This window comes from Choloepus didactylus, chromosome 20 (genome assembly GCF_015220235.1).
Source record: "Choloepus didactylus isolate mChoDid1 chromosome 20, mChoDid1.pri, whole genome shotgun sequence".
Lineage (NCBI taxonomy): Eukaryota > Metazoa > Chordata > Mammalia > Pilosa > Megalonychidae > Choloepus > Choloepus didactylus.
The window spans coordinates 63,626,489-63,698,577 of record NC_051326.1 but is presented as its reverse complement, the minus strand read 5'-3'; the positions used below and the strand labels follow the sequence as shown (position 1 = coordinate 63,698,577).

At 38.3% G+C, this 72,089-nt stretch overlaps 1 protein-coding gene across 1 annotated transcript; it reads right to left on the bottom strand.

Annotated features, from left to right (window-relative positions):
* Positions 1-51,107: 51,107 nt before the first annotated feature.
* On the bottom strand, positions 51,108-66,816 carry LOC119516783 (zinc finger protein 596-like). Its single transcript, XM_037813239.1, has 5 exons — positions 63,397-66,816; positions 61,734-61,860; positions 59,586-59,681; positions 59,007-59,089; positions 51,108-58,581 (listed from the first exon to the last, which is right to left on the bottom strand). Exons 1-5 carry the CDS (start codon positions 63,406-63,408, stop codon positions 57,541-57,543), a joined length of 1,359 nt encoding a protein of 452 aa, XP_037669167.1. The 5' UTR covers positions 63,409-66,816; the 3' UTR covers positions 51,108-57,540.
* Positions 66,817-72,089: the final 5,273 nt, after the last annotated feature.

Sequence of the window (72,089 nt, the reverse complement as noted above, 5' to 3'; positions counted from 1 at the left end):
GAAGAGGACCCTAGAAGAGCATAAAGAAGAAATTGTAAGAGTAAATTTAAAAAATAGATGATCTTATGGAAATAAAAGAAACTGTCAACCAAATTAAAAAGACTCTGGATACTCATAGTACAAGACTAGAGGAAGCTGAACAACAAATCAGCAACCTCAAGGACAACAGAATGGAAAATGAAAGAACAAAAGAAAGAATGGGGAAAAAATCAAAATGGACCTCAGGGATATGACAGATAACATAAAAATGCCCAAATATAAGACTCATTGGTGTCCCAGAAGGGGAAGAGAAGGGTAAAGGGCTAGAAAGAGTATTCAAAGAAATTGTTCGGCAAAATTCCCCAACCCTTCTACACAATATAAATACACAAAGCATAAATGCCCAGTGAACTCCAAATAGTATAAATCCAAATAAACCCACTCCAAGACATATGCTGATCAGACTGACAAATACTGCAGAGAAGGAGCGAGTTCTGAAAGCAAGAGAAAAGTAATTGACCACATACAAAGGAAACAACATAAGACTAAGTAGTGACTACTCAGTGGGCACCATGGAGGTGAGAAGGCAGTGGCATGACATATTTAAAATTCTGAGAGAGGAAAATTTCCAACCAAGAATACTTTATCCAGTAAAGCTCTCTTTCAAATTTGAGGGAGAGCTTAAATATTTCACAAACAAATGCTGAGAGATTTTGCTAATAAAAGACCTGCCCTACTTCAGATACTAAAGGGAGCCCTACTGACAGAGAAACAAAGAAAGAATAGAGAGATATAAAGAAAGGTTCAGTACTAAAGAGATTCAATATTGGTTCATTAAAGGACAATAAGAAAGAGAGGGGGAAATATATCTGATAAACATAAACCAAAGGGTAGGATGGCTGATTCAAGAAATGCCATCACAGTAATAACATTGAATGTAAATGGATTAAACTCCCCAATGAAAACATATAGATTGGCAGAATGAATAAAAAAATATGAACCATCAATATGTTGCATGCAAGAGACTCATCTTAGACACAGGAACACAAAGGAATTGAAAGTGAAAGGATGGAAAAATATTTCATGCAAGCTAAAGCCAAAAGAAAGCAGGAGTAACTATATTAATCTCAGATAAAACAGACCTTAAATGCAAAGATGTTATGAGAGACAAAGAAGGCCACTACATACTAATAAAAGGGGCAATTCAACAAGAAGAAATAACAATCACAAATGTTAATGCACCCAATCATGGTGCCACAAAATACATGAGACCAAAGGAAGCAATTGATGTTTCCACAATAATTGTGGGAGACTTCAACACATAAGTCTCCTCTATAGAGAGATTAACCAGACTGAAGACCAACAAGGAAATTCAAAACCTAAACAATCTGATAAATGAATTTGATTTAACAGATATATATAGAACATTACATTCCAAATCACCAGGATACACATTCTTCTCTAGTGATCATGGAACTTTCTCCAGAATAGACCATATGCTGGAACATAAAACAAGCCTCAATAAATTTAAAAAGTATTGAAATTATTCAAAGCACATTGTCTGAACACAATGGAATGCAATTAGTAGTCAATAACCATCAGAGACAGAAAATTCACAAACACCTGGAGGTTAAAAATGAGGGGGAGATGAAAACATTCCTGGATAATCAAAAGCTAAGGGATTTAATCACTAGTAGCTCAGTCCTATAAGAAATGCTAAAGGGAATTGTGCAGGTTGAAAGGAAGGGACACTAAACAATTGACTGAAACCACATGAAGAATAAAGATTTCCAGTGAAGATCACATGGTAAATATAAATACCAATACTACTGTATTTTTGATTTGTAACTCCACTATTTACTTCCTACAGGATCTAAAATACATTGTGTAATGATAAATCAGAAGTTTTGGACTCAATGTAAAATACATAATTTTTGACAAGAACTACACAAAGATGGGGGAATGGAGGAGTATAGGAACATAGTGTATGTGTCCTATTGAAGTTAAGTTGGTATCAAAGAAAACAAGATTGTTATAGACTTAAGGTGTTAAATTTAAGCCCCATGGTAAACACAAAGAAAGTATCAGAGAAAATGATCATGCTGATGAAAAGTAGAGTATGGGTTATGAGAAGTGGGGTAAGGGACATTGGGGAGTTAAGAAATGAGTATAGGGTTTCTGGGGTGAAGGCAAAGTTCTAGTAATGGATGGTGGGAAGGTGATGGCATTGAAACATTGTGAATGTGATTAATCCCACTAAATGGAATGCTTGGGAGGTGTTGGAATGAGAAGATTTAAGCTGTATATGTGTTTCCACAAAGGAAAAAAAAAATCTAAATAGATAATGACAATTAAATGCCATAGATGATCCTGGATGAGATCTAAGAATAGAGGAGAAAAGGCTCAAAAGGACACAATTGAGACATAAGAAAAAAATGAAATATAGAATGTAAGCTTTATATCAATGTTAAATCTCTTGAACTTCTTAACTACACTTAATGTGATTACATAAATGAATATTCTTGTTCATAAGAAATGTATATGTGAATTACATTACTTGTTCAAGGATTGTGCAACTTGCTCTCATATGTTCAGAAGACAGAGTGATAGGTGATGCATGATAGGAAGGGAGGGAGGGAGGGAAAGAAACAAATGGTGAAGTGCCAAAATATTAAATTTGGTAGATCTGGGTATCAGTGGAGGGGGGTTGGGGTATGCTGGAGTTCTGTGTATGGGATTTGTATTATTTTTGCAACTGTCCTGTAAGTTTGAATTTATTTCAAAATAAGTAAAAAAAAAGAGAGGGGGACAAACAGTAAACTCCAAGTTAAACCATGGACTGTAGTTAATAGTACAACTATAAAAATGTTCTGTCATCCATTGCAACAAATGTACCACACTAATGCAAGGTGTTAACAATAGGGTGTTACATGGGAACCCTATATTACATGCATGATTTTTCTGTAAACCCACATCTACTCTAATAAAATAAATCTCCAGAAACAAAAAAATGAAGAGATGAAGACACTCCAAGATAAACAAAAGCTGAGGCAGTTTATTGCCACTAAGCCTACCCTATAAGCAATGTCCAAGGGAATTCTTCAGACTGAAAGGAAAGGACACTAGACATTGGATTGAAGGAGCTTCAGGAATAACAACCTCTGGTTAAGATAACCACATGGGTTATAAAAATGCCAGTACTATTGTACTATATTCTTTTTTTATTGAGATTGTTCACATACCATACAATTATCCAAAGATCCAGAGTGTAAAATCAGTTGCCCTTGGTACCATCATAGAGCTCTGCATCCATCACCACAATTAAGGTTTTCTACAATTTTTAGAACATTTTCATTACTCCAGAAAAGAAACAAAGACAAAAAAAGAAAACTCAAATCCTCCCATACCCCTACCCTCTCCCACTCCATTGTTGACTCACAGTATTGGTATAGTACATTTGTTACTGTTGATGAAATAATGTTAAAATATTACTAACTGTAGTATATAATTGACAATAGTATATTTTCCCTACATGCCCCTCTATTATTAACTTCTAGTTTTAGCATCATACATTTGTTCTGGTTCATGAAATAGATTTCTAATATTTGTACGGTTACTCATGGACATTGCCCACCACAAGGTTCACTGCTTTATATGTTCCCATCTTTTAACCTCCAACTTTCCTTCTGGTGACATATGTGACTCTGAGCTTCCCCTTTCCATCACATTCATTCACCATTCACAACTGTTAGTTATTCTCACTATGTGCAACCATCACATCTGTTCATTTCCAAACATTTAAGTTCAACCTAGTTGAACATTCTGCTCATACAAAGCAACCACTCCCTAGTCTTTAGCCTGGTTCTATATCCTGGTAACATATTTCATGTCTATGAGTTTACATATTATAATTAGCTCATATCAGTGAGATCCTGCAATATTTGTCCTTATGTATCTGACTTATTTCACACAATAGAGTTCCCTCAAGATTTCCTCATCAACCCATTTTTAAGATGGTTTTGTTCACACAGCATACATTTTGTCCTAAGTAAGCAATTGAAGGTTCCTTGTATACTCATGTATTTATGTATTCACCACCACCACTATCTATACAAGGACATTTATTTTCATTGCTTCCACAAAGAAGGAGGAAGAGTTAAAGAAGGTACAGAGACAAAAGAAAAAGAAGAAAAGAGAAAAAAGCATAACAGCTAGGTAGTACCAAAAGGAAATATAGCATTAAACTAAAATAGAATAAAGAGTCAGACAACATTACCAATGCCAAGAGTCCCATGTCTCTCCCTTGTGTTCCCCTCTTATAGGCATTTAGCTTTCGTTTACTGCCTTTGTTACATTAAAGGAAGCATAATACAAACATTCTGTTAACTATAGTCTGTAGTTGGCATTGACTATATTTTTCCCCAATAACTCCCTATTTTTAGCACATTGCAAGGGTGATATTCATTTTTTTCTCCCTCATGTAACAACATAGTTGTACATTTTATCACAGCTATTGAGCCCTATAGGTTTCACTGAGTTATATAGTCCCAGTCTTTATCTTTCCTCCTTCCTTCTTGTGTCCCACATGCTAATATTCTTCTTTCAAACATACTCACATCTTTGTTCAGTGTTACATTGCTGTCCTACCATCACCCAAATTGTGTTCCAAATTTCTCACTCCTGTGTATTCCTATTTGTCTGTAGTGCTCCCTTTAGTATTTATTGTAGAGAAGGTACCTTGTTCACAAATTCTTTCATTGTTTGTCAGAGAATATTTTAAACTCTCCCTCATATTTGAAGGTCAGTTGCTAGATATATGATTCCTGGTTGGCAGTTTTTCTCTCTCAGTATAATAAATATACCACACTGCTTCCTTCTTGCCTCCAAAGTTTCTGCTGAGAAATCCACATATAGTCTTATCAAGCTTCCTTTGTATGTGATGCATTGCTTTTCCCTTGCTGCGTTCAGGATTCTCTCTTTGTCTTTGATGTTTGATAATCTGATTATTAAGTGTCTTGGTGTAGGCCTATTCAGATCTATTCTGTTTGGGGTATGCTGCCCTTCTTGGATCTGTATTTTTATGTCTTTCATAAGACTTGGGAAATTTTCATTGATTATTTCCTCTATTATTGCTTCTGCCCCTTTTCCCTTCTCTACTTCGTCTGGGACACCCATGACAGGTACATTCATGCATTTCATGTTGTCATTCAATTCTCTAAGACATTGCTCACATTTTTCCATTCTTTTCCCTATCTCTTCTTTTGTGTGTAGGCTTTCAGGTGTCTTGTTCTCAAGCTCCTGAGTGTTTTCTTCTGCCTCTTGAGATCTGCTGTTCTATATCTCCATTGTGTCTTTCATGTCTTGTTTTTTGCCTTTCATTTCCATAGATTCTGCCAGTTGTTTTTTCAAACTTTTGATTTCTACCTTATATACTCCCAGTGTTTTCTTTATAGCCTTCATCTTTTTTGTCATATCTTCCCTAAACTTTTTGAATTGATTTAGCATTTTTTGTTTCAATTCCTCTATTGCAGTTGAAGTGTAAGTTTCTTCCTTTGAGAGGGATATAACTTCATTTGTCTTAGTATACATTGTAGTTTTCTGTTGTCTAGGCATCTGGTTTCCTTGGTTACCCCAATCAGGTTTTCCTGGACAAGAATGGGCTCAAGTCCCAGAAGGGGGAAATATTTAGTATCAGGTTTCCCTGAGGGTGTGTCTTAGAAGATTGACAACACTGTGAGGCCTCAAGGCACTATTCTTTTCCTAACCTGTCCAGAAGGTGGTGCCTGTCAGTGTAGCTCCTGACTAGTGTAAGGAGGTGTGGCCTCCTTAGTCTCTGTTTTGGCTTTTTCCCCCATGTTCTTAGTTCTGGTTCTGAATCAAAGTTGGGTAGTTGAGCTTGTATTTGAGGCCTGTCCCTTAGCAACCCAGTGCTCATTGTGAGGTATGTGGGGGGAGGAGCAGGGCATGGGAGAATACAGACTTCAAGGAACCAGCTTAAATCTAGGCCCATTCGTGCACCTGGCCTGCCTCTGTTTTCTTCACAGGTTCTAGCTGAATTGAAGTTTACTTTAGGAGGTTTCTTTGCGCTGGTTTTTCCAATGTTTATTTGACAGTTAATGGGTAAGGAAATCTTCCTGGGAGTGATGGAAACAATGTTTACCTCTTTCCTCTTTCCTCTTAGGGAAGATACACCCTCTAGGGAGTTTTCACTTTCATTTAATTAGGTTCTTTGTCTCTCTGACTCTGCTGTCTCCACCCTTGTCTGCATCAGAGGGCTGTGAACTGAAAATGGCTCAGTCTTTCTCCACTTCAGAGTGCTGCAAACTGAAAATGGCTAAGGTTTTCTCCACTGAGCTTCTCAGTTTGAGAAAGAGAAAAGGGGACAGAAAGTCCCTTTTCAGGGCTAACCTACAGCCCCCAGTTTCAGCCATTGATCAGAGATAGCACCCAGTACTCTGGGTCCCCCTCCCAGGACAGAGAATTCCCCTGTCTTTTCAAGGTCAGTCATCACTAAAAGCCTCTCTCTGCTTGTTGGGGATTTGCAGCTTGCATTAATCACTCCATATTTGCCAGTTAAAACCCAAGTTGGAGCTAGACTGAGGTATATTCACTTGTTCAGAGAGTTCTGCTCTCTATCACTGTGAGGCTTTGCAGTTCAGACTGCCATGGGGGGAGGGGCCTCCCAGCTTGTGTCTGAAGTTTCTACTCACAGATTCCATGCTGCAATCTCAGGCATTCCTCCCAATTCAGGTTGGTGCACAATATGTGGATGGTCATGGTTATCCCCCAGCAGTTATTCCAGATCATTTACTTGTTGTTCCTGGTCATTTATTAGCTGCTCCAGGGTGGACTAACTTTCACTCCTCCCTAAGCTGCCATCTTCTTCTATCCAATGTACTATATTCTTTGGTTTATAACTCTACTTCTTACAGGTGCTAAAATGCAAATGCATAAAAAGAAATGATTAATCTACAATGCATAAATCTAATGATAAATCATACAATGCACACAAATATAATTTGTAACAAGTAAAAAAAGGTGAGGGAAAAAGGGGGTATAGGAGGAGTGTATCTGTATGCTATTGAGGTCAAGTTGGTGTCAAATCAAACACGATTGCTATATATTGAGGATGTTTAAATTTAAGCCCATGCTAACCACAAAGAAAATACATGAGGAATATATTTAGAAAGAAATAAGAAGGGACTCAAAAAGTACAATACAAAAAAAACACATAAATATGAACTAGGCATTCACAGAAGAACTGAGGGTAAAGAAGGTATAATACATACAGAGCCTAATGCCAAAATGGCAAAAGCAAATCCTAGATTATCATTAGTTATTTTAAATATAAATGGAATAAACACTACAGTCCAAAGGCAGAGATTGGCAGAATGGATAAAAGAAGCATCTCCCAAATATATGTTATTTACACTCACCTTAAATTGAAAGCCAAAAAATAGGTTTAAAGTGAAAGGATGGAAAAAATGTGTCATGCATGTAGTAATAAAAAGAGAGCTGGGTAGCTAAACTAACATCAGATAAAATAGAAGTTAAGAAAAAAATTGTTATGAAGTAAAAAAGGAAGTTATTATATACTGAGAAAGGGATCAATTTAACAGGAACACCTAACAATTATAAATATATATGCATCTAATGGCAAAGTCCCAAAATATATGAAGCAAATACTGAGAAAATTCAAGAGAAATGGATAGTTCCACATTAATTGTAGGAGACTTCAATAAACCACTTTCATTAATAAATACTTCTAGACAGAGGATCAATAAGAAAATAGAAGACTTGAAAGATATTCTAAAACAACCAGACCAAACAGACATACAGAACACTTCAACCAACAGCAGCAGATTGCACATTCTACTCCAGTGCACATGGATAATTATTCATGCTAGACCATATGTTCATATGCAAAACAAGTCTGAATAAATCTAGAACTATTAAAATCATATAATGTTTCCTTTCCAGCCACAATAGAATGAGGTTAGAAATCAATAACAGAGGGAGAAATAGAAAATTCACAAATATGTAGAAGTTAAATTATGTATTCTTAACCAACAAATGGGTCAAGGAAGAAATTAGGAAATATATTAATGCCAATGAACATGAAAACACAACATGACAAAACATGCGAGGCAGCAGAGACAATGCTGAGAGGAAAATTTATAGCTCTAAATACTTACAGGAAAAAAGAATAAAGATATCAAATGAGAGAATCAACCTCAAAATTGGAGGAATAAGAAAAAGAAGGAAAAACTAAACCCAAAGCAAGCAGTAGGAAGGAAATAGCAAAGATCAGAGCAGAGCTAAATGGTATAGTGAATTAAAAAAATCAATAGAGAAAATCAGCAAAAACAAAAGTTGATTCCTTGAAAAGTTCAACAAAATTGACAAACTTTTAGCTAGTCTTGTGAAGGAAAAAAAAAGAAAGACTAAATGACAAATGATTAAAACCAGAAATGAAAAGGGGGACATGACTACTGACCCCACTGAAATAAAAGGGACTCTAAGAGGATACTATGAACAACTGTATGCCAACAAATTAAATAACCAGATGAAATGGACAAATTTCCTAGAAACACACAAAATACCTACACTGATTCAAGAAATAGATCTCCATAAAAAAAATCAACTAGCAAAAAATTGAATTAATTATAAAAACCTCCCAACCAAGAAAATTCCAGCACCACATGGCTTCACAGGGAAAAATTTTTATCATTTTATGAAGAATTGACATGAATCTGGCTCTAAGTCTTCCAAGAGGAGGGAATACTCCCTAATTCATTCTCCAAGGCCAATGTCACCTCATACCAAAGTCAGATAAAGATATCACAATAAAAGAAAACTACAGAAAAATTTCCTTTATGACTACAGTTGGAAAAAAATCCTCAATGATCTTGATGTGCATGATCAAGTTGGTTTTATCCCAGTATGCAATGGTAGTTCAACATAAGAAAATGGGGAAGGCAGGGCAAGATTGCAGAGTGGTGAGGTGCAGAATTTCGTCTCTCCCCTAGAGGAGCTGGCAATTACCCAAAAACTATATGAAACAGTGTTTTCAGGGTCTCCAGTAACCAGTCACACATGGGACACAAGTTTGGAATTGGAGGAAAAGCTGAGATTGCAGCTAACATTGTAAGTTCCCTGGACCAGGGGTCTGGCGCCCCTCCCCACCCAGATCTCACAGACTGTCTTGCTGCTGGCTCCCTGAAAGGGGGGAAAAAAACAAAAAAACAGCAATCTGCTGAGGGCAAGAAGGGGGGCTCAACCGAACCTCAACTGCAGAATTAATTAACAAATTAATTAACTAATTTTGGGAGCTGGGGGTGCTAAAGAAGGGCTGGGCTCCGAAAAGTAGAGGCACGTAAAAGCGGGCATCCATTCCCAGACTCCAAAAAAGCCATTTTCTGCCTATATTTTGTCCCTTCTGGCTTCTCACTGATCCCTTATCTTTTTGCATTTCAATAGCCCCTGGCAAGGGTGGAAGTAAGCTGTTGGAGAGTAATTATCAGACAATAGCCCAAAGTATATCTTTAAATGCTCTATTCTGACACTGACAAAACTTCCAGGCTGCGGAAAGACTTTTAAAAGGGACTCTTTTTTTTCTTTTTCTTGTTTTTCTTTTCTATTTTCTTTAATCTAAAAGTAACATATGTGGTTATTTTCTATTGGAAAGCCCAGGTTGAAGGACTAGGCTGGGTTTTGGAGGAGACAGAGTACTCACAGCATCTTTGAATTCCATATTCACTACTGAAGGTCTCCACCCCCGTCTTTAATTGGCAACTCAGGCTGACCAAGGAATCTAGCTGGAGAGGCCCCAAAGAGGAGAGGGGAGAAGGGAATAGTGCTCCCTGAGAGACAACTGGAGTTCTGAGGATTGGGAGAGTGGAGGGAGGTCCAGCTCAACTGGCAGTCCTCCTTTTGGGAACTCAGACCCCAGGGGCTGGAATTCAGATTCCAGCTTCAGTCAGCCACACTCCCGACAGGATCAGAGTCACCAGGAGAACTAAAGTCTCCATACCTCCTTACACTGGTGGAGGAGCTGCAGGCTGGCAAGTGCCACCTGCTGGACAGGAGAAGAAAAGCACCAATTCTCTAGGCCTCATAGGAGGGTCTCATTCTCAGGAAAACTCCATACCCCTCCAATGAGACCTGGGCCTCACTAGACTGGGAAAATCTGATTAAGGTTGACCATATCTGAGGAGACCCACTCACAAAAAGGCTAATTAGAGGCAGAGCAAGAAACAGAAAAAACAAGAGGGGAAAAGTTCTGATCAACTAAATAGAACCTAGTTAGAGGTCTAGAATAAATTGAACTGAATAACAGAGGCCAGAGAACAAAGCCAACCAACAAGAAAACCCTCAGGTAAAAGATAGAAAACAAGCTCCAAAATACACTAATCAAGAAAATCAGATGTCTAGACAACTTAAGATAACAAGCCATACCAGGAAACATGAAAATATGGACCAGCCAAAGGAACAAATTAATAGCTCAGCTGAGATACAGGAGTTGAGGCAACTAATGCTAAATAAATTCAATGAAATGAAGGAAGATACAGCAAAAGAGCTGAAGGATATAAAGAAGACACTGGATGACCATAAAGAAGAATTCATAAACTTAAATAAACAAATGGCAGAACTCATGGGAATGAAGACCACAATGGAGGAGATGAAAAACACAAAGGAGGGACACAACAGTAGATTTGAACAGGCAGAAGAAAGGATCAGTGAACTGGAAGACAGGTCACTTGAATTCATATACACAAAAGAAGAGATGGTGAAAAAAATGGAAAAATATGAGCAGGGTCTTAGGGAGCTGAGTGACAACATGAAATGCACAAATATACATGTTATGGGTATCCCAGAAGGAGAAGAGAGGGGGAAAGGGGCAGAAAGACTAATAGAAGACATATTCACTGAAAATTTCCCAACTCTTATAAAAGACAGAAAATTAGAGATTCAAGAAGTACAACGTACCCCAAATAGAATAGATCCCAATAGACCTACTCCAAGACACTTACTGGTCAGATTGTCCAATGCCAAAGACAAAGAGAGGATTCTGAAAGCAGCAAGAGAAAAGCAAACTATCACATACAAGGGAAGATCAATAAGACTCTGTACAGATTTCTCCACAGAAACCATGGAGGCAAGAAGACAGTGGCATGATATATTTAAGATACTGAAAGAGAAAAACTGCCAACCAAGAATTCTATATCCAGCAAAACTTTACTTCAAAAATGAGGGAGAGATTAAAACATTTTCAGACAAACAGTGAGAGAGTTTGTGGATAAGAGACCAGCACTACAAGAAATACTAAAGGGAGTGCTACAGGCTGATAGGAAAAGACAGGAGAGAGACAGTTGGAGAAGAGTGCAGAAATGAAGATAATCAGGAAAGGTAAAAGGAGAGAAAAGAAAAAATAAGATATGACACATAAATTTCAAAAAACAAAATGGCAGTAGAAAGCACTGCCCTTACAGTAATAACACTAAACGTAAATGGATTAAACTCTCCAATAAAAAAGACACAGACTGGCAGAATGGATTAAACACCAGGACCCATCTATATGCTATCTACAAGAAACATAAGAAAATGAATTAATATAATACAGTACATTAACAGATTGAAAGGAAAGAAAACATGATCATCACAATTGATGCAGAAAAGACATTTGACAAAATCCAGCAAGCCTCCTTGATAAAAACTTAGAAAACTAGGAATATAGAGAAACTTCCTCAACATGATAAAGGACACATATTAATAACCCACAACTAATGTCCACTTAATGGCTAGGAACTGAAACTTTCCCTCTATGATCAGGAAAAAGGCAAGAATGCCCCCCCCCATCAACTCTGATATTCAATATTGTACTCAAAGTTCTAGCCAGAGCAATTAGGAATGAAAAAGAAATAAATTCAACCAAATTGGAAACAAAGAATCTAACGTTCTCTATTTGCAGGTGACATGATCCTATAAACACAAAATCCTGAAAAATCTGCAACAAAGCTCCTGCAGTTCATGAGTGAATTCAGCAAAGTAGTGGGGTTCAAGATCAATATATTCAAATCAGTAGTGATTCTATATACTAGCAATTAACAGTCTGAAGAAGAAATCAAGAAAAGATTGCATTTACAATAACAACTAAAATAATCAAAAATCTAGGAATAAATGTAATCAAGGATGTAAAGGATTGGTACACAGACAATATGAGATATTGCTAACAGAAATCAAAGAAGACATAAATAATTGGAAAGACATTCCATGCTCATGAATTGGCAGACTAAATACTGTTAAGATGTCAATTCTACTCAAAGTGATTTACAGATTAACACAATCCCAATGAAAATCTCAACAGCTTTCTTTGCAGACATGTAAAAGCAAATCACCAATTTCTATATCAAAGTGTAAGGACCACAAATAGCCAAAGTCATCTTGAAAAAGAATGAAGCTGGAGTACTCACACATCTCAATCATAGAACTTACTACAAAGGCACAGTAATCAAAACAGCATGGCAGTGGCACAAGGACAGACATTTAGACAAATTGAATTGAATTGAGAGCTCTGAAATCAATACCCTCATTTATGGCTAATAGAATTTTGACAAGGGGGTGAAGACCACTTAATTTTGAAAAAATAATCTCTTCAAGAAATGGTGCTTGGAAAATTGGATCTTCATTTGCAAAAGAATAAAGATGGTCCACTACCTCACAACATATACAAAAATCAACTTAAAAATGGATCAAGGATCTAAATAGAAGAGCCAGAACTATAAAACTTCTGGAAGGAAACATAGGGAAGCATCCTCAGGACCTTAGGTTAGGCAATGGTTTGCTAGACTTTACATCTGAAGCATAAGCAAGGAAAGAAAATGTAGATAAATGAGACTTCATCAAAATTAAAAAAATAGAACTTTTGTCATCAAAAGATTTTACCTGACAGTAAAATGAAAATATTTAGAAAACACATATCAAATAAGGATTTAATATCCAGCATACATAAAGAGATCCTACAACTCAACAACAAAAACCTATTTTTTAAAATGGGCAAAAGACTTGAATAGACATTTCTCCCAAGTAGATATACAAATGGAAAAAAGCACATGAACTAATGCTCAATATCATGAGTCATTTAGGAAGTGCAAATCCCAACAATAATGAGATGCCACTTCACACATACTAAGTAGTTACTATTAAGAAATGGAAAAATTTCAAGTGTTTGAGTAGTGGAGAAATAGGAACACTTATTCTTTGTTGGTAACATAAAAATTGCAGCCCCTGTGGAAGACTTTGTCAGTTTCTCAGAAAGTTAAGTATAGAATTATCATATGACCCAGCAATCTCACTTCTGTATTTAAGAACTGAAAGTAACTTCGGGTATTTGTGTGACAACTGAGACTCAGAGCCAGAGTTCAGCAGCTGTGAATGTCAGCATAACCACATACAGCAATTGTTTAAAAAGCTGAAAAAGAGATCAGATTTCAATTAGAGATATGAAAGAAATGGACTTGGTTGGGATGAAAGTAAATCAGACTAAAAGGTGAAGGATGATATCAATTGTATTTGGAAGCTTCAACTTCTATGTGAGACCAAAGGAAGAGATACTTATTCGGTACAAAATCTATATTTTCTGTGACACACTCTATGTATCTATCTAACTTTCTATCTGTCTATCTATCTATCTATCTATCTATCTATCTATCTATCTAATCTGTCTATCTTTCTTTTTTCTTTCTTTCTTTCTATCTTTCTATCTATATATTAAAAAAGAACTGAAAGTAGGAACTCAAACAAATATGTTCACACTAGTGTTCATAGCAGTATTATTCACAATTGCCAAAATATGTAAGTAAACCTCCAGCTGTTGAATACATAATCAAAATGTGGCAAATGTACTCAGTGGAATATTATTCAGCCATGAAAGGAATGAATTTCTGATGCATGCAGCAACATGGATGAACCTTGAAGACATCATGTTGAGTGAAATAAGATACACAAGAACAAATATTGAATGATCTCACTGATATATTAAAAAATTAGAATAAGCAATTTCATAGTGTCAGAAACAAAAATATACATTCTCAGGGCCAGGTTGTGTGTAGGTAAATGGGAGTTACCTTAAATTTTATAAGGTTTCTATTTGGGGTGATGGAATAGTTTTGGTAATGGGTAGTTATTATGATAGCAAAACATTTTGAACATAAGTAAAAGCACTGAATTATATGTTTGAATGCCATTAAAAGGGGAAATTATAGGTTCTATATATGTTACTAGAATAAAACTTTTAAAAATGAAAAAAGCAAATAAAAATTCATAAGACTGTACAACACAGTGAAACCTAATTTAATACTGATGTTGTTTAAACTATAGTTAATAACACAATTGTAATATATTATTACATAAATTGTAGCAAATTAAACTGCACTGATGCAAGGTGTTAATAATAATAGGATATTTTAGAACTCTGTATTTTCTGCATAGTTTTTCAGCAAAGCTCCATCTTCTCCAATAAAAAAAGTGTGCAAAACATTTATCATGACTTTTGAAATATTATAAAACTACAATATGTAAAAGGCAAACCTAAATATGAATTGGAGACTTTTGTACAGCTGTCAGTAATTGATAAAATAAACAGGAAAAAATCAGCAAATATGTAGATTATTTGATCATAATGAATAAAAATTTTTACCTCATGTAAAACATAGAGAATACTGCAAACAACAGGAAAATACATCTTTTTCCATGCACTTAAGATACTGTAGAGATGAGGGGCAGAATGAGAGGTTGTAAGAGTCCACTACAGGCATTTTGACAGAGATGATGGTGGTTCTCACCTAGGAAGAAAGGTGGAGGCAAAGGAGAGTGTGTCAGAGATGTACATGCTCTAATAATGGGGTACAGGATTTGCTTACATTATGCATATGAATGGGAAAGAGACAGGTCAAGAAAGATGGCAAGGCTGTGGCCTGAACCCATGGCAAGAGCGAGTTGCTGTACCTTGAATAAAGAGTAGGTTTGGGGAGGATTTCATATTTTTATTTTTTCATGTTAGACATCCACAAGGAGATGTGCTGAGGCAGCTTTGTGTGAATCTGAACTGCAAGGAAATTATTTGAGTTGATAAGTAAATGTAAAAATCATGCCACAGTAAGTGTTTTTAAAGCCTATTATCTGGAGGTGATCAGAGAGTGAAGAGTGAACAAGTTGCTGAAGAAGGAAAGAAATCTAGGACAGAAACTTGGGGAAACACTAATGCTACAATGTTTTGGAGAAAAGGATACCCAGAAGGGGAGACAGAGATGTAAATGCCAATGAGATCAGAGAAAAAAATAGGAGAGTATGGTGAATTAGAGGCTTAGCAATGGAAGCATTTCAAGAAGTAAAGAGTCTCCAAAAGATGGAGGTTAGGAGAGACAGGGCAAAAAAAAAAAAATCTCTGTGAAAAATACTAGATAAAAGAGGGAAAGTGACCCAGAACATCAGTTCCAGTGATGTACCAGCTGGACAAGGTCTGCTAAATCCACAGGGACCATTACGTGGTGAAACCAACAGTCTGAATTGTGAAATGAGTGAGTTAGCTTGCTAAATAACTGGAGTCACAATGCAGTCTGGGAAACTATGGGTTGGTGTTTGGAGTCAGGTTAGTTTTAAAACCCCAAAAGTGGCTGCAGATATGGCAGCAAGAACTGCACAGTGAAGTACAGTGGGAACTGCATCCCCACAACCTGTGGGCATGCCTCAATATCTGGCATAGGTGATACCTTTCACACACCCACTGCTAATTGTCTCAGAGTGAGGAAGACAGAGGTTAGCCTAATGGGGAAAAAACAATGCACCTTAGAGCCATCTTCCTGGCAGGCTGGGAATGCTCCTGCCCTGCAAAAGTGCTGCAGCCCAGAGCTGCACCAAACAACCCAGTGTGACTGGAAGTGTTTCCAGCAACACATGCACATGCCACAATATCTGGCATGGACAATAGCCTTTCACGTACCTGTAGCTAATTGTCTCAGAGCTGGGAAGGCAGAGCTGTGAGAAAAGGGGGAAATTAACATGGCCCATACAGCCATCCTTTCAGCGGCTGGGAATAACCCTACATGGCCCTGTGGCCCAGAACTTCCCTTGGGGGAAGGTGCTTAGCCCTGACATAGCAGTCTTCCCTCAGCAGAGGCCCTAGAAGGGCACATCTAGGAAGAGGGACCCATTCAGAAGTCCCAGGGACCATACACCAATGCCAAGGACTTGTGGGTCAGCAGCAGAGACAAACTGTGGTGGGACTGAATTGAAGGATTAGACTCTTGCAACAGCTTTAAGTCTCCAGGAACACATGGGAGATTTGATTATTAAAGCCATCCTCCCTCCCTAACCACACAGACACAAGCCCCACATTCAGGGCAGGCAGCCCCAACTACATATGCAAACATGGTGCACCAATTGGACTCCCACAAGACTCAGACCCCAGCTCAACACAAAGACAAAGTTGTGGAGAACTGGCTTGAGTGGAATAGGTGACTCACAGATGCCACATGCTGGTTAAAGTGTATGCCACCAAGCTGTAGATCTGAAAAATTAGAGATAAGTGATTGAATAATCCTACACATCCTAAAAGAACCATATCAAGTTAAGCAAATGCCAAGAGGCCAAAAACAAATTTTAAAAAATTTTAAAACATATGAAAAAACCAGACGATATGGATAACCCAAACCCAAACACCCAAATCAAAAGATCAGAGGAGACACAGTACTTGGAGGAATTAAAGAACTAAAGACAAACAATGAGAACATGGCACAGGATATGAAAGATATGAGGAAGACCCTAGAAGAGCATAAAGAAGAAATTGCAAGAGTAAATAAAAAAGAGATGATCTTATGGAAATAAAAGAAACTGTCAACCAAATTAAAAAGATTCTAGATATTCACAGTACAAGACTAGAGGAAGCTGATCAGTGAATCAGCAACCTCAAGGATGACAGAATGTAAAATGAAAGAACAAAAGAAAGAATAGGGAAAGAGTAAAAAAATCAAAATGGACATCAGAGATATGAAAGAAAATATAAAACATCCAAATAGAAGAGACATTGCTGTTCCAGAAGGGGAAGAGAAGGGTAAAGGTCTAGTAAAAGTATTCAAAGAAATTGTTGGGCAAAACTTCCCAAACATTCTAAACAACATAAATACACAACTCATAAATGCCCAGCAAACTCCAAATAGAAAAAATTCAAGTAAACCCACTATGAGAAATATTCTGATCAGATTGTCAAATTCTGAAGAGAAGGAGCAAGTTCGGAAGGCAGGAAGAGAATAGCAATTCACCACTTACAAATGAAACAGCATAGACTAAGTAGTGATTACTCAGTGGCCACCATGGAGGTGAGAAGGCAGTTGCATGACATTTAAAACTTTGAGAGAGAAAAATTGCCAACCAAGAATTCTTTATCAAGCAAAGCTCTCCTTCAAATTTGAGAGAGGTCTTAAATTTTTCACAGACAAATAAACACTGAGAGAATTTATGAAGAGACCTGCCCTACTTGAGATAATAAAGGGAGCCCTGCAGTCAGAGAAACAAAGAAAGGAGAGAGAGATATAGAGAAAGTTTCACTACTAAAGAAATTCAGTATGGGCACATTAAAGGACATTAAGAGAGAGAGGGGAAAATGTATCTGACAAACAAACAAAAGAATAGGAGGGCTGATTCAAGAAATGGCTTCACAGTAATAAAATTGAATGTAAATGGATTAAACTCCCCAATTAACAGATATAGATCGGAAGAATGGATAAAAAATATGAACCATCAATATGTCGCCTAACAAGAGACTCATCTTAGACAACGGGACACAAGGAAATTGAAAGTTAAAGGATGGAAAAAATATTTCATGCAAGGTATAGTCAAAAGAAAGCAAGAGTAGCAATATTAATCTCAGATAAAATAGACTTTAAATGCAAGGACATTATGAGAGACAAAGAAGGCCATTACATACTAATAAAAGGAGCAATTCAACAAGAAGAAATAACAATCATGAATGTTTATGTACCCAATCAAGATGCCATAAAATACATGAGGCAAATACTGGCAAAACTAAAGGAAGCAATTGATGTTTCCACAATAATCATGGGAGAATACAACACATCACTCTCTCATATAGATAGATCAACCAGACAGAAGACCAATAAGGAAATTGAAAACCGAAACAATCTGATAAATGAATTTGATTTAACAGACATATATAGAACATTACATCCCAAATCACCAAGATATGCATTCTTTCCTAGTGCTCATGGAACTTTTTCCAGAACAGATCATATGCTGGGACATAAAACAAGCCTCAAAATTAAAAAAAAAAAAAATGAAATTATTCAACGCACATTCTCTGATCAAAATGGAATACAATTAGAAATCAATAACCAACAGAGACTTTAAAAATTCACAAATACCTGGAGATTAAACAACACACTCCTAAACAATCAGTGGGTTAAAGAAGAAATAGCAGGAGAAATTGCTAAATATATAGAGATGAATGGAAATGAGAACACAACATAGAAAAACTATGGATGCAACAAAAGTGGTACCGGGGTTGGGGGGGCGGGGGGAGATTTTTAACACTAAATGCATACATCAAAAAGGAAGAAAAAGCTAAAATCAAAGAACTAATGGAGCAACTGAAGAAGATAGAAAATGAACAGCAAACTAATCCTAAACCAAGTAGAAGAAAAAAAATAAAAAGTACTGAAGCAGAAATAAATGACATAGAGAACAAAAAAACAATAGAGAGGAGATAACACCAAAAGTTCATTCTTTGAGAAGATCAAAAAGATTGACAAGACTGTAGCTAGACTGACAAAATCAAAAAGAGAGAAGACCCATATAAATAAAATAATGAATGAGAAAGGTGACATTATTGCAGAACCTGAAGACATTAAAAAATTTATAAGATGATAGTATGAACAAATCTATGCCAAAAAAACTGGATAATGTAGAGGAAATGGGCAACTTCCTGGAAACATATGAACAACCTAGACTGACCAGAGAAGAAACAGAAGACCTCAACCAACTAATTACAAGCAAAGAGATCCAATCAGTCATCAAAAAACTTCCCATAAATAAATGCCCAGGGCCAGATGGCTTCACAGGGGAATTCTACCAAATTTTCCAAAAAGAACTGAAACAATCTTACTTAAACTTGTTCAAAACATCAAAGAAAATGCAACACTACCTAACCCATTTTATGTAGCTAACATCAATCTAATACCATAAACAGGCAAAGCTGCTACAAAAAAGGAAAACTACAGGCTTATCTCCCTAATGAATATAGGTGTAAAAATTCTCAACAAAATACTTGCAACTCAAATCCAAATACACATTAAAAAAATCATACACCATGACCAAATGGGGTTCATTCCAGGCATGCAAGGATGGTTCAACGTAAGAAAATCAATCAATGTATTACAACACATTAACAAATCAAAAAAGAATAATCAAATGATCATCTCAATAGATGCTGAAAGAGCACTCGACAAAATCCAACATCCCATTTTGATTAAAACACTTCAAAAGGTAGGAATTGAAGGAAACGTCCTCAATATGATAAAGAGCATATATGAAAATCCACAGCCAGCATAGTGCTCAATGGTGAGAGACTGAAAGCCTTCCCTCTAAGATCAGGAATGAGACAAGGACGCCTGCTGTCACCACTGTTATTCAACATTGTGCTGGAAGTGCTAGCTAGGTCAATATGGCAAGACAAAGAAATAAAAGGCATCCAAATTGGAAAGGAAGAAGTAAAACTGTCATTGTCTGCAGATGATATGATCTTATATCTGGAAAACCCTGAGAAATCGATGACAGAGCTACTAGAGCTAATAAATTTAGCAAATTAGCAGGATACAAGATTAATGCACATAAGTCAGTAATGATTCTATATGCTAGAAATGAACAAATTGAAGAAACACTCAAGAAAAAGATACCATTTTCAATAGCAACTAAAAAAATCAAGTACCTAGGAATAAACTTAACCAAAGATGTAAAAGACCTATACAAAGAAAACTACAATAACTCTACTAAAAGAAATAGAAGGAGATCTTAAAAGATGGAAAAACACTCCATATTCATGGATAGGAAGGCTAAATGTCATTAAGATGTCAATTCTACCCAAACTCATCTACAGATTCAATGCAATCCCAATCAAAACTCCAACAACTTACTTTGTGGACTTGGAAAAGCTCATTATCAAATTTATTTGGGAAGAGAAGGTGCCTCAAATTGCTAAAAAGACTCAAAAAGAAAAATGAAGTGGGAAGACTTACACTCCCTGACTTTGAAGCTTATTATAAAGCCACAGTAGTCAAAACAGCATGGTACTGGCACAAAGATAGACATATTGATCAATGGAATTGAATTGAAAATTCATAGACAGACCCCCAGATCTACAATGGACTGATCTTTGATAAGGCTCCCAAAGCCACTGAACTGGGACATAATCTTTTCAACAAATGGGGCTGGGAGAGTTGGATACCCATATTCAAAACAATGAAAGAGGACCCCTACATCACAACCTACACAAAAATTAACTCAAAGTGGATCAAAGACCTCAATATAAAAGACAGTACCATAAAATTCCTAGAAGATAATGTAGGGTAACAACTTCAAGACCTTGTATTAGGCTGCTACTTCCTAGACTTTACACTCAAAGCACAAATAACAAAGAAAGAGTAGATAAATGGGAAGCTCAAGCTTAGAAGTTTCTTCACCTCAAAGGAATTTGTTAAAAAGGTGAACAGGCAGCCAACTCAATGAGAAAAAATTTTTGGAAACCATGTATCTGACAAAAGACTGATATCTTGCATATGTAAGATTCCCTACAAATCAGTGACAATACTACAGAGAGCCCAAATATAAAATGGGCAAAAGACATGAAAAGACAGTTCTCTGAAGAGGAAATACAAATGGCCAAGAAACATGAAAAAATGTTTACCTTCAGTAGCTATTAGAGAGATGCAAATTAAGACCACGAGATACCGTCACACACCAATTAGAATGGCTGCCATTAAACAAACAGGAAACTACAACTGCTGGAGAGGATGTGGAGAAATTGGAACTCTTATTCATTGTTCATGGGACTGGATAATGGTTCAGCCACTCTAGAAGTCAGTCAGGCATTTCCTTAGAAAACTAGATATAGAGTTACCTTCTATCCAACGATTGCACTTCTCGGTATATACCTGGAAGATCGGAAAGCAGTGACACGAACAGATATCTGCAAACCAATGTTCATAGCAGCATTATTCACAACTGCTAAGACATGGAAACAACCCAAATGTCCTTCACCAGATGAGTGGGTAAATAAAATGTGGTATATACACATGATGGAATACTATGTGGCTGTAAGAAGGAATGATGTCATGGAACATATGACAACATGGATGAACCTTGAAGACATAATGCTGAGCAAAATAAGCCAGGCACAAAAAGAGAAATATTATATGCTATCACTAATGTGAACATTGAAAATTGTAAACCAAATGGTTTATAATGTAGAATGTAGGGGAACTAGTGATAGAGAGCAATTAAGGAAGAAGGAATGATAACCCAGTAAGAACAGATAAGCTATCATGGATAAATTTAACATTCTGGGAATGCCTAGGAATGACTATGGTCTGTTGATTTCTGATGGGTATGGTAGGAACAAGTTCACAGAAATGTTGCTATATTAGGTTATTTTCTTGGGGTAGAGTAGGAACATGTTGGAAGTAAAGTAATTATCTTAGGTTAGTTGTCTTTTTCTTACTCCCTTGTTATGGTTTGGTTGAAATGTTTTTTTATTGTATGTTTTTTAAAAAATTTTTGATATAGTTTATATAAAAAATGAGTTAATTAAAAAAAAAAACAATGAAAAAACATGCACAGCCCCCTTGAGGAGCTGGTGGAGAACACAAGAGGGTTGGGCTTCTCCACTTCCATGGTTGTTGATGTGCTCACAGACATAGGGGACTGGTGGTTTGATGAGCTGAGCCCTCTACCACAGGACTTGCCCTTGGGAAGACTGATGCTGCAAAGGAGAGGCTAGGCCTCCCTGTAATTGTGCCTAAGAGCCTCCTCACAAATGCCTCTTTGTTCCTCAAATTGTCCCTCTCTCTCTAGCTAAGCCAACTTGGCAGGTGAAATCATGCCCTCCACTCTACATGGGATCTGACACCTGTGTGTGTAAATCTCCCTGGCAACATGGAATATGACTCCCAGGGAGGAATCTAGAGCCAGCATCATGGGATCAAGAGCATCATATCAACCAAAAACAGGTTGTGCAATGAAATGAAATAAGTTTCAGTGGCTGAGAGTTTCCAAAAGGAGCTGAGAGGTCACTCTCATGGGCACTCTCATGCACAATATAGACAACCCTTTTTCAGTTCTAATGAATTGGAATAGCTAGCAGTAAATACCTGGAACTATCAAACTACAACCCAGAACCCTTGAATCTTGAAGACAATTGTGTAACAATGTAGCTTATGATGGGTGACAATGTCATTAGGAAAGCCATGTGGATCACACTCCCCTTTTCCTGTGTATGGATGGATGAGCAGAAAAATGGGGGCACAAAAAAAAAGGCACCCAGTGTTCTTTTTTACTTTAATTGTTCTATTTCACTTTAATTTTTATTCTTATTATTTTTGCATGTGTGGTAATGAAAATGTTCAAAAATTAATTTTGGTGATGAATGCACAACTATATAATGGTACTGTGAACAATTTATTGTATGCTTTGTATGACTGTATGGTTTTTGAATATATCTCAATAAAATTGAATTAAAAAAAGAAAAAGAAGCAAAGAGGGATCAACTGTGTCAAATCCAGCTAATGAAGTAAATGAAAGGGTGATGATAGGGATCTTTATGGGGTGCTGTAAGTGTTCCAAGATTTTATTGTGGTGATGATTTCTTAACCAAATACATATACTAAAAAAAGCAATGAACTGTATATATAACACAGGTGAATTTTGTCATGTAAAGAATACCTCAGTAGAGTTGTTTAAAAATAAAAGAATTTCACATATACCAACTGTTCCAGTTTCCTAATTCTGCCAGAATGCAAAACACCAGAAATGGATTGGCTTTTATAAAAAGCGGGTTATTTGGGTACAAAGTTACAGTCTTAAGGCCATAAAGTGTCTGAGGTAAGTGATCAACATTCAGGTACCTTCACTGGAGGATGGCCAATGGTGTCTGGAAAACCTCTGTTAGCTGGGAAGGCACGTGGCTGCCTCTGCTCCAGAGTTCTGGTTTAAAAATGGCTTTCTCCCTGGATGTTTCTCTCTAGGCTGCAGCTCCTCAAAAATGTCACTCTTAGCTGCTCTTGGGGCATTTTTCCTCTCTTACCTTCTCCAGAACAAAAGTCTGCTTTCAACAGCCATCTTCAAACAGTCTCTCATCTGCAGCTCCTCTCTCAGTTTCTGTACGGTCTTCAAAGTGTCCCTCTTGGCTGTAGCAAACTCACTAATTCTGTCTGAGCTTATATAGTGTTCCAGTAAACTAGTGGGCGGGCCCATGCTTCCATTAAATTATCCAATGAAATATCTCACCCAGAGTTGAGTCATCACATCTCCACAAAAACATCCAATCAAAACTCTCCAACCCAATCAACACCAATACTTTCCTGCCCACACAAGAGTGCATCAAAGATAATGACATTTCGGGGAATATAATACATCCAAACCAGCACACCAGCCATGTGATTAACCTATTCCATGTCCAGATATTCAACTAGCAGAAATGAAAGCTTGTGTTTATAATAAGGATTTTTCCATAAGGAATCATAGTATACCCATTCATTATTCCTCCCAATTTTTAATATCCACTAAGAGGAAAATGGAGAATCATTTTGTAACATAGTGATTCAATATAAAATTCAATTATAAAAACAAAGTGACCTGCTGATCCAGAAAACAATACATATGAAATTGAAAACAGTATTTTGAGCAAAAATGCAGACACAAAAAGTGTACATTCTGAATGATTTCATACTTATTAATTTTTAAGAACTGGAAAAACTGGATGATGAGAGAAATTCAAACATTGATTGGAAAGTACAGGGTTTATTTTGGGGATTATGGAAATGATTCAAATAATATAGGATTGTTGGATACTGTGGGGAACAGGGAGTGTAAATTTTAAAATAGTCAATGTGCCTTTCAGTTGAAACTGGTACATTTCACCATATTCTAGTTTACCTTATTAGAAAAAAAGCAATAAGAAAGAGAAAGAATGTGATCTTCAGAAAGCAATGGCAAAAAGCACATTTTATTTAATGACTATCCCCCCCACTAATGCTCTCATTGATGACCTACACAGGGTGCCAGCGGCTAGTGCATTCCAGATGGAATGCTAGGGGAGTTTCTGCGGTTTATTGTGGCTCACGGATCCAGGGTAACTGGGTAGAGCCCTCTGGTGTCTTCAAGGTCATAGAGGTGCTGCAACCCACTATGGGGCTTGGCATTGGGCTGATTCTTAGGAAGATGCAAGAGGAGGTGATGGAACTGCTGCCTATTGACTTGGATACAGGCTTCACCTTCCATAGCCTCCAGTGGGAGACAGTGGTATGTCTACCTGTCATTGGCTTTTTGGTGGGGTCTCTTATTTTTGTTCAGACTTGTGTAGTCTGTTAAAAGTCAACATTATGTAAGACATGAAAAGCAACTTGCAGACACACTGGTCACACTGATGAGAAATATCATTTCCTTGATGAAATTAGTGTTGTTCACAAGGGGAATGCAGAGACTGCATTGTCTTTAGAGAGTGCTAGGCTACAGAAAGAGTCTTTAAAAATACCAAGCCTTACAGATACCTACAAAAAGAATACCAGAACAATATCAATGGAGGAGTTACCTTTGCTGTTTCAACAATTAAAGGAAGTGAGATACAAATGCTCCACACAAGAACAAGCAATGAAGGAGACACTGAAAACAATGGAGCCCCTAGAAGGTGTGAGAAACACCACAGCCCTAGACCTGAACTCAGCATGTGACATCCGTTGGTCCCCTGATGTTCCCTCCCCTATGAGTGGGCCTGGGTTCTAAAGCATTGCTATACCCTTTCCTCCACTCAGGCCTCCTGAGTTGCTAGACCACATTAAACTGAGGGTCACTGAGGCAGTGGGTCCAAATGAACCCCCTCCATGGGATGAAGTTCTTCCTCCTTTACACTCATGAGGCAGAAGTGAGCTCCTCCATGGTCAGTTCCTCCTCCTGTCATACAGACCACTGGACTTCCTAGAAGACAACCAGAAATGTGGGACTTTCTCCTCACAGAAACTCTGAAATATTACTCAGCATGAAAGAAACTGCTGCCACTTAAAAGACTATATAATCAAACTACATTTCTAAAATATATATTCATTTATGTATTTATCTTATATGTAGATTATTTTCTTTTATTTTCATTCTATATTATATATATTATTGTAATTTGAAAGTAAATTCAGTTTAGCAATATGAAACTTTCTTTTAAGTCAACTGAAATATTATTCATTTGCCAGAGGGTGTTCCCAGCAGTTAAAAGTAAAATCATTTGGAATTTTAAAATGAAAACAAGTGAATAGATCTCTTTTGGATGAAGATAACCATACTTGCTGAGACATTTATGACAGATAATATTATATTCTAAAATAAAGGCTATTTTAAAGTGTTAATTCACAATGAAATATTTTATTCCAATGAAAGTGGGCTGCAGTATGAGTTTTCTTAGCAAGATTTCCTTCTTTGTCAATTTGGGGAAACCCCCATATCCTACCCCTCATTTCTCTCACACCAATTTACTCACCTCAGAGAAAAGCTGAGGGGTCAACAAGGAATTTTCCAGCCAGGGAAATAGCCAGGGTCCCTGGAATAAATAGTTTCATTCACAAATATCATTTCCATGATAGACAATGAGAACAACCTGTGGTTTAGTACTCATGTTGGAAAGAAAGCAGAAAATGACACTGAGGAGCTGAGGGACCTGCATGAGGTGAATGGCATAGCATCATGAAAATTTATATGGTGTCTCCTCAAAATAGAGAAAGACAACTGTGCTTGACCCTAGATATAGAGCAATGGAAACAATAAAGCCTTTGTCCTTGTGGAGTAATATTTTAGGGGGGATGACAAATAGAAAACAGGAAAATTAAATAGAACACCTGGGATACTAGGAAATTATAAGAGTGACAAATGAGCAGAGAAGGGTAGGAAATAATGGCTCTGTGGCTGGGCATTCTCTGTAGGAGCATTAAGGGAAGGACTCCCTGAAGAGGGGGTTATCTGAGTATTAGAGAAACTGGGGGAAAATATCACAGGATGAGGGGAGAGAACAGGTAATGGCCATGAGATGGGAATCAGTGTGGTGGTTGTGAAGACCAGCAGAGGCTAGAGTAGACAGAAAACAGTGACATCTGTAGTCAGGGGGTAAAGACTATCATGGGCTAGATGACAGAGAGCACCATCAAGAGGGAAAAGAGTTCAATTTTAATTTTAATGGTAGTGACTATGATTTGGGGAAAAGGATAAAGTAGGGAGACCAGGAGGAGAGTATGACAGTGACACAGCACTGAGGATGGTAACAGTTGGACTTGCACAGGAGCAGTGGAGGTGCAGATGGAGAGATGTTCTGCAGGCAGAGACCTTGTGATGTACTGATGCCTGTGGGTGTGAGAGAGGAGAGGACTCAGGAGGAGATCAACCTGAGCATCTCTGTGAGAAGTTCAAAGAACTTATATCAAGTTCTTTGAGAACAATATGTCAAGTATGAGGGAATTAAGGGTCATTTTCTTTCAGGATCAGGTGTCCCTGGGCTTCAGCTGAAGGCTGCTTCTCATGGGGAGATGTGTGAGAACACAGTTTCTCAAACTGCAATGTGCACATGAATCACCTGGGTCTGTTATTCAAATTCAGATTCTCACTGTAGGTCTGAAGTGGGGCCTGAACTTTTCATTTATAATGAGCTCTCAGGTGATGTCAGTGCTGTTGGTCATGGACCACAGTAACAAGCAAAGTCTTAGAACATGTTCAGAGTCAGTGTAGTGGATGGAAGCAGGAAGGCCTCTAAAGCAAAGATAAGCAGCAGAGTCTCCTAGTAAGCTCCTACATAGACCATGTCCCCAGCTTTAGATAAGCTTGTTCTTATACTTGTTAACAATAAGTTCCTGTTTTTGACTCTTTTACTTTTCTACCCACAGGGACCCAAGAGGTGAAGCACCTGTAACCCAAGCTTCTCTTTCTGTACTTATGTCAGACATCATCTGCCATTCTAGACAAGGCCCTGGTAAGCCTTGTCCTGTGACCATAGTGTAGAGCCTTCAGGCTGCAATGTGGAGTTTCTGTGTGATCTCTCCCTCGGGCACAAACTTTCCAACTTGGGCAAACAACAAAGCATATATCCCCTAAGTACAAATTTCACAGTATTTTCTTTGAAAATGAAAGTTAATAAGGAAATTGAATTTCAATGAAAATTCAATATTCAGAACTAATATTAGACATGTAGACTTTGAAAATATAAGTTCATGGCCTCAAAGAAAGAAAAGAAAGTTAGTTTGGGGAAATTGTAATGAAACCGCAATACGAAATGCATAAGTCAAAGGAGGAGTAAGACACATGAAAGGCCAAGAGGAAAGGTTAACTTCATCTCCAAATCACAGTACCACACTCTCTTAAACCATCACATGGTGCAGCTATTGCGCAGGACCCTGTATTTTAGGAGGAGATCCTCAGCCCAAGGGCATCAGCAGGACCTCTTGGCAGCCTGAGACTGCCCCAGTCACAAAGGTTTATGAGCCTTCTCTCAAAGAGCATGAGGCCAAGGTGAGACAGAACCCCCAGCAGCACACAGAGAGAAGAGACATGTTTACAGAATGATAAGGTTGGATTACTATGGAGTAAAAGAGCACCAGGAGAAAATAACTTGCTGAGTACCAGAGTGCAAGAAATCAAAATTACAAAAGTGAATATATCTGTATGTTAAATTTATGTAGTAAGGTAAACCTAATTATTATATTTCTCAGATTTTACTTTGCGGACTCAATATTTTAAACGTACATAAATTTCAAAGTGTTCTTCTTCAGTGCACTGATTTTAAATGTCTTTGACTTAACATCAGTGCCCGAATTGGAAGGTCCGTCAGTCATACCCACTTTCCAGGGAGTCTACATTCAAGGATATCACCAACTGTATCTGTGGAAAAGCATGAACCCTCTGGAAGCCGTAAGGAAGAACCCTTGCTCTCTACCACAGATGTGTTAACTGAGGATACACTGAACCTTGCAGCTTGCTGTGTTAGCAGGGACCACTTTCATCTTCACATAAATCACAGCACATCCAGGGTGTCACATTCACCACTTCTAAGTCATGTTGATAGTGTGTACCATTGATATGATGTGATTAGAAAAGGCACTCAAACTATAAGGGCTTCCTCCTCAAAATCCATAACCTCAATGATACCATGAGAAAAATATCAGGTAAATCCCAATTGAGGGACATTCTACAAAATTCTTGACCAGTGCTCCTCAATGCTGTCAAGGTCATCAAAAATGAGGGAAGGCTGAGCCACTGTCATAGCAAAGAGGAGCTAAGGGGAAGCAGCAACTAAATGTAGTGTGGTATTCCTGGTTGGGATCCTGGAACAGAAAAAGAACATTAGGTAAAAACTCAGGAAATCTGAATAATGAAAGTATGGGCTTTAATTAATAATAACATGATAATACTGGTTCATTAATTGTAACAAATGTGTCATAATTATCTAAGATGTTAATACTGGGAAACTGGGTGTGGGGATATATCAGAACTGTTTAACTACCTTTGCAATTTTTCTGCAAATTTAAAACTGTTCTAAAAACACAAATTTTTTTTTATTCAAATAATTATGCCACCATCACCACTGTGGACTTTTTTTTGTTTTGATTTTTTGTGGTTTTGTTTTTACTTAAACTTTTTATTGTAGTAGCATATACAGCTCAAATTTTCCCATTTTAACCTCTTTAAAGTGTACAATTTAGGGAGATTATTTACAATCTTATTTTGTGCTGTCCTCACAACCATCAATTGTCTGAACTTTTTCATCCCCTCAAACAGAAACCACACCCAATAAGCAATAACTCCATCCTCCTCTATAGGTTATCAGTCCCTGGTAACCTGTAATCTACTATCATTCTGTGAAATTTGCTTGTTTTAGGTAACTCATATAAGCATGATCATATAATATATATCTTTTTGTGTCTGCCTTATTTCACTCAAGATGATGTTTTCAAGGTTAATCCATATTGTAGCATGTATCAGAATTTCATTCTTTTTTTCTTGGCTGGGTAGTATTCCATTATATGTCACATTTTGTTTTTTCCATATATCTGTTGCTGGACACTTGGATTGCTTCTGCCCTTTTGCTATTGTGAATACTGTTACTCTAAACATTAGTATATAAATACTTGGTAGGTTCCTTGCTTTCAGTCCTTTTCAGTGTATACCTAAAGTGGTACTGCTAGGTCATAGGTTATTCTAAGTTCACATTTCTGTGGAATTGCCAAACAGGTTTCTTCAGTGGTTTCACCATTTCACAATGTCACCACCAATGTATAAGTGTTTGAAATTTCTCCACATCCTCACCAACACTTATTTTCTGTTTTGCTCTTTTAAAATACCCACCTAAGTAGATGTGAAGTTGTATCACATCTTGATTTTCATTTTCATTTCCCATGGCCAAAGATGTTTAGCATATTTTCATGTTCTTATTGGTGATTTCTAAATCTTCTTTAGAGAAATGTTTTTTCAAGTACTTTGCTCATTTTTAAATTGAGTTATTGGCCTTTTTGTTGCTAAACTGTAGCAATTCTTTTTATATTCTGGATTTTAAATCCTTATTGGATATTATCATTTGCAATTCTTTTCCCCATTCTGTAGGTTGCTTTTTCAATTTCTTGATGTATCCTTTCCTACTCAAAACTTCTTAATATTGATGAAGTCCATTTTATTTAATTTTTCTTTAGTTGCTTACACTTTTGTTATCACTCTTAGAAATCACTACCAAAACCCAGGTTTTAAAGGTTTCCCCCATGTTTATTTCTAAGAATTCTATGTTTTTTGCTGTTATGTTTAGGTTCATGAACCATTTAGAGTTAATTTTTGTATATGGCATGGGGTAGGAGGTCCAACTTCATTCTTCTGCAGTTGATTATCCAGTTTTCCAGTCCTATTTGTTGAAGAAAGTTTCTTTCCCCAATTAATGTTCTTGGTATCCTTGTCAAAAAAAAGTCACAGACATGGGTTTATTTCTGAATTCTCAATTCTGTTATAATGCTCTATATGTCTGTCTTTACACTAGTACCACAGTTTTGATCACAATGGCTTTGTAGTAAGTTTTGAAATCAGGAAGTGGGATACATCCAACTTTGCATTTCTTTTGCAATGTTTATTTGGATCTTCAGAGTTCCTTGTGATTCCATATGAATTTAAGAGTCAATTGTTTCCTTTTCCATAAAAAGGTTCTGGGACTTTGATAGTTATTGCACTGAACTTGTCTATTGCTTTGGGTAGTATTGACAACTTAATAATAGTATGTCTTCCTATCCATGAGCATATGCCATCTTGTCATTTATTTAGGCCCTCTTTTAATTTCTTTCAGTAGTGTTTTATAGTTTTCAGTGTACATATCCTTCACCTCCTTGATTAAACTTATAACTAGATATCTTTTCCTTTTATGAGCTAGTGTGGATAAAATTGCTCTTTTTTAATTTCCTTTATGGGTTGTTCACTGCTAGTGTATGAAGTCACAACTGATTTTTGTGTATTAATCTTGTAGTATGCTACTTTTATGAATTTGTTTACTAGTTCTAATGGCTTTCTTGTGGATCCTTTTGGGATTTTCTGTACAAAGAATCATATCATCTGTGTACTGTTTACCTGTTCATAGCAGCATTGGTCTTTTGGAAAACCTATTGGCCCTAAACTCAAATTGTGACACCTCCAATTGTTTTCAGAAATATCACAAATTAGCAATTTTTAGTCATCTAAAGATAACCTTGTTTGTATACCTTACAAAACTGCACCAAATATCTGCATGCCATTGACAAGATAAAATTCTGCACTTGTAAAACTCCAAGACACATTGGCAGCTTGGAGTTCTCTGGCCCACAAGCTCCCATTGTGCTGACTTTGTAACATTGCCTAGATCCCACCACCAAGAGTTTGAGAATTTTCTCCTTGCTCTCATTCTCTTCTGGTGGCTTCCTCTGGAATGTCTCTTGTGAGAGTGCACCCCTCCTCACACAGCAAACCTGTTAAACCATTGCCATGACAATTAGCTTGTGTCAATGCTGCCATCTACTGGCCAAAAAATTTTGCCAGCTCCTTTGTTGCAGGCTGCAAGATTAATACACAAAAATCAGTTGTGGCTTCATACACTAGCAGTGAATAACCCATAAAGGAAATTAAAAAAGAGCAATGCATTGAGGACCACCAACTTAGTAGGCTGAGCCCTCAATCTAGGGGCTTACTCTTATGAAGCTTGTTACTGCAAAGGAGAGCCTAAGCCTACTCATAGTTGTATGTAAGAGTCACCACTAGAGGACCTCTTTTGTTGCTTAGATGTGGCTTCTCTCTCTAAGCCAACTCAGCAGGTGAACTCACTGCCCCCCATGTGGGGCACGACTCCCAGAGGTATAAATCTACCTAGCAATGTGGAGCATGACTCCCAGGGATGATCCTGGACCCTGCATTCTGTGATTGAGAATAACTTTTAGACCAAAAGGGGGAAGAGAATTGAAACAAAATCAAGTATCATAGCTGAGAGTTTTCAAATGGAGTTGCAAGGTCATTCTGGAGGTAACTTTTATGCATTATATAAATATCTCATTTTAGTGTTTAGTTTATTAGAATAGTTAGAAGGAAATATCTGAAACTGTTGAACTGCAATCCAGTATCCTTGATTCTTGAAGGCGATCATATAACTATATAGCTTACATGGTGTGATCGTGTGATTGTGAAAGCCTCATGGCTCACACTCCCTTTACCCAGTGTATGGACAAATGAGTAGAAAAATGGGGACAAAAAGTAAATGAATAATATGGAGGTGAGGGGTATCAGATGTTTTGGGTGTTTTTACTTTTATTTTTATTCTTACTTTTATTTTTTGAAGTCATGAAAAATGTTCAAAAATTGTTTGTGGTGATGAATGCACAACTATATGATGATACTGTGAGCAACTGTTTTACACTTTGGATGATTGTATCATATGTGATTATATTTCAATTTAAAAAATTAAAAAAATAAATTAGGGGGGAGGAGAGGAATGGGAATATTTGAGTGTTCCCTTTTACCTTTATTTTTATTCTTATTTTAAATAGGTAGATGGATTGATAGATATATGGGATAATAGAATGATACAAAATTTTTAGCAAAATGTTAAAATTAGTAGGTGAGAGTATCTGGGAGAGTAGAGTATGTTGGATTTCTCTGCATGGGTTTTGCATTATTTTTGTAACTGCCCCATAAGTTTGAAAACAAAACATGCATCTGATATGTAGCCATTTTATAGTAAACATTTGTTGACTGAATGGATGAATGAATAAGTTTTTACAAGTGTAAATCTGTGCATAAAATCATCTGCACAAAAAAAGAAATTAATTTATAATTAAATAAAGTAAATCCCACATAAAAGGTCCTTGCTTACCAAATGGTGGAAAACTTAACCTTATTTATTTTTATGATGCCCTCCCACCCGTGTGGATCAGCAGTAATATGCAGGATTTAATGAATATCAAAAAATTCAAAACTCGTTATATCTTTGTACAAGCCTATGTGCTTATTTTTTTTTTAGCAATGGCTTTCCTGAATCCATGACAGCCTTGAGCACGAGCACCATGTCAGAGTTGGGGCACCATTAGCATTTGCCCCCCTAGATCCACCATTTCCCCCTGATGTTGCCATCTGTTCTATGAAGCAGCAATTCCCTTCTAGTGACTTCTATTACCCTTCTCTCCCACTGCCACCCTCTCCCCTGAGTCCAAATCACTGTGTGAACACTTCAAGGAGATGAGACATTTACCACTGACCCAAAGAGACATGCTCTTCAACAACGATTGCCTCATACAGACCAACACCAGTTTGAATTAGGTAGGAAAAGAATAAAAACAAGGCAAGATTATGCATGTAATTTAAATTTTAGCAAATTATCTTGCATGTATGTTCAATATGCCCTACAGAATTAAACACTCTCTTTTTTCTGTTAAATTTTGCAGAGAATGAAAAGACAAGTTTTAACTATGTCATAATCTACAGGGAAGAACATAAAGAGCAGAGGGGGAGACGAATAACTCCCTATCCATTCCTCATGATGTCTTCACCCTCTCAACTGTCCTGGAAGTCACTGGAAGTATTTCTTAGTCCCTCACACCTTCATGAACAGCATCTGTCCTGCTCCCACAAGCAGAAATTGCTTTGTGTCCTACTGCAAGCTGCAAAATTATATTAAAAGATAAGCTCCAACACTCTGCATATAAAAGCAATAAAATGAAACTGAAATGAAATTTGTTCTCCACATCTAATGACCTTAGGGAATCTTTTAGAAGATTTGACTTACAACAGTTTCACAGTGAGAGAGAACCCTTCATTAGGGAGATGCAGCACAACCTGGTTTGCTTGTAAAATAACCTGCCTGATGTTATACTTTCTGCGTATTTTTTACTTTTTATCATCTGCCTCCACAATATAATGGATGTTCCATGGGAAAGGAAATTTGTCTATTTTGTTTGTCAGTGTATATCTGGTATCTGGAATTTTGCCTGATACCTAGGAAATGCTCAAAAATATTTACTGAATGAATAAATGAATGAATATGTTGGGATTCTTTGCACAGCTCTCTTTATTTTCACCAATGAAAACAAGAATATGGAAATTGAGACTATTCATAACGTACTTTAGAATTTATCAAAATGAGAAACAAGCTTGAATAATGAAATGATAGAAAAAATAAGTTAGACTCTGCACAAATAAAATGTCATCCTTAACTTTGCATTGGAGAGAGGCAGCTCTGCTCTGCCATTCATACAGTAGGATGTGCACGCACAGAAATCAGTTGGTTGAGTTGTGGGTTTAAATGCACAAAGTCATCCAAACAAAAATAATAATCTTGCTCCAGCTTAAACATTATACTACAGAAGTGTAAAGTGAGTAAACATTGATTATCCGAAGTCATTCAGTTATGTACAATTTCTTGCTTCTAGTTTTGGAAGAGAGCCAGGGTGGGAATGCTAGCATTATGAAAAATTAGAATATTTGTAAATCATTAAAGAGAGGGTAAAAGTTGTTACTTATCATTGTCATTGATTGATTACCCATGACCTAGGCCACAACATTGTACAACTCCAGTTTATCTGATAGTTTTCTAAATATCAGAGCATCCTAGGTATGAGTGCTGAGTCCTGTTTTCTCTATACGTACTGTCTCTATTTTGCCTCATCTAAGAGGCAAAATAGTCCATTGCTGTTGATGATGATGTCCAAGTTTCCATCTCCAGTCATGGCAATTCCTCTATCAGATTTATATATTTGGTGATCTGTCAAACTCTGCATCTCAGCTTCTTCCTCTGTCAAATCTGAATTATTATAATACAATCTCATGGGTTTGTCAGGCAGAGCAAATTTTTTTTTAAATAATGAAACACACTTAGAAGAGTGTCTTGCATTGTAGTAGGTATGTAGAGACCATTACCACATAGCATTATTACTTGATTTCTCCATGTGATTATGTAATAGCAATATTATGTTTTCATGGTTATAAAACAATTCTTTTTGCAACCCCACCAGTTCCACCTGTATCTATGAAAATCTCAAGATTTCAGTGATATGATGAAATTCTCCACAATGGACATTTTTAAGAAAGATTGGCCAAATCCGACATTATAAATTGTTCCATCATTCCTAAGGGTGAACATTCAGGGTGATGTAAACCAACTAATCTGTCAAAAAATTACTACCATTCTGGCTATGTATTCTAATGCACTCAATTATAATAAATCTCCATAGGGCATCCATAGTGATATACTCAGTCCCATTTAAAATAATGTTCTTCCCACTGCTCTTTTCTTCTTGGTATCCTCTGCTTTCATGTCACCTAGAGCTATGATTAAGTCTGTTTGAAGCTTATATAGAGAAATGCCAATGATTTCTGTATTTATGGAAACAATTCTGTCATCTATAAATAATGACATTCAAATCTTTCATTGGTTTCCTTTATCTTACTTTGTTGGCTTGAACCTCCTCGAGCTTTAAATATTTATTAGAAATAACAAAAAAAATCCACAGTTGTTGCAAATTAAAAGGAAATAGCTAATATTTTGCCATGCAATAGCATGCCAGTTATAGTTTTCCAGGTTGAGGAACTTCTTTTCTGTTCCTAGTCGACTGAGTGTTATTAAACAGAGTTTTCAGATTGCATCAAATGGTTTCGCCTCATCTCTTGAGATGAATATGAGTATTTTCTTTTTCATCTATAAAGTTATTTTTAGATGAATAACTAAAGTTTAAAAGTTATTTAAATCTAAAGTTTAAAAGTTATTTAAATCACAAAATTTTTATGATGACTCAAACTTGCATGTTTGGAATAAACCAACTTAATCATGGCATAGTTTATATTTTGTACCTTGCTGAATTTAGTTTTCAAGTATTTTGTTCAGGTTTTTGCATCTTGTTTGCTTAGTATGTTCATAGTATACTTTTTTATCATCTGTTTCTACTTTGTTAACAGTGTGAGACTAGCCTCTTAGGATTACTTGGAGAATATTTCCTCTTTTTCTGTTAATTGATGGATTGAATAAGATTAGATTCATCTGCTTATTACATGTTTGGTAATCTTTCCTGAAAAAGGATAGGGCAGTTATTTTCTTTGTAGAAATATTTTAAGCACTGATATTGTTGAAGGTTAAAGGCTTTTTCTGACAATGTATTTGAAAAGTTGTCATCAAATGCTTTAGGATGCTAGCGTACAATCTTTAACTATTAGGTGGATTGTGACTGTTTTCCTCATTTTCTAGATGTGTTTGGTTTAGATCATCCCTAGTGCCAATTTCCTTATCTCAGAATTATTATTTGCTGCAAAGAAATTAAAAGAAGGCTAACCAAGCAGTTCTGTGTCTACAGCCTCTGCAAATCCAGAATAAAGGAAGGATATATTCTAATATTTTTCTAACTTATTTCTATTTTTTCCTTTTGTGTCATACTTTCCCTAATAGTTTCAAATTGTTATTATTCATTGCTTTAATCCTGCTGGGAAGACTTTTTTGTATGGTGGAGTGCAGGTGTCCAGTTGTATCTGGGAATCAGAAGAGAATACACCTTTGGCATCATAGGTAGGAAGGCTGTATAGCTCATGAATGGGACGAGCACAGTTAGGTCACATACATCACCAACTACAATGGGTGCAGCTCAACTTACCAGTTGAGTCTGCAGACCCAGACTCTCCAAACAGCTTCCAAGAGGGAAACAATGAAGAGGGAAAGCAGAAGACTAAGGAGGACAGGGACCAGGCCCCAGATCCAAGTAGCTCCCTGGTGCAGCAAGTCAGCCTAGCTACTACTCTGGTAAGAGAATAGAGGTAGGGTCTCCAGAATATTACCCAGGTAGAGTTAGTGATGAAGGTTCACAAAAGTGCCTCTTTATCTTCCCATGCAAGAGGCCCAGCAGAAGCACATGCAGGAAAGGAATTTTTGCAACACTGGTTTGTAAACTGGAATTTCAGTATCTGCCACTACTGTAACTAACATTGAACCACTACCTTCTGCTCAGACTAAGGAGGAATTATCAAAATGAGCTCAAATCAGAATTCCCACATCTGACTTAACAGTCATGAATTAACTCAGTGAGGTTCCACATTGGCAATAATTGCTTGATTGAAGTCCAAGTTAGGGAAAAAGAAAGCCCCATGCAAAATCCTTTTTTGCCACCCTCTATGATCCCAAGCTTTCTCACTTCCTACCACCCAAGAGTATATAAACTGCTTTGACCTCCTTGGAATAAAGATACCCACAAATACTGCTGCTTTCACCTAGTGAGGAAGCTCACCAACTCTGGCTTAGGCTAAGGTCTAAGAATTCTTATAGAGGCTATCTGGATCTCTGTACTGGACATCAAAAGCGCCCAGGTTCATGACTGGTCTCTGGAATATTGGGTGTCTGTTACACCTGAAACTCAGAGCTAGAGCTTGGCAGATATGAATATCAATATTAATGCATACAACAACTGTTAAAAAAAAAGCTGAAATATAGCCCAGACTTCAATTAGAGATATGAATAAAACAGATCTGGTTAATACTAGAACAAATCAGGCCAAAGAGTAAAGGTTGAAACTGACAGTGTGTTAAAATTTCAACTTCCATGTGAGACCAAGGAAGAGATGTTTATTTGGTGTAGGATCTATATTTTCTAAACAGTATAACTTCTTGAGTCAGTTTGTTCAAACACTACAATTACATGGAACTTTGAACAGGAAGTGAGCTGTGGTAGGTCTGTATAGATTAGAATGAAACAGCAACATATCTTAAAGTAATTTGGGTGGAGAATAAAAATATATATTGGGCCCCCCCTGAAAAGCTGGGGGAGGATGACGAGGTATTGGGCTTCCTTGCCTGGACTGTTGCTAACATTCTCACAAACATTGGGGACTGAAAGCTTGATATGCTGAGACCTCTGTCTTGGGGCTGGCCCCTATGAAGCTGGTTGCTGCAAGGAGAGGCTAAACCTGCTTTAATTGTGCCTCAGAGTCTCCCCAGTGCTCCTTTGTGGCTCAGATGTGGCCCTCTCTCTCTCTCTAAGTAACCTTGGTGGGTGATCTTACATGGGACCTGACTCCCAGGGGTGTAAATCTTCCTGGCAATGCAGGACACGACTCCAGGAGATGAATCTGCACCTGGCATCATGGGATTGAGAACATCTTCTTGACCGAAAGGGGGATGCAAAATTAAACAAAATAAAGCTTCAGTGGCTGAGGGATTTCAAATGGGGTCAAGAGGTCACTCTGGTGGACATTCTTATGAACTATATAGATAACACATTTAGGTTTTAATATATTGGAATAGCTAGAAGTAAATACCTGAAACTACCAAACTCCAACCCAGTAGCCTTGACTCTTGAAGATGACTGTAAAACAATGTAGCTTAAAAGGGGTGACAGTACGATTGTGAAAACCTTGTGGATTGCACCCCCTTTATCCAATGTATGAATGGATGAGTAGAAAAATTGGGAAAATAACTAAATGAAAAATTGGGTGGGATGGGGGAGTGATTTGGGTGTTCTTTTCTATTTTTATTTTTTATTCTGATTCTGATTCTTTCTGATGTAAGGAAAATGTTCAAAAATACATTGGGGTGATGAATGCACAGCTATATGATGGTACTGTGAACAGTTGATTGTACACCATGGATGATTGCATGGTATGTGAATATATCTCAATAAAACTGAATTAAAAAAAAAACACACCCAGGTTCAGAGCCCTTTGATTTCCAGCAGTTTGTCATGATCTTGATGTGTACAGATTCCTGGGACACTGAGACTTCCAGAAGTCATAATCCCTTCCTCCAACTTGGACTTTCTCCCTATCACAGTCTCAGGATCAGTCTTGCCATTGTGTCTGAGTGGGTTTCCTTTTAAGGACAACTAAGGACACTATTGTTTTGTTCTGCAGCTTGAAAAACTGCCACTTTTGAGGTTAGCACTAAGCTACTTCAACCACACCTTTAAAACTGACAGAAACTACAACTCATGTTGCTGGAGCAATGTAAGGAAGAGAGTTGTATAAATTAGAAAGAACTTGTTGTGATTGCTGCCAAGACCAGAGTAATTTAGACCTACAAAGGTGGCCCAAGGTGAAATATCAATCTTGCCAGTGCTGGGTTCATTTCTACTTTCAAAGGACAAAGTCTTTGCCTGGTATTTATTTAACTGGGCTGGAATGTTTCTGACTTTGATATGAACTAGCCTCTAGATACTCATAAGGTTTATGATGGTTAGAGTCTCTGCCAAACCCTGTCCTATTTATCCCACATGTAAGAGGACCAGGAATTTTAGTGTTCCAGCTCTCCAGCTGATCTTAGGACTTGGAATAAAATTTCCCTGGAGCTCCAAGTTCTTTCAGCCCTGAAATATTTCTTGGATTCATCATTGTTCTGGTTTGCTAATGCTTCCAGAATGCAAAACACCAGAAATGGATTGGCTTTTATAAAAGGGGGTTTATTTAGTTACACAGTTACAGTCTTAAGGCCATGAACAAAGGTTACCTTCACTGGAGAAAGGCCATTGGCATCTGGAAAGCCTCTGTTAGATGGGAAAGCACGTGGCTGGTGTCTGCTACAAAGTTCTGGTTTCAAAATGGCTTTCTTCCAGGATGTTTCTCTCTAGGCTGAAGCCCCTCTTCAAGATGTCACTCTCAGTTGCTCTTGGGGTGTTTGTCCTCTCTTAGCTTCTCTGGAGCAAGAGTCTGCTTTCAACAGCCATCCTCAAACAGCCTCTCATCTGCAGCTACTCTCTCAGCTTCTGTGCATTCTTCAAAGTGTCCCTCTTGGCTGTAGCAAGTTTGCTCCTTCAGTCTGAGCTTATATAGTGCTCCAGTAAACTCATCAAGGCCCATGCTGAATGGGTGGGGACACACCTCCATGGAAACTATCTAATTAGAGTCATCACCCACAGTTGGGTGGGGCACATCTCCATGGAAACACCCAGAGAATTACAATCTAATCAACACTGATATGTCTGCCCACACAAGATTACATCAAAGATAATGGCATTTTGGAGGACATAATATATTCAAACCAGCAGTCATCTCACAGCTAGATTGCTTGACTGTTGATTTATTACACAATTCTGAAATGGGACCAGAAGAGGAGTTTGGGGAGTGGCACCTGAAATTCTACCATTAGATCCTGTTTCTTGAGAAGGGAAGGGGTGATAGGAAAACAGCATTTATTGTATCCTTTTCCATGATGTCAAAAAAACTTCATAAAACTCAAGTCAGGAACAAATGGGAAATTACTTGCTTTTCTCTTAAATTTTTCCTTAAGATTTTGCTTATGGAAGGCTTATATTTCCCACTCAAGGAAAAATTTTTATTTAGATACCCCTTATGAAGTATGACTACATGTAAAGTACTAAGCTTGGGACTGAAGAGAAAGGTTGCACTTCAGAGAACACCCACAGGGAGGTTTATATTAATATTTCCACTGCTCCAGACATGTATACAAAATGCCTCTTGGCCCTCAGAGATGTCTCATCAGCCATGTGGAAATTCAGTCTCACATTTACCACCCCTCATGGGGGGATCCAAAGTGGTATTATCCAGTTTATCCAATAGACTTGATTCCAGACATCTCTCAGATATTTTCAAAAATTAATTCCATCCTCTAATAATTTTCCACAATACAGAATATTTTGAAATGTGTCATATAGGCTTCCAAGGAAGGCTCCCAAAACATAATGTTTGAGGCCATTGGGTAGTGAGATCATTGTTGGTATAAGTGTGGAGCTTTCCAGCACTGCTTCTTAGGAGCAATCATTCATTTGAATAAACAAGTTGTTGGCTCTCAAAAAACCAAAAGAGTCTGGTAGCCTCTTAGGCATATTTAAGTACCATTAAATATTATTTTGTAACTTGGTATTTCACTTTATTTCCTTTTTCCCCTTTTTTACTGTGAAATATATGTCAAAGAAGTAAATGAAGCATAAACATACAAGACAAGGAATAATTATGAAGTGAATAACCATGAACTCACCACCAAGTTTAGAAACAGACTAGTTTCATCAATCCGTGTTCCCCCACAGTATGTTCCTCCTTTTTAGAAAATCTCTAGAGGATGTGGTTGGTGTCCTGACCAGATCCCTTTCTCCAGGCTGGTGCACACATCCTCCAATTGCTGTGAGTGTGGGCGATTAACTATCAACTGAATGGAATAGAAATGGGTCTATGATTAACTGTACAGGGTGGGAGTGATAGAGTGAAATATGTCCCTCAAAAAGACATGTTCATTGATGAATGAAAGGGCAAATCATGGTGTATACATACAACAGCTGCAGGAAGGAATGAATTGTTGTGTCACACAACTAGGTGAATGAACCTTGAAGACATTATGTTGAGTGAAATAAGCCAGAGACAAAGGGACAAATAATGTATGGGCTCACTAATATAAATGAACTATAATGAGCAAACTCAGAATTGAATTTGAGTGTATAGGTTATCAGGGGATAGAAAGTGGGCAGATATTGGGCAATCAATGATTAAGGAATAAAGAATGTTCAAATAAGTCTCATCATGAAGGTTCCTAGATTTTAAACTCTTATGGCAGTCATATCTATTCCTGAGTTTCAACTGTTATTTCTAAATTCTGAGAGGCTGTACTCTTGTATATAACCTGGTTGTTCCCTGGAAATTTGGGTATCTGTGTGACACCTGAGACTCAGAATTCTGCAGCTCTATGCCATGGCCTCAGCCCTTTCACCCATTCCATACTGGTGTACAATGTATATCCAGTTGTTCCAGACTGTTTACTAGTAGTTCCTGGCTATTTACTAGTTGCTCCAGAGGACTAACTATATTCCACACCACCCTGTACCACCATCTTGCCCTGCCTCCTCTCAATGGTTTTTATTATAACTGAGTTGTGCATTCATCACCATGATTTTAGAACACTTTCATTACTCCAAAAAATAAAACCTCATACCATATTCCTGGTTGTTCCCTGGAAATTTGGGTATCTGTGTGACACCTGAGACTCAGAATTCTGCAGCTCTGAAAGTCAGCATTACTCCATATACCAACTGCTAAAGAAGCTGAATAGGAGATCAGACTCCAGTTAGAGAAAAGAATGAAATGGACATGCTTAGGAATAAGGTAAATCAGGATACAGGGTAAAGGATAACATTGTCTGTATTTTAAAATTTCAGCTTCTGTGTGACACCAAAATAAACATTGTTTATTTTGTCTAAAATTTTAATTTTTTGTAAACTAACTTACACTGATCAGTTTATTTAAACAGGTTAATTTCATGGAACCTAGAATAAGGAATGAGATCTGGTTAGTCTGTACAGGTTATTGTAACACCCTGATACATTCCAGAGTAATCTGGGCAGAAAAGGAAAAAGTATTTGCAAAGTGTCTTGAAGCAATGGGAGAAACAATGTGGAACTATTAAACTTCCCAATTGAGGAACTCCTGATATTCTCTAAGGCACTAGGAACTCACAATGTAATAAGCCAAGCTCTTGATCTTGAGGCTTGCTTTATGAAACATATTTCTGCAATGGCAAAGCTAGGCCTGCTTGTAATTATGCCTAAGAATCACCCCAGATAGCCTCTTTTGTTGCTCAAATATGGCCTCTGTCTTTAAGCAAACTCTTCAAATGAATTTACTATACTCCCCAATATGTGGGACATGATTCCCATGGGTGTAATTCTCCCTGGCAACATGGGACATGACTCCCAGGGATGAGTCTAGCCATGGCATCATGGGATAAAGAAAGCCTTCTTGACCAAAATGGAGAAAAGATGGAACAAAATAAAGTTTTAGTGGCTAAGAGATTTCAAATAGAGTTGGGAGTTCATTCTGGAGGATACTCTTATGCAATCTTTAGCCAGATATTAAAAACTGCTACAGTATGCCAAGCCCAACAAACAGTATTCCTGAAAACCCTGAGCTCTGAGTCTCTAAAGGTTTTTTTTTTAGTAAGTTTACTTTTTCAGAAATATAAGGCCTCCAGATTGATTCTATGCCAGATAAGCCCCAAAACCCAGAGGTACCAGTCTCTCCAAGAACATCACCCAGTTTCAATCCTCTACCCCATGAAGTCAACAGCCTTTTCCAGTATGAAGTTAAAATGGTCATTTCCCCCAATATCCCTGAAGATTGAGATAAAGATCACATGAGAGAAAAGAGGTGAAACTGAGAAACTAGGATTTCACAAAGACTGTCACTACTGACTCATTATATAGATATTTTTTAGTGTCTGGTATTTTAGAATAGCCAAAAAGAAATACCTGAAGTTGTTGAACTGAAATCCAGGAGCCCTGATGTTTGATAATGATTATATAACCATACAGCAAAAAAAAGTTAGTTGCCTGTGTTTGTTTATACATACTTCTGATATTTTGTTCTGTATCACTGCTGATCTGTATGTCTTTCTCTGACAATACTACACTGTCTTAGTTAACCTACCCGTATTGAAAGTCTTAAAATTGGATAGAGTGCAATACTAGTGGTTGATAAAAGGGAGTGGTAAGGGGTATGGGATGTTTGGGGTCTTGTCTCTCTTTGTCTAAAGTAATGCAAATGTTCTAAAAATGTCCATGGTGATGAACACACAAACGTGATGACAATGTTAACCACTGATTGTGTATGTTGGATGGATTGTATTGTGTGTGACTATATCTCAGTAAAGTTATGTTTAAAAGAAACCTACAATAGATTGATATAGGGGTTGAGAGGTGGCTGCTAAAGGGTATGAGGTTTTATTTTTTGGAGTAATGAAAGTGTTCTAAAATCATGGTGATGAATGCACAACTCAGTTATAATAAAAACCATTGAGAGGAGGCAGGGCAAGATGGTGGTACAGGGTGGTGTGGAATATAGTTAGTCCTCTGGAGCAACTAGTAAATAGCCAGGAACTACTAGTAAACAGTCTGGAACAACTGGATATACATTGTACACCAGTATGGAATGGGTGAAAGGGCTGAGGCCATGGCATAGAACTGTAAGTAAAGCCCCCCAAATGGCAGAGGCTTTCACCCCTCCCACACTAGCATGGAAGGCTGAATTAGAACACTTCCCTATGTGAAAAAGCAGTCTCTACTAGAACCAATGGAGAGTAACTCAACCAGGATCCAACTGCAGTTTTAATTAACAATTTGGACAAATGACTACAAGCTACAAGCCCAGATAAACCCAGAGTAAGCAGGAAAGGAACCCAGAGGTCTCCTCTGGCAAAGAGGAGGTGGAGCTGATGGGGAAAAATAGAAACACAGGGTTTTGGAGTTGGCTGAGCTCACAATACTGGGAAAGGGCTGTGTCCCAAGAAAAGGGGCATACAGAACTAGGTACAAACTCTGGCTCCTGACTGGCCAAACAGGGAGGCTGAGGACTAGCTCTGAAAAGGGATTTATTTCTTTACTTCTTTTTATCTCTCATTCTAAGTAGCTCAGTAGAGAAAGCCCCAGGCATTTTCAATTGTCATCACTAACCAGGCAAGGGTGGAGTTAATACACTCAGAGAGATTTAAATGAAAGAGATAATTCCTTAAAGGGCCTATCTTCTCTATAAAAAGGGGGAGGCAGCTCAATTGGAAGCCTACCTTCAGAGAATTCAGACCACAGGACCTGGGGGAAAAAAGACAGTTTAAGCTTGGCTTTTGACTCACCCTCGGTGCCTGGCAGGGATAGGGTATGCTGACATTAAAGGCACTGCACCTCTTTATGCCAGTGGGGAGATGCAGGCTGACAGGTACCACCTACTCAGCAGGATAGGGAAAGCACAGAGTTTAGAGGCCTCAGGGGAAAGTCTGACAATCTTCTGGGTCTCATCCTCAGGGAAAATTGATACTGATTACACCCTTGTCCTGAGACCTGGTCCCATATAGTTTGGGAAAATCTGATTGGGTAATCAAGGAAACAAGATACTTAGACAAGAAAATATTTTGAATCAAACTAGAAGTGAAGGTAAGGTCCAAAGAAACAAACATGCTTCAAATGAGATACAGGAGTTGAAACAACTAATTAAAGATGTTCCAACAAATATGTTAAATGAATTCAAAAATCAAATCAATGAGTTGGGGGAAAATATGGCAAAAGAGAAGAAAGCTATAAAGAAGACACTGGGCAAACATAAGGAAGAACTCAAAAGTTGGAAAAACAATTGGCACAACCTATGGGAATGAAAAGCACAACAGAAAAGATGAAAAACACAATGAGGCTTCCAGGAAGATGATGGATTAAGAGAAACAGAGCAAAATTCTCCTCCATAAGAAACACTAAAGGACAGAAAGCACCCCCAGAACAGCAGTTCCAGGGTTCCACCAGCTGGGCAGGGACTTCTACACCCCTAGTGTGTATCTGGAGAAACCAAGAGACTGCACTTAAAATGGGTGAGTGTTCAGCCTGGACTGTTGCCAGGGAATGGGCAGTTAGAGCCTGTGAACCAGTGCAGAGGGGAACAACATTTCAAGCCCCAGGCACCCTTCTCAGCACTTGGCTTGGGTGATAACCCTTCACAGACACACAGCCAAGAGTCCTTGTGCCAGGGACTGGCATTTTGAGTAGGCAGACAAGCATGGAACTGGGCAGCTTTCCACACCCCATGCAGCCATCTTTGTAGTTAGCTGGGAGATAACCCTTCACAGCCCCATGGCCAAGAGCTTGCTTGAGGGAATTTGGGATTCAGTGGACTTGTGATGACATCCATTCTTCTTCCAAGTAAGCCCACAATGTGCACAGCCTAGAGGCAATGCTGCAGCATGGAAGTGCCATGGCAAATGGGGACTGTGGGCACTTGAGCTGGAAGGTGAGACATGCATGTCTGCAGCCCAGGGAATGGCCAGGATCACCGTGTCCTGGAGCAGACTTCCTGCCAAACTGCACAGGGCACACCCTCCAAACATAGGGCTGGCAGACCACAGTGCACAGGGAATATTGGTGCACTGATTGAACCTCCACATGGTTTGGGCCCCCACTCAGGGCATTGATGAAGTAGGGGAGAACTGGCTTGAGGTAAGAGGAAGCTCAGGAATGCCATTTGCTAGTAGGTCATGGAAAGTGCACTCCACCAAGCTGTAGCTCTGCCAAATTAAGTGATGGAGTTCAGTGGTACACTGCTGCTTCCCATCTCTTAAATAGTATTTCTCCAATAATGGATGGATTCCAAGGGTCAGTTGGCTAAACTTCAGGAAGTCATCTTATCACTGACCTGATCAACAAATTGCCCAATCTCCATATTTTTATAAACTCTTGGGCCATTGTCTTATAATTGCTCTCTTTGGGGTAAAGAACTCTGGGAATCTATTTCCTCACATAGACTCAATATATAATCCAAGATAATAGGTGTCTCTACATATACTATGACCACACACAAGGCCTGAGATACTCCTTTTCCCCTCAGAGTTCCATACAGTACACATAGTGATGAAGACACTCATTTCATTTCTCAGTATACATAATACTGGGTTTTTGGAGAAGGTACCCAATTTAGGCCCCACACAACTGGTTTGACTGAGAGGCCTAATGAGCTTCTCAGATTCTCATTTAAGTTACAAAGTGGCAAATGGATTCCTAATCAGTGTAGCCACTGTCACAGGCATTGAGTAATCTAAATTCCTTCTCACTCCCTAGGGACAAACCTCCCTACCCCAATGCTTCACAGACCCTCAATTGCCTTTATTAAGGACTGATATGTAATTAGTTTATAAAAATTAATTAAAAAATTAGGAAACATACAACGTACATGCTTTTGATGACCACCTCACCATGTAGCCCTCATCTTTCTGGTGAAGGGAAGCACTTTTATTCCCTAAAAGTCTCAGGCATCAACAAGGTCTAAATTTATGTCAAGGCCTCAAGGAATTGTCAGACCTCAGAAAAAAGAGTCTGACATATAGAAGGAATGTCTGATCCAGGGGCCCTGCTGCTTATCTCACAGAAAATAGGTGCCTCCTGAACTAAAGAATGAAGGCTGTTCAGGGCTATTCCAAACACAGTGGTGCCCTAACCCCAAAAGGCAGGTAAAAGCAAGGTCAAATATGTCTAAACAACTGAAAAGGCCTGCTCTCCCTAGATAGATAATGCAGCTGCTTTTCTGAGAAGAATGGGCTAGAATCCTAACAACCTATCAGCTTAGAAATTGATAGACACCCACCCAATTTAGGCACAGGATGCCCTCAGCAGGCAACCTTCTCCCTCAACACCCTTCCCTCCCCAAGTGGGTTTTTCCTTTAAAAAATGCTGCTCTCAGAAAGAGGCCTGGAGCCATTTTTTCCTTTCTTTCCTGATGGCTCCCACCTGCTTTCTTCTCCTTTCTTCCTCTAATAAACCTTAAACTCTCTACTTAAACCATGACTTGCTGCATTGTGTGGATTCTTGAACAGCTCTGAACCTAACAGGAATCAACTGTATTGTAAGAGCTAAAATATCGAGTGCTGCCTTAACATCTTTTAGTTGCCTAAAAATTCACTTATAATTGACAAAAATAACTGGTAAGTCAGTGATGCTGGTGAATGTGGAAGATTGTATTGGGGAAATTAAATTTGAACAAAGTATTTTCCACAAATTGCTTGTAGACAATGTATTGTTTTCAGCAGTTACAATGGAGGTGGCCTTCTAGAACAGGTAACTGTGCAGATACAATACACTTCCTATAAAACCAAGTTCTTAAAAGGAACACCTCATTTATTAGCATCAAATCACTGTCTGCAAAAGTCAGAGGCAAATTGATATACATCTTGTATTGTATGCAATTTAATTGCTCCGTTTTCACTGGGCTAATTGTCTGACAAAACTTCCTAACTAACACTTACTAGCAGAAGGAGTCTTGCTTATGGCTGTATTCAGTTCCATTTAAGCATAGTTTAAAGTGATGTTTTTTCCCCACGTGTTAGCTTATCCCCTGGAAATTGTATCCACAAACATAGAACAACATACATAATTTTTGAAGATGAATAGATCTATGCAAGAAGACCAGGGCCTAGCCTTGTTCTGCCTTTTTAGCACTTTGGTGTGGAGATAATTACTGAAACTGTCTATGCATGACAAGAAATGAAAAGGATGAGTTGTCTTTACACTTCCTATTTTTAAAAAAAAGAGATCATGGACAGACTCTGTAAACAGTTGAAATTAAATATGTAAAACTGCTAACCACAGAGATTCTGTGACTGCAGGCAGGCCTAAGTACTGGACCCACAGCCTCCACAGCAACCTCTATGTTGGCTGCCATGTGGAGAATGTTCTCCGATGCTCAATGGATTTTCTCCCTATGGCAATGTTTTGTCATTTTCCAAACCACGCATTCATATCAGCATGGTGACTGCAAATAAAATGAGTCAGATATTTACTCTTCATATTTTATCTAAAATCACCTTAACTTGGTCTCATATGAGAAGACACATACTTACCAAAGCTGGCAAAACCCCTCCAGACATCTTTTCCTGAATATATTCTATCTGCTGCATGGTACTAGTCCACATTATTTTAGATCCCTCAGGTTCCTTTACCCTAAGCCTAAGTTGGGTGTTCTTGCCTTTTGATAAGGAAATAAATATTTTTCAATACAATAGAGGTACATGACAAACCATTCAGAAGATTATTTATAATAAAACAATAAGCTTTACAACTGCACTGTGATTTTAAGAGTCCCTTTTATTCAAAATAGTTAGAGGAATGCATTTTTTTTAAAAGATTCTCATGATTTGGAGGAGATGGGAAGAATTGACATAAAGAATGTTAAAAATTAGATGAACACATAAATTTGATTATACACTTTTCAAAGTTTTCAATCATTTTCACAGAATTTTAAAACTTTACTGAAAACATATATATAATATTTGAATTTTAATAGTGATCATGGATGATCACTTACTAAAACACAAAGATACAAATTAGTTTAAAAGATACTTTCACTATTTCTTGTGCTCCACAAATTTCATTTGTTTATTCCCTGTACATGATCAGCTGGTTTCCAAATCTCCCTTATTGGTAAAGTGGATATGATAAATGACTGAGTCATTGAGTGAATTCTCTTGTAGAACTGCAGACCTTACAGTCTTACTTAGGAAAAGGATTTCTTCATTAAAAAAATGATGGTGTGACCAAGACAAAATGAAGAGAGGGGCAAAGACCTGAGGATATTGTGGAAATTAGAAATATGAGAATGGAAAAATACATGTGCCTACCACCCTGAGGAGAGTGTGTCAGAATCTTGTTACTTAAAAAATGTAATTTAACAGGGAACTTACTGAAAGAGTTGATTAAAGTTCCCAATCATGGCTCAGATGAGATGGGCACACATGAGAAATATGCTGTGGAAAACCATCACAAATATCAGTTTTTATTTAAAATTTAAAAAATTTAATTATTAAAATGGTTTTATAATGAATTTTGGCACCACTTCTCTTCTTAAAACTGCCTTTCAGCAGGGTACACCACTGAAGATCAGTGCTGGGGAAAACAATCAAAGTTATCTTCTTCAAAACTTGCTTTTTTATGATCTTTTCCACTTGTTCAACTAGATGTGAATGCCAAGGCACTGTGGCCAGTTATGGGGGTGGGTTTCTTGGTGCCATATCAATCTTGATGTCATCACAGTGAAAGATGAGTGGTTTTGGCTAATAGAGATCCTACAATCCTCTGTACAAACATGTTTCTATTGAGTTGTTTAAATCACTTTGAAAATTGTTTCCTCTTTTTCAAAAACATTTATTGAAATACAATAAACAAATTCTTCATAAAGTTTTACAAATGGAAATCACTGCAATTGGCACCCTGATTAGGACACACACAGCAGCACCTTCCAAGCCATCCTTGTGCTCACATTCATACTTTATAACCACAAAAGTAACCCTTCCCACAACCCATGTTAACACAGATTCATTATGTTTTCTACTGAATTTGCAGAATATATGCCCTTTTGTATCTGGCTATTTTGCCTCACATGTCTGACAAATCCAATTCAGTTATTTATGGATTTGTAGATCATACATTCACGTTGCTGGATAATATTATTTACCCCTATTTATCCATTCTGATGTTAATGAGCATATGTGATAGGTTTTAGATATATTAAAATGCTGCCATAAATGTTCTTGTCCATATGTTAGGAGATCACATGGAAGAATTTCTGTTGGAAGTGACCCAGAAGTATACGCGCTGTCATAGGACATGACTATGCTTATCTTTAGTACAAACTGCCAAAACATTTGCAGATGGATTGTCCCAATATACACACTACCAACTCATATGATAATTCCAACATTAAGTCAAACTCTATGTTACAGAACTTCAGTGTTTTCTGTTGCTCAAGTTAACAGAAACATGGAAGGGTTTTAAAGGAAAAGTTTTGCTATGTTGTCATGTATCATCTCAATGTAACTTTAAAAGCAGTTTCTTATGGAATAGCAATGAAACAAACACTCTCAGTATCTATACTACTTACAATGAGTTCCTTCATTCACGGTTTCAGTGCATGTGATGTGGAATCTCTGTGGCCTTCCATGTGGGAAGTGGAAACTACCCTTAGTGTTGTTTCTGCGCATCATGATTTGAGTCATTTCTGCAAAATGTGGTTTAGTGAATGGCAAAGAGTCTGAACTGACTAAATAGCAGCCATGTTAGGATCCTCCAACAGGGAGGTGCACGTCTTCTTTCCTTACGATCACAACGGAGGCTGTGGGTGAATAGGGGCAGCAGGGGAAGCAGGGGCACCCTGAAGAAACTGATTCATCAACTCCCCATCCTGTGCATAGTATTTGCCCATTTTGAAGTTAATAACACTTAAAGAACAATTACGTATGCTGAGCAGATACCCTGCATCATTGTGGCAGAGTATATTTATCACTGTGAATCTGTAATCATCCCTATCACCTAGGCTTGTGACTTCAGATGTTGATGGAAACCAGAGTTTTCCACCCCTAGTAGGCTTTAATATTTCCTACTTTACACACAGAAAAACATCCCAAATAACAAAAGAGGGCCTCAAACTGACATTTTCCTGTGACTTAGTTGACAACTGGAGGTTTCTGAAGTTGACGTACACAAGTGTGTGAATAATGCAAAAAATTATCTCCAAAACTATTTCTAGTGTGGCCAAGTGAAAAAACGAGTCTCTTCCTATCCACTATTCATTGCCCATCCTTATCATAGTATTGCTGACAGGGCAATGCAGGAATGAGACACAGACACAAAGCTAAGAATTAAGGGAGCAGGGGGCCCACTTGCATCTCGTGCTAAGTGGACGACAATGCAGCCTTGTTCTAGCTATTTATTTCAGAAGATCAGGTGTATATGCTAAAGGTGCTCAGGTGGGGGGGGGGAGCCCACCAGAGACCTGTTTACATCAGGTGTATACAATCTAGGTTTACATCAGGTGAATAAAATCTAGGTTTAAGACAATGGTAGTCACAAGACCCACATCTTTACAGGGTGGGCCTGCATGGCATTCTATGCAGGCCTACGGCTCGGCATTCTAAGCCACCACCCCAGATATGCCTCAGGCTACATGAAGACTCAGTTCCCCACAATCATAGTACACACAGCTCATTCACAGGTTTGTGAGCAAATTAGTGATACCTATAGCAAAGAGAAGAAATTGCCCAGCTTCTAGTTTTTACTATGTGGCAGATGTTCTCTGGGCAATAAACTGAGCTATTCAGAAATTTAATATCAATTACACATTAAATATTCAAATTTATCTTCTAGTCAATTCTTGAAGAAAAATTTGACAGCTGTTCTTTGGGGGAATTGAACCCCAGAGAAAGTTCCCCAACTACCAAAGACATATTGTGAATGCTGTAATGTAACATTTCATCAGGTTAGGTGGCTGAATATCTTCATAGATCACCTTGAATTTTTAATGCTTCGGATATTTTTAATGCAAGCTGATGTACTTTCAGCCTACATGAAACTAGATTTGGTCTGCCTGGAGACTTCCTTATGTACCTACACCTAAACAGACTTCCCTGTGTCGGCAGGTCTGACCCTATGCTCCTTGTGACAGGAGTCACAATGAGACGTGACTCATGGACACATCACTAAGTACTTACTTGCCTGAAGAAGCTCTTGATATTGAGTATTCCTGAGAGGACAAGTGGAGTCCAAGACAAAGCAAATCACAAATGTAGGCAAATTATCTGCCCCACCAAAGATCTGATTCTCACCACTCCTATGCAGTACTGTGTCTCCCAATCTCCTTAGTGCCTTGTTTGCAATCATAACTTTTTCAATGACTAGTTTTCCTTCTTCATGTAAAAAGGCATCATTTAATGGATTTTCATACATTGTAAATCTGATCAAGGAATGTCTTAGGATTTGCATGGTAGGAGAATGAAGCAAATGTAAACAATACCTAAACTATCCATCCAAGATAAATTGAAAGATATTCAGCATGATTTCATGGTATCCTTAAAATATTAAAACAAAACACTTTCAACGTTAACTAGAATAATTGCAAAAACTAAGCTAATACAAAAATATGCAATCTTTCAGCATATATGACCATTCTCTTTCATTTCACTTTTTACTTCCTGAGTACAGGAGAGACTTGTGTATGATGGAGAAAAATGGCAAAATTAGAAAATGAGAAATTTTATAATTGATGATTATTCATTTCATATACCTTCTAATTGTTAGTTTATGAATCTTCATGTTTCCCAAAGGCAAGGTGTGTTTTGAAAGAAAATAGCAGTGTAATATTGATTATCAAGATTTTTGTGTTCTTTAAAGTTGGATGGGGACCATATTGACATTCTTAGGATACACCCCCATAAAATTCCACGTCATTACAATGGGAAAACAATTTTCGCAGGCTGTAGAGAAACCTGGAGAAATTTTACCATTATCAAGTTGACATCTCCAGGTTTGGGGTGGGTGGATTTTGGGTACCTCCTGATGGTATGCACCGGCAAGAGGACAGCACTAGGCTGGGGTGTTCTTGTTGAAATGCAGGCCTGAGTCTGCTGAGGAGGTGGTGGGCAGACCCAGACTGAAGGGCAGATGAGCTCCATGAGACAGAAACAGAAAGGTGAGAGGGCCTGGGAGGACAAGGCAATTAATGGGTGGGGTGGAGAGCTGACTGAGATTAAGTGAATGGGGGGGTCTAGATGCAGGGTCAAGGACATAGAGGAGAGAACCCACAGGAAGTGAACTGAAATGGGAGAAGAATGCTGACTGAAGAGCAGAAACTAAGGGATGTAAGTTAGGCCTAGGGGACCTTGAGGGATGGATCTGAGGTGAGAGGTGGGGGAGAGGGTTTCTCTGAAGGGCAGAGGAACTGGGGTGAGCCTGCCTGGGAGGGGGGAAATGAGAGAAACTGATGGGTGAGGGGACAAATCAAGTTGCCCAGTGTAAACCGAGGCTAGCGTTGGAGGGAGAATGCAAGGAGACAGTGGACAGAGTCAGCAGGGTGGGGCCCATAGGAAGCCATGATTGGGGTAAACTCAGCACAAGTGACCTGAGGCCAGGTTCATGGTTGTGAAGAGGCTAGAAGAGGAGAGCTGAGCCTGGGCCAGAAAAATCAGTTGATATTTGTGGCATATGGTGTATAAATAATCAAGATGTTAATACTCATATTTACATTAGGTAATTGTTGATATTCAATTTTAGCAAATCTGCACAAAAGTATTGCCACAGCTTTCATTTAGTCTTATTTTCCACAAAATGTGATTTATAAAATATTATGCTTCCCAGTAACACACTAAGAACTTAGCTATTTAAAGTAAGCTTATAAAGTGATACATTATCAACTTTAGCAGTTAAGTAGATCTGAGGTTATAAAAATAAATATTTTAGCCAAAAAATTTACAAATTAGACAAATGATTATCAAAGCTATAAATATGTGTCATTTAAGCTCACTATGAAGCATTAAGCTTATCTTTCAGAGTGATTCAGATCAATGAATCTAAGTATTTTCACTTCAATATGACTGGAGTTCAAAGACTATTCAATTCTAAAACTAACAGTATCTGAGCATGAAGCTTTTAGTTTGGTGAGTAGTAGCCAGACTAACAGCTGCAAAATATGTCTATGCCTTAATCCACAGCATCTGTGAATACATTACTTTACATAGCAAAAGAAAGTCTGCAGATGATCAAGGGTACAGACTATGAGATGGGGAGATTTACCTGGGTAATCTGAATTTTTTCTGTGGGCCTAATTGAATCACATGAGTTCTAAAGGATGAGAATCTTTCCTGGCTGAGAAGTGAGACAACAGAAGGGAGAGAGATTCAAAGAATGAGACTGATTTGACAGTTGTTGGTTTTCAGCCAGGGAATATGGGTGATTCTTTAGAAGCTGGAGATGGCCTTCAGCTGACATCCAACAAAGAAATGGTGCCTCAGTCCAATAATCACAAGGAACTGAATTCTGCCAGCAACCTGAATGAGCAAACTTACCCTCACCTGGGGCCTCCAGAAAGATCCTACTGACACCTTGGTTTTACCAGGTGAGACTTACAACAGACAGATAAATTTTATTGGTCAAGCTCCTAATTTGATAATTGCATACAACAGCAATGGGAAATGAAATACAGCAAGAGGAATACAACAAGAAATGAATACAGCAATGAAATACAGGAATAGGAAAGGAATACAGGTAGTCATCTCAATTTACTATTCAAGGTAATCTATTCTTTGTTTCCACCAGACTCCGCAGAGTACTTCAACATAGAGTAGATTCTGGTCTTGCATTTTTAAGTAAATTTCTTATAGTGGTTAGATAAAAATTCATTTATGCTTCAGTTGAAAATACAGGAATAAGTAACAGCCTGAAGGAACTAATAGTAATTATTTACATCTCTTAAAGAGAATTTGCCTCTTACAAATTCTCATCCTACATATCTAATCCAAATTAAGAAAAAAAAATTAAGTCAACAGAAATGGAATGAACATGTTATAGGTTCAGATTATATAGAAAGTAAATATGGACAGGGACAGTCTGAGTGAGGCCTGCCAACTTTCCTCATAACCCACAAATAAACCCTATTCTTAGAAGATGTATCTTGGCTCCTACAATGATATAAATATGGGCTCACTTCTTCCTCAGGAGTGCCTGGAGATAAAAGATATTCCCAGATAGTGACCTACTGAAACATACTTTCCCATTTGGCCAAGAGCATTATTTAAACATTCACTTGAGGCTGCTTAGCCAAGTACATGAATTATATTATAGCACCTGGCCAACTCCTGTGGTTACATATGTTCCCAATCAGGAGGGGGCCAGGTCTGTCACCTACAGTGCACAAGTGGGTTGTATGTAGACCCTCTACCTGCACTGGCTATGAAGTGGGACCCACTAGCCATGGGGGACCAAATTCCACTTGTGAAGCTGACTTTGCTTTGTCTCTCTTTGTGAGTAAACAGTGCTTCACCCAGTGTCTGTGCAATCATGTGTTTTCCTGGTGACCCCAAAACCTTCAGAGTTTAGGTTATCCTCCATATTGTGACACTCCTCCCTTATAGGTGGTAATAGGTGTCTTGTCCCTACATTCCCAACAAAGCATTCCATGACATGGTGGAGGCATAAGGTTTGATCTGTTCAGTGATCCCAGGGTGGTGCCAGTTCCCCAGGGGAGATAGGTTGACTGAGGTGCTGACCTCCCTTTAGCTGCATGAGTACAAGTGAGATGTTAGCAAATTCCATATGGACAGTAACAAAAAGGTGTGATGGATGGGGGCAGAGAGATGGGGGGGGTCTTAGAGTAGGGAAACGAAATCCTGGCTGTTGGCCTACACACTCCCATGACACTTGCTGACTCCCAGTGTCTCAAAGGTTCCAAATGACTCCCAAGGTGAGTTTGGGGGCCCTGTGCAGGGAACCCCATCCAGTCAGGGCTGATTGCAGGTCTGAAGTTAGACTTATTCAATACAGAACCACCTTAGCAAGGTTTAAAATGAAACTATCAAAACAAGGTCATTTTCTGAAAGTGAAATACAGTTGTTAAATGCAGATATGGGCAAAGACAGGAGAATTTCATGTCAGCTGATTAGTGCATCTGTTTGATGAGGAGACAAATGTGAAACTCCAATCTCAATATACCCAAACACTCTCTATTTTCCCACTGGAATTCACTCCCCAGGGGTAATCTGTGGTCCAGGCTTCAGTGGTATTACTGGGACAGCCCCCTTATTCCAAATTGGAGGTGATGATGCAGGTGCCTTCTTCCTGAAAACTGGATGTTCTAAAAATTGAACACTCCCCATATCTTCCCAGTACTTTCATGTCCTTATTTGGTGTGATTCCTATATTCTCTTAGCAAAAGCCTTTTTGAAGTAAAATACTAATATATGGAATGACACTATGTCAGATTCTGAATTCTTGGGAACTCTCTAGCCAATGAACCCACAATTCTCCATGGCTGATGTGTTTTATTTAACCAGTTTCATTTTCAAATCCTTTCTGGATTTTGATGGCAATGTTTAATGGTATTTTAAAAGAGGAGAATTTATGTACCATCAGACTCTGCTTTTGTGTTTGTTTTCATCTTTGAATGAATATACATATCACAACACTAAGATGAGTATAAAGAATCATGGTTATGTGTTCTAGTTTGAGGTAACATTCAAAGTTATTTTCTGATTGATTCGAATCTTTGTGTTTAGAACTACATAAAAACAAAACTAGAACATGGAGAACATATTAGATTTTCAGCAATATCTTTTGCTTACATGTATACAAATAGTGATCAATTGAGCTAACCTCATTTTATATTCTTACAAAATCCATCATCCAGATACCTAGGACATTTCACAATCTCATGTTATCCTACATAATTTTAATACTAAGTTTCATTCAAAATTCTTGATTCTTTGCTGAACTGTGTGCTAAAGGGCCCATATAAAATATTTTATTTCCCAATATGAATTTTCTGAGTTGAAATCCAGTTGAAGATTTTCCTGAATTGGGTAGAAGTGTTTTCTCAGCATAAGAATATTAATGTTATGAGTGATTATTGAAGACATGCCTTGATTCATAACACCAATAAGAGTTTCACACAGTGTGAGTTCCCATTTGCATACAAGTGTTGCTGTAAGAATAAATGACTTTGCATGATTTTTCACTGAATAACATCTCCTGGATGAATTATCTGGCACTACCTCAAAGGGATTCATTCTCTGATAAAGACTTTTCTCTCTTATTTTGGTGGTTATTCCAACAATGAGTTTTCCATTGAATACCAAGTCTGGTGCTTGGCTGAATGATGGTGCACAGTGAGTACAGACCTAGCACTCTCCTGTGGAGTTCACTTTTTTTTTTAAAGGGAAAAATTAAAGATAAGGCATTGGCAAATTGATTAAAGGCATAGAATTTTTCTCTACTGTCATTTCTCTGGTTAGTCTATCAGTTGGATCAGTGCATGAAGGTTCTTCCACTTCCACTGTATTTGAGTTATCTCATGTTGTATAACATCAGACTATCTACTGAAGTCATTGCTTCACAGGTGACATTTATATAAATTTTCTCCAGTATGAACTGGTGTAAATTGATGAAGCAGTCATGAGACTAAAGGCTCTACCAGAGTCATTAGTGTTTCTTCAGGTGCGAATTCTCTAATATGTTTAAAGGTTTACTCAAGGGTTGAAATCTCTTCCATATCAAAAAGAGTCATAGTGTGAGTTCTCCCATGTCATTGGATGTCAGAACATTGACTGAAACCTTTCACGTACATGGCATTCACAGTGTCTCTGTCCAGTTTGTGTTCTCTCATGTCCAATGTTACAAAAGTAAAACTAAGGTTTCCCCAGATAGGTGATATTCTTATGGTATCTCTTTGTGTGTGTATTCTCATGTTGTCTAAAGCCAGAACAATGACTAAAGGCTTTCCCACACAGATGGCATTAATGAGGTTTCTCTCCATTGTGAATTCTCTCATGTCGTGTCAAGCTAGAAAGATGACTGAAGGCTTTCCCACACAGATGACACTCATATGGTTTCTCTCCACTGTGAATTCTCTCATGTTGTTTAAGGGCAGAACACTGAGTGAAGGCTTTCCCACAAAGATGACATTCATAGGGTTTCTCTCCACTGTGCAATCTCTCATGTTTTCTAAGGCCAGAACAGTTAATGAAGGATTTTGCACAAACATGACATTCATAAGGTTTCTCTCCAGTATGAGTCCTCTTATGTATTGTGAGGGTAGAACGATGAGTGAAGGCTTTCCCACATACAAGACATTCATATGGCTTGTCTCCAGTATGAATTCTCTCATGTTGTCTAAGGGAAGAACAGTTAGTGAAGGCTTTCCCACAAAGACGACATTCATAGGGTTTCTCTCCACTGTGCAATCTCTCATGTTTTCTAAGGCCAGAACAGTGAGTGAAGGATTTTGCACAAAGATGACATTCATACGATTTCTCTCCAGTGTGGCTTCTCTCATGTTGTCTAAGGGCAGAACGATAAGTGAAGGCTTTTCCACACAGATGACATTTATATGGTCTTTCTCCAGTGTGAATTCTCTTATGTTCTGTAAGGACACAAGAACGACTGAAGGCTTTCCCACATAGATGGCACTCATAACGTTTCTTTCCAGTGTGCCTTCTCTCATGTAATCTAAGGTTAGAAATTTTACTGAAGGTTTTTTCACATAAGTGGCATTCATATGGTTTCTCTCTGATGTGAGTTCCACTGTAATGTGTAAGGACAGAGCTTTGAGTAAAGGATTTACCAATTAGATGACATTCATATGATTTACTTCTAGTGCAAGTTTGCTTTTGTTGATTACAAGACAACTGGTCATTGAGGGCTTTTCCAAACATATTGCTGAAGTAGGGTTTTCTTCCCCTATTACTGAAAACATGTTGAGTCACTCTGGATCTGTAAGTGAAATCTTCTAGCAGTTCACCACTTCTAATGGCATCCTTTTGCATATGAGATTTCTGCTTTAAGGAAGTAGATGAGAGACTGTAAATGTCCAAATACATATGAATTCTAGACTAATTATTCAATGACAGTCTCCAATTAAAATCTCTCCATGTGAGTTTAATACAGTGTTATTCTGCTGCACCAAAGGAGATCTCCTTTGTAACTTACCAGTTGCAGAGCTATCTCACTAATTTTGAAAACTTTATAATGTTTCAAAGATTAAATATATGAGCCATGTTTATGAAATTATCTTTTTATAAAAATTCTGGTTATAGTTTTCTGTTCAAGCTAATTTTTCCCTAAGTTCAAACTATCACAGACATTTTCTGGATTAGGACTTAATCCCACTTTACTTACAGTTGGGTGATTGTACTGAATTCCTAATTTATTTCACTCCCATGAACCTATTTGGAAGACCAGTGTTCACACCCAAGAAGCTTACCAATGACATGATGACAGATGAGTCTTTCCTGTGGAGATGTGGCATGGACAGCATCTCTTGTTTTTTAGGACCATTTTCCCTGCCTGAAACAATTGAAAAAATAGTTTCCAGACTATCATTAGAAAAGTCCCACATGGCTTTTTAATTGTTTTAAACATGACAACTTACCTGGGCAAGAATATAAAATTATGGAATACTCTAGACAATAGAAAACATTATGTGGCATTGAGAATTAGAAAAGATTTTCAAGATGGAAATAGAAACATTTTTTAAAAGATAGTATATTGGGGAGGTAAAGAGAAAGAATACCATCAAAGAGGAACACAAAGAAAAGGGCCACTATGTGAAAGTTTAAATTCAATTGTGCATAAATATGCATTTCCCCAAAGCCACAGACACTTGAATACAGATTGATAATTAAACAGAATAATGACCACACCTAAGGAAAATTTCCTCAGTATCAATAACTACATTTTAGAAAATATGACTCACTAAAGAAAATCTGCAGTTGGTATTTCCAAGAACCTAGTCACTGACCAAGCTCCTCCTTGTTGTGAAGCACAGCTTCTTAGAGCTCACCTGAATCCTGGACTTGGAATGATACAGCTCCTTCTCTCCACAGTACATCTCCTTGCTCCAACTGGGAACATACATCTGATTTGCAGATCTGATGTCCTGTTTGTGAGCAAAAAGAAATGGAATTTGAGTTCTGGGCAATAACAGTGCATTACCATCAAGTTCACATAAGGTGACTGTTTTAGTTTACTAGACTGCATAAGCAAATACCATGAAATGGGTTGGCTTGAACAATAGGAATTTAGTTTATGGTTTTGAGGCTGGGAAAATGTCCAAATCAAGATATCATTAAGGCAATGTTTTCTCCCCAAGATTGTGGTGCTCTTGAGGCTGGTTGTTGCTGACTCCTGGTCTGTAGTTTGTCACACAGCAAAGAACATGGCATCATCTCCTGGTTTCTTCCTTCTCTTCTGGGCTTTGTCCAAACTATCACTCAGGAGGACTTTCCACAGGCCCCTCCTGGATAATTGTACCTCCAATCTTAACTTACATAGAAATTGCTGATTCCATGTTCAATTAAATGCTCACGTGGAACACTGCTCTCATTGGACTTGCTTTCTGGAAGCTCAGAATTTTCCAAACCATCAATTTCTCATTTCTTTATGCACAAGAGTTCAGTGCTCACTTTATCCCTTCCCTCTTGCATTTTAGTATAAGCTGTAAGGACAAACCAGGCTGTCACAGTTAGCTTGGAAATTGCCTCAGTTAAATATGCAAGTTCAATGCTTTCAGGCTCTCCCTTTATCTGACATCAGAACTCAATCTCGCAGTTTTCTGCCACTTTAAAACACGAGTCACTTTTACTACAGTTTCCAATAACAGATGTTATTTCCTTCTATGGCCTCATCAGAAGTACCTTCAGCATCTGTATTTCTACCAAGTTTCTTCAAAGAAATCTAAGCCTTTTCTATCAAACACCTCGCAATTCTTCTACTCTGTAATCATAACCGAATTCCAACGCCATTCCCACACATGGTATTTCCCCCAGTGGCACCCCACTGCCCTGGTAACAAAATCTGTCTTAGTTCCTTATGCTGCTTAAGAAAATGCCATGAAATGGGTTAGCTTAAGCTATGGGAACTTATTAGCTTAAGGTTTTGAGTCCAGGAAAATGTCCAAATCAAGGCACCATCAAGGCAATGCTTTCACCCCAAGACTGTGGCACTCAGGGCTGGCTGCTGGCAACACTGGGTACTTAGCTTGTTACAAGATAAGGCCTATGGCAATGTCTCCTGTTCTCTTCCTTCTCTTCCAGGTTCTGTTGACTTTAGCTTCTTACTTCTGATGGGTTTCTATGTGTCTGAATTTCATTCTCTCAAAAAGGACTGCAGCAATAGGATTAGGATCCACCCTGGTTGAGGTGGGACACCCATAAACTGAAGTAACCTCATCAAAAGGTCCTACTTACAATGGGTTTACACCCACAGGAATAGATTAGATTTAAGGGCAGTTTTTCTGGGGTACAAACCACCAGTGACAAAAAAAAAAAAAGAATAAGGTAAACTTTGAAATCAGCCTAGAGAAAAGTACCTGGAACACAGAATATTGACACTCTTTCACTATCAAAGGGTTAACACTTGAATTTGTGCCCAAATACAATGAAGGCCTCTGGTTGTTGATATCCAAGTTCACAAAGAGATGGCAGAATCCTCCATATTTTCAAACAAGGAGATTCCTCATTTCCACAATTGTTCATTATTACTTTCAAAAAGAATCCAATAAAAACCTCCACAAGAACATTCTAAGTTCTATGTAGAAAAGGATATGATTCTTAGATTTACTACTTTAGTCTGAACCCACATCAAATCCCTAGAGCAGAATAAATAATCATTTAGAACATATTTAATCCACTTATTTATGCTTTCAGAAAATATTTGTTGTATTTCCAGCACTGCTCTGATTGAGTAGAAGACATGAAATTGTGGTAAGAAGATTACACTTTAGTGTTGTAAAAAACTAGATGTAAGAAATAAATAATGAAATTTCATTTAGGTAATTGTACATGTTAAAAATAATATAAAATGTTATATATATATAAAGTTATAAAAATCAAATATAAAAGATTATAAAACAATATGGACAGGTTGTTCTAAACACTTATTTAGAAATCAGATGATTAGAAAGATAGACAGGTACATTTGAGAGACTCACCTACTGAGACTAAATGACTGATATTCTCCAGCATCACATCTCTGAACAGCTTTTTCTGGGATGTGTCCAGCAGGGCCCACTCTTCCTGGGTGAAGTCTATAGCTACGTCTTTCAAAGTTATTAACTCCTAAAACATCATGGACATTCAGGTTCAGAAGAAGGCCATCGCTACCAAGGTACAGAGTAAGATGTTTGAGAGGACAGCACTGACTGAGGGAGTGGTGACTGTTTACAAAGAACTTAAACTGTGAGTTACAAGTCCGATCATTCTCAGTGTTGAACGGTCCTTCCTTTCACACACACAGGCACATACACACACTGAATATTTAAAACTATTCTAAAGAAATATCATAAGACATGGTATATGATCTTGAAATTTCCTAAAAAGCTGGTCATTACGACTTCCAGATGGTGATATACATTTGCACTTGAGCATTCATATCTAAAATACCCTTTTCCACCAATTTCAAATAAATCTACAGACTCATAACAAGGCAAGTTATATCATAACTATGGTTAGATTATTTCCACAGATGGCCTTAATTTCCTCTCATTTTTGAAGTCATTTCAAAACCTGTTACAAATTTTGAAAGATCCAAAGAGATTATGAATAAAATGCTTCCTCTCTAAACATAAGTCATAGGTCATTAAAGTGGCAAAGAACCTTGAAGCGAAGTCCAGCATTCTGAAGAACCCAGCAGGTATCAAGCACCATCAGCAGGTGCTTCCTCACTCAACTCTACCTAACTCAGGTGTTCATCTTAACATATAAGTACGCACAGTTCAGCAGCACACCCCACAGACCCCTAAGACTGCTGTACTGGAGAACAGTCCTAGCCTGATCATTCCAGGGGTATGAGACCTTCCAATCTCAACTTTCCTTGGGACTTACAAATACCCATGTTCATTATAAACCCTTGCATCTTCACCTCCACTGCCTGTACATGAGTAAAAGATGCCTCTTGATCCATTCTTTTGTCTCCAATTCTTCAGAAATTTCCAAAAGGCATAAATTTTAATCTATGTACTCTACTCCTTCTCCTGAATCAAATCAAAATTAAAGGTACAATACTTCTCATTACTTCCATTTATAAAATCTGGATAAACATCATTTAGAAAATTAGAAATTGGGCAACTGAAGACAAGAGGGTAAGCAGAATTTTCTCTTTTTAAAAAGTTTTAAAAAATGTGCCAATATATAATAGAAAATGATATATACACTTATATAAATAATATATAACATACACTATCAAATATCAAACTCAATTCTGAAACAGCCTCCCTACTGAATGTAAGTATCTATTTTTACCCATCTCTATCACCCATGTTCACTGCATGCCTACGCCAATTGCAGACATTAACAATGAGAGCATTATTTCTACAATGAGGACAGGGCCTGGATGAGAAAAATCCTCTCTCATCTCTCCAGTGAATATAGAACTGTAAGGAAGGCTGGAACAAAGTAGTGCAATGTTGGAAAGCAGATTACTTATTGAGGAACCCCTAACCTACCATCACCATCCCAGAGGCCTGATGAACTTAACTGGAACTCAGATCTCTGAATATCTTCTAAATGACCATAGAATATCCATGTCAACAGGAGAAACCTGTCCATCTGCTGCCAACACATAGGTAATTTCAGGAGAAAGAATTCCCGACTCACCAGTGGCTGCATTGTCAATAGTTCAGCGGACAACTGTCTTCCTCTGGGTTTTCAAGCACAACCAGATAAGCATTAGGTGAGCAAAGCTGACAATGAAGAAAGAAGCCATGAGACTTTGGTCTTCCCCAATTTTCAGACTCAATGGTCATGAGTTCAAACCCTTCAGCTGGGGTGACCTTGGCACAATAAAGAACATAAAGTTATGCTACAAGAGAAATATGGGGAGGAACCTCCTCTCCCAGGATCAAAGGTAAGGTCTTGGCTACTCTGGGAAATAAGATATGAATATCTTCATTGTACAGATAAGAACATGAAAATAATTGAGTTGTATATATTGATTACCCCACAGTGTTCAAATTTTCAATTCTCTGCCAGATTCCAAAATACAGGAATACCTGATCTATGTCATATCTGGAATAAGATCTCCAACTACAGAGAAACAATTCTGGAATTTTTCAAATGTAATTATTCCTGGCTTATGAAACCTCCATTCCAGCCCTCTGGACTCTCACTCCCTTCCTACTTTAGCTTGTACCTGCCCTTCTGAGTACACTTGCCCTAAATAATCTAGGTTCTGCCACATGGGATTTCTAACAATGCCACACTCTAAACACAAAGTTCTAGATCTCAGCACACTGGACTTGGATATCAACCAAGATACTGAAGAATGTATTTCATTATGGGGTTGATCAAACCAAGAAGTTGTTTCATGTGGAGGGATCAATGGATTCCACCATACAAATCTAGCTGTGAAAATACCATGTCAAAAAGTAGCAGAAATACATGGGCCACAATGTCTCAAATCCCCATAAGATTTGGAGGCTCAGATAGTGTAGAATGAAGAACTAGGGAGAAAAATCTACTTTCTCTATCTGATATTTTAGTAAAGTGGCAGCTGAAATCTTTTCCTATATTAATCAGCCTCAGCTATAACAACCCTGCAATGCATAATTTATAGAGGTGAAAGGTCTTCTATACTGTAAATTCTCTCCTAACATAAGTACATGCATTTCATGGGCAAATGATAATATTGTCAGAAACAGAAGATTAACTTACCCATTTGTATTTGACCCAGAAAAACAATGGTTGTATATTTATTCCTCAAAGAAACCCTGCTAATTAAGGATAATTTACCTATTTAACAAATAAAATGAACAGAGGTTCATAAATCTTTAGTAATGTTAGAAAATTACATGGCTAGGAAAAGAAAGAAAGCTAGAGTTTAGATTTATTTTCTGCCTGTCTCCCAAGTTCAAATTCCTTAAGACTTACACCAAGGTTTTACCTGGAATGTCACCCCTCATTTTGATTATCAATGATCAATGATTATCTTCTCTTCAAATAGTTTGTTTAGATAATTATGTCCCATGCTCAGGTTGTACCAAATGGGAATCTTCAAGAATTGAATCCACTACCCAAATGTCAGCCTGTAACTAACCTAATGTTTACTGTACAGTATAATCCACACTTACTCATTTCAGCATATACTTACTGAGAACATTTCTCACGTCCTTCCAAGTATCTACCATGCCTGTCTCCAGTACTAGCAACTCCAATTACCTGCCTTGTCCATGAATGCATGGACACAGAACATAACCAAGATGTTGATCCAGGTATAAACACAGAGTTCCTTCCCTTCAGGTTTCTCATATAATTTGTCATTATACATTCATCTGTTTGTCTGCCTCTCCTACTGATTTTGGCACATTTCCCTCCAGGAAATGCTAATGATTATGAACACAGAGAAACCACATGACCAAAATAACCTAACTTGACCTCAATCAGCCTGGGTCAAAATGCCTGTGGTCAAACACAACAATTACATTCAGATTAACAAAGTCATTTACAAAATACAGAAGAATTGTCCTTTGTTGGTTAAAATTCTCTTCCTTACTAGAACCCAAACAAACTAAAATTGCAAGGAAACCAAGACTTATTGACAATACCTTAACCACATTCCATGCTCAGATCTTCTTTCTTACTCTAGAAAAAGGATCATTTTCATGGAGGACTCTGTTTTTATGCAGTTGATATGTCATCAGTTCTGTAGCTAGAAGACATGCCCTGACTAATTCAGATGACAGTCAAGACACATTTAATCAGGGCATGCCTTTATTAACACAAATCTTTACTCTGATTAGATAAATTACATAGATGTAATTATACAAAACAGATTGTGTCCTTTACTTCCTTCTACAAGTCTCAAAATCAACATTAATATCTTTTCCAAGAGATCTTAACTATTCTCTGGATTTTAATTGTGCTGGGCAAATAATCTACAAGAAGGTAGACTTGTAATCTACCAACATTCACTCAGGATGTGGGCATCAAAGCAGTCTTTATAAGTAGACATATTTGTACTGCAAATATGTATTACAAAATTTTTCATTGTTTTGAAGTATATATATTTTACTCCTGAATAAAGACCTCCTCATGTCTCTTTATATCAGATTTTGCCAATGTTCTAAGAACTGTAAAACCCAAAAAGCATCAAAATATTAGGGATTCCCAGAATAAATGACCTAATTTCATTATTGGGATTTTTCTATGAACAGGATGCATGCCATTTTCTTTTTTATTAGATCCAGTCCAGGATCATGTATTGCATTTAACTGTCATAATTACTTTATTTTCTCTCTTTTATAAATTGTGGAAACATACTCAACATAAACTTTCCCATCTCAACCAATCCTCAGCATAAAATTCAGTGCAAAATACAGTGCTACCTCACCAATAGCTTTACCAGAAATTTCCAATCACCCCAAACAGAAATCCTACACCCAGCATTATTTTTTAAAATTCAAAGTATGGAAGTCTTCAGGAATATATTAAGACATAGAAAAAAAAACATTTCAGAAGCAAAAACAAGTGATGTACTTTCATTTTAGATGCAGGCATTTGATTACAAAGTGATTTTTTTTTTCTTTTCTCTGTTTTCATTTGCTTTTCTGAAATTTTAAAACTTTGTTCTGTATTATTTAATTAGCATGCATTTTAGGTAATCACTGACTCCATTTTCATGGTTTTCTTATATAATCTTATGAGTTTTCAGCCTAGTCACACAGAAACATTCTTGAGACAAGTGATATGTATTTGTCAGAACTGTGTCTATGTTGCATGTTTACTCTAAGCAAGGGCTGTGCAAGGGTGTGAAGTGATAACTAGCAAAACAGTCTGGAACTGTGAAGTTTAAGAGCAATATTGGAAGAGATCATTTAAAGGAAAAAATGCAGAGATGCTTTGAGTATATAAGCTCAAAACATTTCATATTTGGAGATGGAAAACTCTATTACACATGCAGAATTTTTTACCTAGTGTTCCAGTTTGCTAATGCTGCCATTATGCAAAATACCAGAAATGGATTGGTTTTTATAAAGGAGGGTTTATTTGGTTACAAATTTATAGTCCTGAGGCCATAAAGTGTCCAAACTAAGGAATCAACATGAGGATAACTTCACTGAAGAACAGTCGATGACATCCAGAACACCTCTGTCTGCTGGGAAGGTCCATGGCTGTTATCTGCCAGTCCTTTGCTCCCAGGTTGTGTCTCAAAATGGTTTCCTTCAAAATGTCTCTGGGCTTGTCTCTCCTAGCTTCTTCAACTCCTGTGCATCTAAGCATCAGGGGTCTTCTCAGCTTCTCTGGAGCAAACTCTGGGCTAGCATCTCAAAGCATCAGCATCTGGGACTGGAGCTCTTTTTAAAGGACTCCAGTAAACGAATCAAGACCCACGCTGAATGGGCAGGGCCAAATCTCCATGGAAACATTCAATCAAGAGGTCACACCCTAATAAAAAAGATTAATCAATCTGCACTCACAAGATTTCATTAAAGAATATGGCTTTTCCTGGGAGACATAATAATACAAACTGGCACACCAAGCATTTCTCCAAAGTTTTTTAACTCAAAGCACTGGGTCACAGGAAGGTCATTTATTAAGTCTGAATTACTACAGACAAGCAAGCTTTCAAAAGGTGTTGAGCACTTCTATTCATGAGTAAACTCTGAAATATCCCAGTGAGAATTTCAAAGTGCAAGTATGATAAACATAAAGATAATATGTGAAGTCAAAGAATGAAAGATATTGTCTAGACAGAGAGAAAGAAAAAAATTATAGTATGAGACTAAGTCCTGTAGAGTTTCAATAATTAATGTTCCAGAAAGACCTTGAAGATACCTAGAAAATGGAGCCAGAGAAATTTAGATAAATATTATTAGCTAGACCAGGACAGAGATAGGTTCTAGAAGGAAGGAATCAATGAATTTGTTGAGGAATTTTGTAGAATGAAAAGACATTCAGTAGATTCATTGAGGTGGAGATAACCAGACTCTCAAGGGTAGTGGACTTATGTGAAGATAGTCTAAAGTACATCAGAGTGCACTGAGAAAAAAAGTCTACCACAATGTCTACATGACTTTATTGCCTTCTCAGTAAGAACAGAAATTTAGATTTGAGTGGAACTCAAGATTTTCACTTTCATGAATTCCCTATTAGTGGATTTTTTTGTCTGAGTATGGTTGCAGATGTCACTAGAATAACATTATGAGAAATATAAGCCTAGGCCAATATATATGAAAATCATTTTTTATTAAAATATATGGAATTATTGTGCTTATGGCTATTTGCATATATTAATATAGAAGTTTTCCATATTGCATCATATAATCTATGTAAGTGGATCTCAAATGCCTCTGCACATTGAATTCACCTAAGAGTCTTAAAAAGTTCTAATGACGGCATCCTATTCAGGGATATGATTTTCATTGCTCCTGAGTTTGGCATGGGTATTCAGAGCTTGAAAAACTCTTAGGTGATTTCAATAGGCATCAACATTTCAGAACCACTTCTCTAAGGAGCTGAGCCCCCAAACAGGGCCTCAGGACTAAGTCTGTGGTAAGCGGATCTACAGCTCAACCACGTCAGAGTGATTAGTAAGAAAGCAAAATAAAAGACCCTACCACAGACCACTGAATCAGGATCTGCATTTTCACAAGCTCTCAAAAGACTCACATTTACTCTGAAGAATGAGAAGCACTGGTTCAGAATTAATTCCAGTGTCCCATTTCACCAAGCTTAAAACCTGTGCAGAACAATGAAGATTCTGCCACCGCCTCTTTCAGTTCATATCCAAAGACACTATCAAAAATGTTATCCTTTGCCTACAAAATGCCCTAATCTTGGTGCTAAGTACCCAGTTTGCCAAAGATCTTTGTTGCTTTCGATACAGGTTCAAAATAAAGTACTCATTTAAAATATTGGAAAATTTAAAGTACTCATTTAAAATATGCAGCAAAGCTTAGGATGACAAACAGGAGATGGTCCTGTTTCTCTACATTTCCAGACATGTCCGGCGCTGCCCCGCTCGGTCCCCGGTTCCCGGCCGGCGAGGGGAAACAGGGAAGGAGAGAGAGAGATGCAGACTGCGCGAACTAACCTGGTCATGAATCACGACTCGAACCACACGGCAGTTGTGAAAGCAAGCCCTTTACTACAGCTAGATGAACATTCTGTGTTACTGGTTCCCACACGGGGCACGGCGCCTCGTGGGAGAGCAGCCTCGATGTGGCCGTCAGGCACGGCTCCTTGTGGGCTGTCTCACCCTACCCCGTCCGGGTAAGACCTTTTATACACAATTAACAACCAATAAGCTTCTAGGCTAGTATCGCGTATACAGGATTTCGATTGGTAGGAGCGGGTGGCGGATACATGCGTCACTATGCGGAAACAGGATGCAGGCGCCATCTTGGCTCACTCGATGGGCGGGGGTAACTCTAGAGCAGGCTGCAGCGCATACGCTAGGCCCGATTCGGGAGGCGGCTTTCCACATCTCCCCCTTTCGTATTTATTTTTGACCCAGTGTCTCCAGTGATGAGCGTGCTCCCGTGAACCCAAATGGTTCACAACCTCTTTGGTGCTTTGGGGAGTCTGGACTAGGCCTCAGCCATCCAGCGGCGGAGCCTCTAGCACCAACCAGAATGCTCACGTCATATGGAGACCGGAGAGTCCGTAAGCTGGAAGCAACGTGACTCTCCCTGCAGTGCTTTGCCTGGCAACTGGGGAACAACGACGGGGGCAGGAACAGCAGTAACCAGAGTCGGGGGTGTCACTAGGTGTCTCTGTGCAATGGCTAGGGTCCAGTCTGGCCACAACTAGGACTCTGCCCTAGAGACCCACCTGAGACAAAATTATGACTACTGGTGTCGCCTTTTACACCCGAGAAACAGCCATGCGATTCGCTACAAATTTTGCTCCAAAGCGCCCCACCTGAGGCGACCAGGAAGGGGTATGGTTAATAAATCGGTCACTATCGGGGGTAACAGAGGTGGGAGTCATAGCCATCATAGTGGTAACACGCAATTGCTGCTGCGCTTGAAACAGGCGTTCTAGCAAACATTTAACAACGACTAATCCCACCAATAATCCCACTGCAATGAGGATCCAATTAGTTAAATTGGGCCAAGAGAACCAGGAAGAAACACTGTGCAATAGTTTCTGTAGAACCTCGCCTAACCCGGAGAGATCGACTTTAACGGGTTTTAACTTGATCCCCCCAATTGTGTCTAAACTAGATTCCACCTGTTGGGAGAGATTAACAAATTCAGGAAAATATGACCTTTTCAGCCAATCAGAGACTCTGGAAATGCTTCCGGTCACGTTGGCCCTGACAGGAGTGACACAGAGTTTAACCGTAAGCCACCGGGTGTCACATGTTTGCTGAAGCACTCTCCAGAGTCCATCTATTTCCAGTCCAAGTTCATCTATCTCCGCTTGGAGTTTCTGAATGGCCTGGAAATTTAAGTTCAGCATCTGATTGTGGCGGCGTAGCACGTCTCGGGTAAGGTTGACCAAGCCATTTACCGTTTCCATCGTTATGGCGAGCTGCCGATCTGTCCATGCTTGTAGCACAGCCTGCCCGATCGTTGGGACAAACAAAGAGGAAGCTACACTGGCAGCATTCGATAGCCATTCTTTTATGCCTCTTGGACGCCTAGACTTAGAGAAGGGGATATTGTTAAGTGAAACAACTTGAGAAACAGGGCCAACCCAGTCGGTTGCCTTGACGGGGAGCCAGACATAACTTGGGCGATACACTAGGATAGCGGGGCGGCGAGGCATCCGGGTCTTTGGAACGGTTGCAGACTGTAGGAGCAAGCCCTGGAAGGAAAAGGCACCTTTGAGTCTCCTTTTTACTCAAGATCCCTTCACAAGACTGGCGGCTCTTCCCTGTAACGTTAAGAAATTCAAGCAAGACTCCCTTACTTAACTCGCCATTACCAGTTTCACAAGTAGCATTCGCCGCAACTGTGGTGTTGACAACCTTGACAGAGAGGTTAGCAAAAGAGAGGATCAGTGTGTCATTGGTGAGGGGGAAGGACTCGTTGAAGCTTGTGGAGGGTCAGAAGGCAGGTGGTGGAGACCTAGAGACAGGGTACGAGTGAAAAACACAGGAGAGGCGGGAGACCCAGCAGAGAATGGGGCCAGGGTCGGGGGATGATGCCACAGGCCCCAAAGACCACTCTCCTGCGCTACCACAGTTCCACTAAAAAGAAAAAGGCAGATTAGAAGGATTGCTATAGGAGAGCAAAGAACAGAGTTACCAATCCTCTTTTTGGGCAACCGCGGGGTGGTCAGTCCTACTATTATCGTCTTGTCGGTCGTCGCCATCATCAGCAGGGTCGGAGGCTTGGTCTAATGGTTCAGGTTGTATATTCGTTGGCGTTTCTGACAGCTGTTCCTTGGCTTCTTCAGGTGATGTCACGGTTCTCACCAGTCTTTCCGGAACCCACACTGGTTGACGTCCTGGTTCCTGGGGAAAAACACAAACAGAGCCTCTGGCCCAGCTGAGCACCGGGTCAGGGCCTTTCCACTGCCCCGACAGGACATCCTTCCAACGGACTAGACCTCTATGCGGAGGACTCGGGGTGGTGTGTTGCAGGGCAGGTGTCATTCCTTGTGAATTTTCGTTTAAAAAATTATATGTGAGCAAGGCTACAGACAGTCGAGCTTTTGGGGACAGGCCGTGGCCTATACCCTCTTTCTGTTTTTTAAGCAAGTCTTTGAGAGATCTGTGCGCTCTTTCAATGATTCCTTGCCCCTGAGGGTTATAGGGGATGCCATGTTTTAATTGGACATCCATGTTGTCACAAAATTTTTGGAAGGATTTACTAGTGTAGGCAGGCCCGTTATCCGTCTTTAACGTCTTTGGCTTACCCCAAGCTGCCCATGCAGCAAGGCAGTGTGCAATGACGTGGGAGACTCTTTCTCCTGGTTCAGCAGAGGCAAATAAAACTTGGGAGCATGTGTCCACCGACACATGTAAGTACTTGATCTTACCATACTCTGAATGATGAGTGACATCCATCTGCCAAGTATCCCCTGGGGTGAGACCCCTAGGGTTGACCCCAACCGAGGGGACTGCTCTCTGCTCTGCACAATTGTTGCAGGCTCGGACAATATCTCGAGCAGCTGCACGTGGTATGCTGAACCGCTTAGCTAGGGTACCTGCATTGATGTGAAACTTGGCATGGAATTCTCGGGCTTGTTGATACGGTACCAGCGTCGGAAAGATGTGCAGCTGTCGAGTGGCTACATCTGCGCTATGGTTCCCCTGGGCCATAGGGCCAGGCAAACCTGTGTGGGCTCTAATATGGGTTATGTAAAAAGGGTGTTGCCTGGTCCATATAACCTCCTGT

Coding starts and splice junctions, on each gene's coding strand:
- LOC119516783 (XM_037813239.1), bottom strand. Junction 59,090..59,585: donor ATTCCAAGTCCAGGATTCAG/GTGAGCTCTAAG, acceptor CAATTGTTTCAG/GCAGGGAAAATGGTCCTAAA. Junction 58,582..59,006: donor CATCTGTCATCATGTCATTG/GTAAGCTTCTTG, acceptor ACTTCCTTAAAG/CAGAAATCTCATATGCAAAA.